The 69,657-nt window shown below is 38.3% G+C and overlaps 8 protein-coding genes across 9 annotated transcripts in view; 4 read left to right on the top strand and 4 right to left on the bottom strand.

The window, feature by feature from the left end:
• LOC131785405 (pleckstrin homology domain-containing family F member 2-like) overlaps positions 1-6,492 on the top strand; it is an 8,414-nt gene extending 1,922 nt beyond the window's left edge. Inside the window, exons 3-9 of the mRNA XM_059102292.2 lie at positions 1-34; positions 501-564; positions 1,610-1,735; positions 2,691-2,797; positions 3,088-3,247; positions 4,150-4,277; positions 5,192-6,492. The exon at positions 1-34 is cut by the window's left edge and continues 104 nt beyond it. Coding sequence (XP_058958275.1) covers positions 1-34; positions 501-564; positions 1,610-1,735; positions 2,691-2,797; positions 3,088-3,247; positions 4,150-4,277; positions 5,192-5,275 — 703 coding nt within the window. The 3' untranslated portion in view covers positions 5,276-6,492. The remainder of the gene's footprint in view (positions 35-500; positions 565-1,609; positions 1,736-2,690; positions 2,798-3,087; positions 3,248-4,149; positions 4,278-5,191) is intronic.
• A 2,744-nt stretch (positions 6,493-9,236) lies between these two features.
• Positions 9,237-10,944, bottom strand: LOC131785401 (uncharacterized). Its single transcript, XM_059102289.2, has one exon. It carries the CDS (start codon positions 10,727-10,729, stop codon positions 9,770-9,772), a length of 960 nt encoding a protein of 319 aa, XP_058958272.1. The 5' UTR covers positions 10,730-10,944; the 3' UTR covers positions 9,237-9,769.
• A 2,636-nt stretch (positions 10,945-13,580) lies between these two features.
• Positions 13,581-18,091, top strand: LOC136279889 (neogenin-like). Its single transcript, XM_066164318.1, has 4 exons — positions 13,581-13,919; positions 14,918-14,972; positions 15,646-15,945; positions 16,833-18,091. Exons 1-4 carry the CDS (start codon positions 13,602-13,604, stop codon positions 17,141-17,143), a joined length of 984 nt encoding a protein of 327 aa, XP_066020415.1. The 5' UTR covers positions 13,581-13,601; the 3' UTR covers positions 17,144-18,091.
• Positions 18,092-24,779: 6,688 nt separating this feature from the next.
• LOC131785406 (protein sidekick-1-like) lies at positions 24,780-43,359 on the top strand. 2 transcript variants are annotated; one of them, XM_066164316.1, is made up of 8 exons: positions 24,780-25,113; positions 26,227-26,281; positions 26,950-27,249; positions 28,129-28,409; positions 39,753-39,956; positions 40,766-40,820; positions 41,590-41,895; positions 42,975-43,359. In XM_066164316.1, exons 1-8 carry the CDS (start codon positions 24,796-24,798, stop codon positions 43,268-43,270), a joined length of 1,815 nt encoding a protein of 604 aa, XP_066020413.1. In that variant the 5' UTR covers positions 24,780-24,795; the 3' UTR covers positions 43,271-43,359. The 2 variants fall into 2 exon arrangements, with proteins under 2 accessions (XP_066020413.1, XP_066020414.1); XM_066164317.1 differs by lacking the exon at positions 41,590-41,895.
• On the top strand, positions 34,732-38,533 carry LOC136279890 (receptor-type tyrosine-protein phosphatase S-like). Its single transcript, XM_066164319.1, has 4 exons — positions 34,732-35,060; positions 36,164-36,218; positions 36,896-37,195; positions 38,077-38,533. The coding sequence occupies exons 1-4, from the start codon at positions 34,743-34,745 to the stop codon at positions 38,385-38,387; spliced, it is 984 nt and encodes a 327-aa protein (XP_066020416.1). The 5' UTR covers positions 34,732-34,742; the 3' UTR covers positions 38,388-38,533.
• A 3,768-nt stretch (positions 43,360-47,127) lies between the features above and the next one.
• On the bottom strand, positions 47,128-51,474 carry LOC131774084 (uncharacterized). The gene is made up of 7 exons (XM_059090095.2): positions 51,390-51,474; positions 50,687-50,866; positions 50,032-50,290; positions 49,117-49,292; positions 48,397-48,629; positions 47,875-48,127; positions 47,128-47,355 (listed from the first exon to the last, which is right to left on the bottom strand). The coding sequence occupies exons 1-7, from the start codon at positions 51,454-51,456 to the stop codon at positions 47,186-47,188; spliced, it is 1,338 nt and encodes a 445-aa protein (XP_058946078.2). The 5' UTR covers positions 51,457-51,474; the 3' UTR covers positions 47,128-47,185.
• A 3,117-nt stretch (positions 51,475-54,591) lies between these two features.
• On the bottom strand, positions 54,592-56,327 carry LOC131774081 (G-protein coupled receptor 12-like). Its single transcript, XM_059090092.2, has one exon. It carries the CDS (start codon positions 56,235-56,237, stop codon positions 55,245-55,247), a length of 993 nt encoding a protein of 330 aa, XP_058946075.2. The 5' UTR covers positions 56,238-56,327; the 3' UTR covers positions 54,592-55,244.
• Positions 56,328-58,079: 1,752 nt separating this feature from the next.
• Positions 58,080-68,219, bottom strand: LOC136279803 (trichohyalin-like). The gene is given in 6 exon segments (XM_066164076.1): positions 58,080-61,948; positions 61,951-67,912; positions 67,914-67,963; positions 67,966-68,043; positions 68,046-68,111; positions 68,114-68,219. Coding segments are annotated over 6 exon segments (9,375 nt in total). The 3' UTR covers positions 58,080-58,835.
• Between the last annotated feature and the right edge of the window lie 1,438 nt (positions 68,220-69,657).

Below are 69,657 nucleotides of genomic sequence, written 5' to 3'. Positions count from 1 at the left end.
TGTTTATGGAAATATTGTCATTAACAAGAAGAAGGTAATCAAGGTTTACATTGAATTTTTCAAAATGTAAAGAGCAAAGGGCAAGCTTTTTGTTTTTTGTCTCAAATAAAAGGTTGTGAAGGTTACATTACATTTCTAATGCAAGCTTGTCATTATTGCATTTTGTATTCTCCAAGCTAGAACTTTTTTTAAATTAGTTGGGCAATTATTATTTAAAAGGCTATTCTAGTGTGAACTATTTGCTAAATTCACAAGACATTAACTCTTTAAACCCCGAGAGTGACTACTATGGAATTTCTCCTTACAATATCACCCCTGAATCACATGTTAAGATCTTGAGAATAAAGGAAATGATCACCGACGAAAGAAGCTTTTGACTGGTAATCAATTCTCCAATTCTCCTTGTCAGCATCTTAGGGAAAGTATAAAGGGTAGTATGGAGAATATGGATACTGATGTTAGGGTGTAAAGGGTTAATAGTGATTTGAATTTCTTTTCAGTACAATAAACAGCATATAATCCCACTGGAAGATATCAAACTGCAATCCTTGGATGATGATGGAAGTGAGTACTGTTATGTCGTAACCCATGTTCTGATCAGAAATTCAATCCTTTCGCTATTGTATTTTGCCTGGTGAATAAGTAGTTGAAATATTATTTGATATGATATCAGAATAAAACCCTGCAGCTGTTAAGTTCATCTATTTATAGCACATTTTTGCAGGTTGATATGTCTATGAGGGAAGCTAGTAATTTTAACTATGTCTATAATAGGGGGATGCCATCATACACACTTACCTTCCTTTTAAAAATGTTAATGACTGTCAAAACATTAATAAAAGTGGTCAGTCAAAACTAAGGAAGATATCTTAATGAACCAGTTATAACTCAAAGTAAAAACAAGCAAAAGTTATAGTCTGAAGTGATTGATTAGAAGGGGAGCACAAGTTTTTGGTAAAAATCATAACTCTGGGAAAATTCCTGAATTTGATTTGTTATCACCAGCCCCAATTGAGTACCAACAGGACAGTGTAATTGGAAAATGCACATCATGCCTGTGTTACTGGAAAGCATGCATCATGTAGATGTGCTGTGGTCAATTTTTTTGTCTTGTCAACTGTTGTTTTTTTTTATGAAAAAGTATAACCAATGGCTTGTTTGTGTCTCAAATTTAGTCATAGTTTTGATTAAATGGTAAGAGGACTTCATGTTGTCTTATTCTGTCTGTAAACAAGTCGAATGTCTGATTTTGTTAATCACTTGACTGTGTGGTTGGCCCTTTACCCCCCAAGAGTGACTGGCTACTAATTTCTCCTTACAATGTCACCTTTGAATCAAATGTAAAGTTCATGAGAATAAAAGAAATGATCACCAATTTACGATTATCCAAAAACTTCTCCTGGTCAGAACTGATGGAAAATATAGAGAACAGTGGGGAGAATATGCATACTGATGTTACAGTGTGGGGTGTAAAGGGTGAAAGACCAAATTGGATTCCACTCAGTCCTATTGTCATTACTGATCAGACAGTACAATAAAATAAAACCATTGCAAACCTGGATTACTTTTGATGCCCCACTGTTAATTACTCAGTGTGCTTGCCTTCTAGATTTAAAGAATGGTTGGCAAATCATTAGTGCAAAGAAGTCATTTGCAGTGTATGCTGCTACAAGGACTGAAAAAGCTGAATGGATGGCACACATCAACAAGTGCATTCAGGACTTGTTGGCAAAAAGTGAGAATGAGCGCTTTAGTTATTGAATAGTTTGTACAAATTTAATTGTGTCATCTGCTCATCCACATGAGAGTAGTTCTGAGATGGACTGTTGTTGCAGTAGTGACTAACATAGGCTGTCAAAATGTCAGTCACCACTAACAGCATCGCTTCCCAAGCGACTCTCATGCGGATGATAGAACCATGTGATTAAATGTTACCCCCAGGCTCAAACAAGTTACCATATTTTTTACATAGTCAACAAGAGTCTGGAATCAGCCTTTCCTTATGTGTAGACTGCTTAAAATGAAATACAATCATGTTACGCTTTCATGTAGAATCTTATTGTGTACAGACTTGCAACATGACGTACAGTAAATTTGTTTATAACTAAAGGCTAGTATATAATGATTATAATGGGACAAGGTAATCTCTTGAGTCTGGAATCAGCCTCACCTTCCGTGCAGACTGCATAAAATAATATACAATCATGTCACGTTTTTATGTAGAATCTTATTGTGTACAGACTTGCAACATTTACCCATAGTAAATTTGTTTTTAACCACAGGCTAGTATATAATAATAATGGAATGTGAGGGTTTCAGGAAACAATGGTCATGGATGAAACAATTGCCATGAATGAACCATATTTTAAGCTGACTGTTTAATGGTGTTTCTTAACCTTTTAACCTCTAAGAGTGATTAACATCTAACTTCCTCTTACTCTATCACCCTTGAATCAAACATTAAGGTTACGAGAATAAAGGAAATGATCACCAACTAAAAAAAGCTCCTGATTGTTAAATAAATTCTCCTTGTTAGCACTGTGAGAAATGTATGAAGAACAGCATGGAGAATATGCATACTGATGTTAGGGTGTAAAGGGTTAAAAAGGGGTGTTTTGTTACCAGAAACTCAGTCTCAACCTTTGTTTCTTATTCAAGTTCCTTTTTTTTGTTTAATTATCTCGTTCTAGCTGGAAAGAAGGGAACCACGGAACACGCTGCAGTCTGGGTTCCAGATAGTGAGGCATCCACTTGCATGCACTGTTTCAAGAGCAAGTTCACTGCATTAAATAGAAGGGTAAGTGTTGCATGACTGATTTGTACTTATTGACTGAATGAGAGGGCTGGACAGGAAAAGATTTGGCTTCAGGTCATATGCTCCCCACCGCATGTAGTTAGGTGCCTGCATTAATTGCAAGAGCGAAACATTTTATGGCAAGGCCTGACTTTTTTCAGTCCATAAGCATTTCATCGCATTTTCACTTTTTTTATGCTAGTTTTTTCTTCCTAATACAATTTTTCCTCTCAAATTGCCCTGACCTGCTATTGCGATTTTTCTTACCTTTTTTTTTTGATCGCTTGACACAGCACCACTGTCGGAAGTGTGGTGGAGTTGTTTGTGGTAACTGTTCCACCAAGAAGTTCCTCCTCCCTGCTCAGTCTTCAAAACCACTGCGAGTGTGTGACAACTGCTATAATGTTTTATCAAGTGGCAAGACCCAGTCAGATCAAGAATCAAAGAAAAAAAGTAAGTTGAATGTGGTTTGTTTCAATCGTTTTTTTATGTAGTGGCAACTGAAAAGGAAAACAGTGGATGTTAAACTGCAGAGGGAATTTTTACCTGCCGATAAATGAGGAAAGCTTTATTTGGTGATCATGCATAATATCACCTGACCAGGCCATGTTTCAGCCAAAACAAAAAGTGTGAATCACAGGCATACAATTATGCATGATGTATATATAGGAGTATTTGTAATATTATCTGATAAACAATTTCATAATGTCATTTCTTCCATAATATGGGTTGAATTAACTTGAAACATTTCATATGTACAATTTGGGTCGTCTTTTCTTGTTGTGGGTTGTATATTACACTGTGATTCATTTTTTTTATGTTAGTCCTGAAAGTTATGTTGAAGAAGGGTCATTTGACTTTCTTTGTAACTTGCTTATTTCTGTCTGTCTCTCGGACTGTCTGTCTGTCTGCCTACCTGACTAACTGACTGACTGACAGTCTAAGATGTTTGCTGGAGAAGGACTGAATTAACCCTAAGCTCACTGACTGAGTTACTTACTGCTGTGGTTGTCTTTAGTCGATTTAAAGCAGTATAACATGCACAAAGAATGGTTGAGATTTGAAGTGAACATTACAATTATAGTACACAGTAGGTTTTTAATGTGTGATGTACACACAATGATTTTCTCCCCATCATGAGTAAGGTTTGACTGTGTTTGATTGAACTACATGTAGCAGTGAATTGTTGGGTTGCACCAAGTCATTGTGCTAAATATATCACAAGTGAAAATTTCACCCTGTCACATTGAAGACTAAAAAGTGAAGAAACAGACAATTGGATTCATGTTAACACATCAATGCATCTTTTACAAAGCAATCTACAACCATTAACTATAATTATGTCATTTTTCAAGCTGCTCCTACTCCACCACGAAAAGCAGAAAAAGAAGGAGACGAAACATCTTCAGGAGAGGAGAACTCAGATGACGAAGAGGCTCCTTCTGAGAATCCTGCCTCATCAGAGTATCAAGTACCTACCACGGTCAGTGGAAGAAAATAATGATATTTTCTTTATTTATCAGGCTTAATTTTTTAAGATGTTAAATTGCACCTTGAGATGAATATATTTTCCTGTTCTGATGCAACTCTCATTGAATTTTTGGTAAAAATTTGCCAAGGCAATTTTGAGCCTGAATTTCAAAATTAGTCTGACGTTTCAATAAGGAAGTGGTTGACTTAATTTTTTATCTTGATTCAGGTCCCTAATGACTCTTGACTTTAATTTGATCTGTTAATGGCAGGCAGTTTTAAAATAAGAAATTTTATGACTGAAAAATATCAGACTTATTTTTTCAAATGAAGTGTAGGAATTGGCATAATGTATTTGTGTCAATATTTATTTTGGAATCAGGGAAGAAAAAGGAAAAATATTAAGTCATGAAAATCAGTGAATGATTGTGGTTGTGTGGCAGAAACTCACACACTTAATCCTTCCTTCATACTGGAATTAAGTTTCAAGTCAAAATGTTATTTAACCCTTTCACTTCCAAGATCTAATTAGTAATTCGCCTTACTGTCTGCCTTACAATTCTTATGATGTTAGTTCAGAGAATTTGGTATTGGATCAACTAATGATCCCATGATTGATATTCTTCTCTATTCTCATCACCTGCCTGCTTGATATTGTATTGATATTGTAAGGAGAAATTCTGTCTTGGTCACTTGTGGGAGTGAAAGGGCTAAGTAACATAATTAGGTAGACTGACTGCAACAATTGATACTTGACACCATGTGCTTCTCATCATCAATCTTTGGTAAACCCTCAAATAAAATCTTGGACCTTACAGTAATTTGTATGTCATTAATTGTAACTCATGGCAACCCTTCTTGCATGACCAATCAGTAGAGTCAGTTTGGGTCAATTTTTAATAAAATTTTCCTTTTTTTTTTTTTTAGCCTACATTTTACCAAGGCAATCAGGTGCCTGCTAAGGGGGAGGCGGACAGTGGATATGCAGAACCCAGCTCAAATAAAGTATGATGCTGCACCAAAATGAAGGATTTGAGAGCTGAGATGTTTATCAATGAAAAGGAAGCATATTTCAATGTGGAAGAAGTTTTTTTAAAATATGGTTATTTACAGATTTATATAATTACATCCATGAACCAAAGGAAAGCCAATCATTTCAAAGTTACATTACAAACTTTTATTTTAGTGAATTGGACAATGTGTCCTTTGTGGATGGGAAAAATCAGAGACAATTTTCAAGGCATCCCTTTTTCCTGCTGGTGCAGTAAATGCTTACCCCTCTTAGTTTACTTTAAAGATTGGAATCACAGGACAATTGGCCCTCAACGAGGGATCTTCAGTACAAGAATTGCAGCGAAGCCTCTAGGCTTTTTTCCCATAACAGTGAAACATGCATTAAGCAGAAAAAAGCCATAGAGAACCCCAATGTTTCCTGCAAGAAATGATTCAAAACTACAGTTAGACAAAAAGTTCAAATAACCCTTTTCTCCCAAAATAGGATTTATGATCTGTCCTCTATGTATAGCATTCCTATACTTTCATTAATTACATGTAATAAGAGGGGATTATTTATCAATATAATTTTTAGGGCTGACCAATCAATTCTCAGTACCTGCTTTCTTGACATAATATGGAGATTGTGCAAAGAGGTTATGTGTTGATCATTCTTTGGAGTAAAAGGGGATAAGAAGAGATCCTGTATTTAGTCAATACTGGGCTGTACTTTTCCCTCATTCTTTGTTCCAAGGGACTTGAATGAAAAAAAAAAACACTTCTACGAAGGCCACTTAAGCTCCGTTAACTCTAGGTGTCTGCTTAGCCCGTTAACCCTCAGAGTGCCTAGCGTCCAGTTTCTCCCTACAATATCACTTCTGAAATCAAACACAAAGGTCATGAGAATAAAGGAAATGATCACCAACTAAAGAAGCTCTTGATTGTTAAACAAATTCTTCTTGCTGAGACCTTAGGAATTGTATAGAGAACAGTATGGAGAATATGCATTCTGATGTCAGGGTGTAATGGGTTAAGACAGGATTCACTGTGGTCTGTATTTCTAGGGGTGATATGTAGTTAAATAGAGCAAAGACCAAAGTTTTTTCTGCAGCCAATGAAGTTCAAAAGAATCTGTACAAAGACCTGAATTGTAACAATTCTAAGTTTTGTCACAATGAAGCTTTCTAATAGAGATGAGAATAGAACAAATACTGTTTTAAATGTTTGTGTCAAAAGTATCACAATTCAAATGATAAATGTATTTTTTAGCTGAAACTCCAGAAGCAAATTCTCAAATCAATTTTTGTAATTATACACACTCAGTTAATGATAAGAAATCACCTAAATGACATTCCACAAATGCTATACTCACTACAATTAATTTTTTCATGTGCTTAAATATAAATGATAATAAATATAACGCATGATTATCAAAGCAAGATAGGCAGTTTTGAAGTGATTGTTGAAAGAGCAACCAACAGCAATCCCAACTTGGTCACTAGTGTTTTCCTGTACGTCAGGCTGGTTGCCTTTTTTTACTATGAGTTCTCATTGGTTAATGACAATGTTAAGCTTTGTTCTGATTGATAGTTTGATTACTTTCAATTGGTTTCCAATGTTTTCACACCTAATTAACCGTTTAACTCCCAAAAGTAATTAGCGTGAAACTTCTCCCTATAATATCCATACATTATTCAGCAAACAGTTAATGAGACTTAAAACTTTTCAGGTAGAAGTAAGTAAATGTAAGTAAATGTGTAGCAGCTAGAGGGGAGAATTAACAATCAAAACTAGGGAATTAAATGCTTAAAAACTGCTTTGAAGGTACATCAAGGGCCAAGGTTTGGTTGTCCTGCATGTTACTGATCTTGTTTATCTTAAAAGTTGTCAAATGTTACATGGTAATGAATAACCTGTCGTGACTACAATTCCAATGTTTAAAACTAATTATGAATGTTGACTGAATTCTGATACAATGAATGTCAGCCAAGAACGGCGTTGTTGCCTGTTTGTATAGCAATTGTTTATTTTGAATCATCTCTGATACTAGTATTGTTGCAAATATTAACACTATTTTAATAGTTATATAGAATTGAGAAAATTTTGATTACAAATTTACGTAGCTAGTTTTTCAAATAAACCGCATCTCGCTTGAGTATGAAAACAATTTTTTTTCTGTGTTATGTCTCTTAAAAATCTTTTGTTGGGTGGCCTGTATGTGTGCTTGTGTATATGTATGTTTATATATGTTAAATATATATATATATATATATATACACACATATATATGTTGAGTATATATATATATATATACACACATATATATGTTGAGTATATATACACACATATATATGTTGAGTACTAGTTATGGTCACTATAAACTCGAAACAGTCGGTAAGGTCTATCGCATTTCGTTTTCATTGTAATTTCGCTCGCTAAAGGTGTAATTTCTCTTCGTCGAAAACTAGCCTTATTGGCTAACTGGATGTTTACTCGGCTTGATTACTGAAACATTTGTGGATTTTCATTGGGATACCAGTAAATAAATGGTCGAGTCTTGGTTCTGCGAACTGCGTGATAAGGATTAATTAACGTGTTCTCAGCCAATGAGTTTCCTGAAATCTTTTGAATATGCATTGTTGGTGACAGAACAAGGTAGATTTACACTAATTGAGCAGTTTTCAACTGAGAATCGAAAGTCTTCTATTACTTAGGTTTTCCTTACACTGCTCTGTGATTGGTCCAGGAAACTCGCGCTACCATCTCAACCAATCAAAAGCAAAATTAAAACCAATCTAAATCAAGTCACTTGCGTTTTCCCGCGCTTCAAGCAGGTTCACTTTCAGTTCACACATGAGAAGATCATCAGTTGATACTGTCTTGGTTCACATTAGTTAATGACGATGTTTTAAAACCTTGTTCTGATTCGTTGTTGTGGCTACTGTGGTTTTTTTGTCGACGCTTAAGTGGAAATGCCACAATACGGGCATAATTGTTTTAAATTCTCGACAACCGTTTGCGAGGAAAGATGCATAACCTTTTTTCCGAGTCAACAAACGATCGCGATCAGTTACAGTGAATTTTAATTTTATTAGGTGGACAGTAACGTAACCAACTCAATTTTGACTCCTCACTTCTTTCTCCAGTCGTGTTTTTAGCGAACAATTAAGACAGTCAGACGAAAAATGAGGGAAACTTTTTATTCTGTCAAAATTACGGTTCACGTGCACTCGGCCTCAGGCTCTTGCAGAAACTTGACGGCTCACACCTAAAAAATACTTCGAAAATACGGGATGCATTTCTTCAAATGCATCATTTTGCTCCTTTTTTGGTTAAAGCAATTAAATTCTCTGGTACCGTGAGTTTTTTCAGTGATCACAGAAGACGTCGGAATGTGATGAGAGCTTCAGTCATCTGCGATCCATTGCAGAACAAACGAACGGCAAAATGGAATCTATTTATAACGGAGTCACGGAAAGTTCGGCAACTTATCAAGCAGTAAATCATCTTAATCGACCTTTCTGGATAAAACATAGCCGGAAAACGCCTTAAGCCGGCGCCGTTCTGGATGAATTGACATCAACTCATCGAGACAAATTAAAGTTATTTTGGATACAAGAGATATGCCTCAGCGTCTGAAATAGAAATGGGCCCTATAACATTGACTCATGAAGAAAACGATGGAGATTAAAGCGAGGCCGTCAACGCAGGAAAATGTTACTACGAAGCTGAATAGTGAAACTTATTGATGTGACACATTTTTGTTTTGGGTCGTAAAGCCAAAATCTAAAACATGGCAGGGGGGTGGGGAAGGGAGGAAGGAGGGATGGGAGGGATGTGGAGGAAGGAAAGAGAGCAAGACATTTCGCTCGTACGCCATTTCACTCATCTCTCTTGAACAACAGTTTGGCATAGGCTACGAGTTATTGAAATATTGTTTTAATCAATTGTCATCAATTATAATAAAACGAACAATTTAACAAGAATGTACATCTTGTTAAAGATCTGAACGTCAGACAAGACGTTACATTTAAAACTGGTTTTCATTTGTCCGAAGCTCGTGGCAAAACGAGATTCAAATATCTCTTTTTGAACATTTCTTATCTCTTTTTTTTGAATAGTTCAAAAAGCTTTCAGCCAAGGCTGATTGATTAAGAATCGATCAACAGGGAATTTGTGATTATGATACATATCTTACCAACAATACCTTTTACCCAGGAGCAATCGTTTGGATGTCAGAAAAAGGAGTCCATTAAGGGCTCCTACAAAAACAAAACAAAGCAAAAGAGTCGAGTTTATCGTCAACCAAGTCTGTCGACGTTTTAGCATCTCTAATTTCCTGTCCGCTTTGATATCACCGGGAGCCCTATATTAGCTACACCATTTAGGCCTAAACAGAGCGTGACAGAATCACTTACAGCATCTTTAAAATGCGTGGTCGGTATTGCGGGTAGGGTTACAATATCGATAATTCGATCTATTAACAGCAAATGTGCTTCGCTTGAAATAACCCTAATCGACAAGTTCCTGATTTTCCGATCTGTCTGTGTATTTTTGTTCGCGGTTCTCATCAGACCCGGGAGTTATCTCCATCATTGCTAGATCAGCTTTTGCCCTGGTGTCTCGACATTTGTTGATGATTTTCCACACGACGAGACTAATTTTTCCAATAAAGAGTGTACACGACACGGCAAGAAGAGATTGCATAATGGCCGTATTTAGGCGGCTTACGCGGTTCAAGTTAAGGATTATGCTGGCGACAAAAATCCAAATTAAAACTGGATAAATTGTTATGGTATACAATAGATCTTCCCTAAAAATTGTATTTTCTAGGATAAACCACACCACGATTAACAGCATGAGAATTCCCAAAGCGATTGTGACCGAGAGTTCTCGCTCTATGCCGTGGAAATACGTCAGAATTAACGCCAGACTGCGAAGAGCGGCTACGGTGACCCATGTAGCATACACAGCAATCCCATTGTTTACCAGCATGTGAATGACCCAATAATCGAATCGACTGATGAAGTAGCGCTGTTTGTACAAACCAGCGAAGCTGCAAGCGAGAGACGCGTAGAGGAACACCACCATAGCGAAAACGAAGCCTGATGTTACCTTGATCATCTCCCAGCTAATGAACTGAGTCCAAGCCATGTTCGAAACGGTAGCCAGCGTAAAACAAACGAAGAAAAACGGACTCAAAGCATCGGGCATGCGTTTTCTGAAGATGTAAGACAGCGTGTATAGAATCCATGCAGCGGTCCACGCGTTTACGAGCTTCCAGATCTCAAAGGCATAAGGCGCAGGGCTGAACTCGATGGAGTATTTTCGTACCACCTGACTGACGGATTTGTTCCCAAAAAGGATCCCACTTTTGTTGTTTGCAGCGTAATTCATGACCAGAAGTAGTGTGTACATAATCATGTTGAAAATTATACATGCTGCCTTTAAAACCCGGTGGCAGTCTACCATTTTTGAAGCAGGTTTTCGAAATGTGTGCCGCTTTGCGTCTTGCTTTCTTCGAGTCTCTCAGATATTTACTTTGCGGGATATTCCTAAAAAACGGCAGTGACGGACGGATGGGGAGGGTACTCACTAACTGGGAGAGTCAGGGGAAGTATTACCACGCAGACACGACGTCGCGAAAAACAATAAAGGAAAAAGAAATGGTGATCTTTTGTTCTCCCTTTCTATGACCATTTATGACTTTTACCTGCCACTTGGAATTAAGAGATTAATTAGCTCTTACCCTTCCTTGACTAATAAAATCCGTCCCCACCCATACAACAGGGACTTCATCCAATCACAAAGGAGCCGAAAGGTGATATTTACGTCTCATAACTTTCTTGTTGTTATGGTGTTCTTGTTTTTGTTATGGCTCTTGTTTGAAGCATGACGTCAGTTACCTTTCATCACGTTATATCCAAGAGTAAAGCGACGACAGGGAGGTAAGCGGTCTTGTTTGAAGTTTATTTTCGACCGCAACCAATATTGTAATCTTCTCGAAGCAACTGAATGCTTTTTGCTTTGCGGTCAAGGCTCAACTCGACTGAAATATTTTTTCGTGTTTGTCCTTTGCTCTTTGTTTGTTTTTGTTTTTTCTTTATTTCTTAAATTTTTTTTTTCGTTGTCGCGAAGAAGGAAGAGTAAAGATTTGGAGAATTCTGAATTCATCGTGGCATCTGCATCTGTGGGGCGTTGGGGTATAGGACGATGTTTACCAGGTTGTAATATTTGTCATGGTAAAGTTATTTTGCTCGGCTTGGTTGGAAAAGTTTTTTCTTGGCGTATTTCAAATACGAGATGAACTCGATGTACAGTTTTAGCATTCTATCACTAGTTCTAAGTCATTAAAATATTTGGCGACATCGTTCCCTCAAGAGAGAGGACTCGGGGAACGCGGTTGAATCTTTGGCTGACATCATAATTTCGTCGTCAATACGTCTTTTCATCGAATAATCATGATTCAACCACAAATAAAACCATTTCCGAAGGCCGAAATATGTGAAAATTGTATCATTTCCTTCATTTCCAAAGGGTAGATTCCCGACAGCAATTTCGCTGTCAAAAAAATATAGCGCTGTTATCGTGTTTCGTTCGTGCCCTCCCTCTCGAGTATCCCGCTTCCCACTTCTCGGCCTCTCGTATCCTCTCTGGAATGAATGGAAGAAACGAAAGGAGGAAAGGGAACCCGGGGGAACTAATGGAGAGAGAAGGAGCAGTGTAAACATACAAAGGAAATATAAAAGATTAAAGGCGCAATAAAGATATTTAGTCATTTGATCTTAGAAATGTATTAAGCAACAGAAATTGAGAAATATATTGCGTTTACACGAAGGTATTTTTGCAGAAGATGTTGCGTTTGAGATTCGTCATCTCGTGAGCTAAAGTCAATCACCCTAAGTGTGCGTTCAGGCCAAGAACATGAAATTCCACAATAAACTTCCGAGGCCAGGTTTCACGCCCAATTGAGTCCCAATGGTCTCATTTTATCGGCCAGTTGCTGCTCTGAAAATAAAACTCAACGGCAGCAAAGATAGTTTGATTGGTGAAGGTAACCAGTCAAGAGTAGTATTCAGGCCAGCGGAGGTAAGCACGAGGCTAGCGTGAAATGCGAGTCACGCTCCTCGTTTCCCGCGTGCCTTGCCTTTTGCTTTCCCTATTTAACAAATAGAGAAGCCCTAACTGTTCCATGTTCTGTTGTGAAACATTCAGGAAGTGGGGAGAAACACTCGACCACGTCTCGTGTACCTCACTACACTTCTTTCGTGCTCTAACCGAATCCTGCGTTCTTTTCAACAATACAGAGCAGTCAAGGCTTTTCTATTTGTTTTATTACAAAGAATCCTTTAAATTCCCCTCGCATTACTTTCAATTTTCAAAACAAACTATATTTCCAAAGCAAATCACAGAGTATTTATGTGGTTACCAGTGGTACCAAGTAGCTATGCATTTCATTCAACTTATCCTCACAGTTGATCATGAAACATAAAATAGCATCTTCACAGCGCGTAAGCGTAGGTTGAAGTTATCATATTTCAGGAGACAACTTTGTTGCCTGTCTATATGGAAGTGTTGTTCACTTTTTTGTGCTAAACTCCCGCAAAACCTTTATTCGTTCAAGCATTTTTCCACATCGCGGGTTCGAAGCGGGCAAATCGAGCCTAAACTGCTCGAACGGGTAGTCAATCAACCACAATATTCATTAAACCTTGCCCACTCGCGGGGTAAACCCTATGATATGGGAGTTTATGGATGTCAAAGCGGAGATCATGAGGTAAGCGATCTGAGCAGATACTTTTTTGTCACGTCCGCAAGAATCGAGCTTTTGCAATGTTTTTGTTATCTCATCAGTGGGAATGAATTCCAGTGAAGGCGTTCGTAATTTATTTCCTATCGTAAAATATGATCGGACTTGAAGTGCAAATGCGCTTTCGATAACAAAAGTTCGGCTTAAATTCTGAAAGAGGTAAAAGCAATTATTTTTATGTGTCACTTGTCTTCACATTTGGGCAATTTTTTTTTGGAGATCACCTGCTGCGATTTTTAAATGCAGAATTAAGCTTAAAAGATAGTAATGTTAAGCCTACCTCACTTAAATTTTAATTAATGACACTCATATCTTTGCGGTCTATTAAGTTTCTGGAGACGAGAGTGAATTATTTGAAGGAGAATCAAAAACAACATTTAGAAGCGTTAAAACGTAAAAAAAATGAGTTGACTTCAGAAAATAGACATCGGCCAATTAATTTGAGCTTTTAAGAGCTGTCACTTATGGTAATTCCCCTAAATATCTGATGCTCTCTGTCATTAATAACGTGAGAAGAATATCATTCATATCGTCATGCTCAAATACTTGGTATTTCTCAAGTTGGTTTTAGTTTTTGTTCAGCACAAACTGATATTTGCAATTCAGCCCACCACAAAGAACAACCATGTTTTAGCCGGCCATGTTTTTCAAGCCTTTACTGCAACAGACTGGTTCAACTGTCTACAAACCTGCCATGATGATCCAAGATGCTTCTCGTACAACTACCAGAGATCGGCAGAAGCCAACGGTCTGTGTGAATTGAATGACTGTGGAGTTGAAATCTTTTGCGACAGAGAAGGGTCTCTCTTTTACTCCCCAGGATTTGTGTTTCAGCAGATAAGGACGAGTAAAGTGAGTGCTGTATTAAGTGAAACAAGGTCACAGGTTTAATTTTATTTATTTTTAATTCGATTTTCTGTGAGGCAGCTAAAGCCAGGGACGTTACTGTTTGTTAGTCAAAATAATTTCACATTCTACGAAAGCTCATGGGATCATGGGTATCTCAAACATGAAACCTATTTTCCATCTACTTCGGTTTTTTCTACCAGAAATAAAGACTTCCTCTTCTTCATTTTAGGAGTGCAAATATGTTTGTCTTTCTGCTAATTTCCATGCACTTTTAATACGCTTCTTCTAAACAAAAATCCCTTTATTTTCTCCAGGAAGCGTTTTAAATCTAAGACGTTTTATAGACACCCTTTCCTTCTTAAATCTATCCATTAATTTAATTATTTGCTGGCTTAAGTTTTATTTGATCAGTTAAACCAATGTTTATATTACATAAAATTGCAGAGAAATACGTCCGCTCGGTGCTTTTGCTCTTGAGTTTTTTCTGCTTGAAAGTTTGCCTAAATTGTTTATCACTGCTGTCGGAAGCGTTAGCTAATCGAATATATCGGCTTTTTCACATGCCTTGTCACAGTCATGTTAATTATCATTTGTTCAAAAATGTTCAAACGATATCCAGGTGTCAATTTGCCTTGCCTTTGCGTTAAGCTCTAAATATTCTTATCCAATTTTGTGTATAGAAAAACCAGACGTTATTCTCTGAAGAAGTTTTTTTACAAAGCTGATAATCAAAGACTTTTTAGCGAAAATATTCTTGTCAATCATCTGGATATTTTTTTAAAATTACCATTACTGAATGCTCAGTCAGACGCTAAGTTAAATCATTAGAAGAGGAGCCGCATACATTGGAGATTACTCAAAAAGTTATTTGCATAATTATCGGCTTGAAATTAAACATTGGTTATTAAAACATAGTTTTGTACAAACGTTTATTTGAAAAGCTTTATCTCACCTATGTCTAATTTTCGATGTTCTTTTAATCTAAAACTTATATCCCGCAGGCTAACAAGTGTGCCGCTTCACAGAAGGAAAACATCTGCGCGCTGAATGACTCAGGTGACCAATTTAATTCTCTTAAAAACTCGCCATGCAATTTACATAATTGAAGACAAGAAAAATAGTGATTTGTTGGTTAATTACCGCTAAAAACTAGTTTAACTTTATGTTTGATCTGATTAAACCAGCTTAATTTTCCAGACCTATTACGAATCCGAAACAAACGCTTTTTTAAGACTGACACCCTCATTACCTTGTCGGTAATATGACCGCAGCGCATAAAGGGAAGGTTGAGTTAAAACACCGTCAATTATGAAATAGCTTACGGGCGCCCTGATTGGTCAAAGTATATTGCCCGATATATATAACTCATAGAAAATTAAAATTTTTCCCATTTTTATTAAAGCAATAAATCGCACTTTCTATCGGTTGTCGGCCAAATAAACCACTTGCAAAGTTGGAAGATTACGTGGTAAGTTTGTAGGATAGTCGGGCCGCTACTATCAACTAAATACCAAAGCCACACAAATGAAGCGAGGCAAATTTTAGCATCCAACTAGAATCTGAGAGGTGCAGGTTTGAATTCCGTTGAAACCTGTATTTTTGCAGGCTTCTTTTCTAAAAGATTTTTTTAATATCCAGCTCAGCTGCGAAGATCAATTTTTCTATTTGATAGTAATTTACTTTAGACATTAGAAATTATAATGCTAACAGAACTATGTCTCCATTTCAGTTCCCACGATTCCGCCTCAAAATGTTAAAGAGGTGAACAAGACGATAACCAGTCTTTTCATCACGTGGGATGTTGTACCAACCAATCAGAATCTCGAACTGATCCCAAAATATAAAGTGATTTACTCCTTAAAGTCCGGTAAGAAGGACATTCATGGGAGTGAGGTTACAGCTTCCACGGTTTATATCAACCTTACAGGGTTAAAAATACACAGAAAGTACAACATAACAGTGTTAGCATTCAATCAATGTGGGGATGGTCCTTCCAGCCCGATGCTTTCAGTAATAACAGACGAAGACAGTAAGTTTTGACGTACTGTTTTTCATTGTATCAATCTCTGTTGCTGTTCGCTATCTAACTGCATACCTACCCCCAAGCTACCTGCATACCGTCCTTCCTATCTCAATGTTTACCCCTTCTTTTCTCTGCTTTCTGTAAATGTACTTTCGGAACAAGCGTTGCAAGGAGGAGGATAGCTCTGACTGAAGAGCTGCGTTCCATCACATAATCAGAAGTTGAACCTAACTACCGACCTTCCTACCTATCTACCTACCTAAACATTCCTTTGCCTACCTACTTTCTTATCTGCTCGTTAACTTGCCATCCTGTCGCAACTTAGCTACCTACCAACCTATCTACCTCTCCATGTTCCTACCGACTCACCTGCCTCCCTGCTTACCTGCCTATGGTGCTATTCGCCTACCCACCTACCGCCCCTCTCTGCTTCCTTCCCATCCCCACCCCCACCCACTTATATACCCACTCCCCCATCTAATCATCCGCATATCTAACCACTAACCTTCGTATCTAACGGCTGGCCCTACCTATCAAAATAAGTACTTAAAATCGACTTCCACGCTCACAAACCAACCTACCTACTCACCAATGAATAAAGGAGGCAAGTTCCTAAAGAAACTGTGGTGCTGCGTCTGTGGGAGAGTAAAACATGGTAATTTAGTATTATCAACTAAGTTGATAACGTAAATTGGCCACCGTATAGAGTTTCAAAGCTGACGTTTCGAGCGCTAACCCTTCGTCAGAGCGAATGACGATAATACTTAAGTACTACCAGCCAATGTACCAATCTACCTACATACCCATTACTTACCGCTTGCCTGCTCACCTGCTTACTTTCTGAACTGATCAATTGCGTTACATTCTGATGCCTCTGTTTCTATACATTTAAGGACCCAAAGCAGCACCCCAAAATTTATCAGCTGAGAGAAAGAACTCAACAAGCATATTGGTCAGTTGGGATAGAGTACCAAATGGTAAACGAGATGGGACAATCATAAGTTACAGAGTGAATTATACCCGATCAAAGCTGGGAGCGAGAACAATGAGTGAAAAAGTAGACAAAGCAAAGCGGTTACTCTTGTTGACAAACTTAGAGACGGATCCAGAATACACAATAACAGTGTCGGCGTCAACTAGCAAAGGGTACGGACCGGCCAGTAAACCTGTTAAGGTGAAACTGGATATGGTAAATAACACTTAGTTTCAATTCCAGAATCAGTGTACCTTTGGAGATATTTAAAAGATGACTTCATATATAAACCCTACAGCCAAAAGTTTCTTAGATAAAGCATCGATTGCTGAGTTTACATTTAATTTCGTATCACAAACATTAAAATAAAGGAGACTGATGTCTCAATTTAAGCTATAGAACTTTAAAGTGGTAATGTTTTAATAAACTTGAGATATTAAAGTTCACGTTTTGTACTTTTTAGGCAATTTCTGGTTTATAAAGGGTATTTTTGCGTTGTATTCTTACAATTGTGTTAGGCCTTTTCGGGTCATTGTGTTGGGTACCTCATGTAATTAGTTCCTGGTTTATAGTTTAGAACACACAGATGTCTGGTTAATAATTAATCGCTTTAACCCTTTAACTCTCAGAAGTGATTAACATGGAACTTCTCCTTATCATATCCAAACATTATCCTGCAAACAGGTTCTAAGAAAACTAAAATTAATCAGGTAGAAGTTGTTATCTTGATCTAACACTAAATTATCATAACTAATTTACAAAGAAGTGTGTAGCAGCTAGAGAGGAGAATTAACAATCAGATCTTTGGAGTTAAAGGATTAATGTTTACTAAGGTCTACCAATAAACTGGGTAATTTCCGCTGTACAACACCCTCGCGTCAGAAATTAATCTGTAAGTCAAAAGAAATTTAATAAAGAAGAAAAAAATTCAAATGCCTAACCAATATACTCGTTAAGAATGATATACCATGAAATAAGTTTTATCAAAAAGCGATATGCAATATAGATCGTTTTAATAAAAACCGTACACGGTGACAAAACGTAGCCATTAACCGGTCAGAAGCTATTGTTAAACAGTCGTCAGTTTTGAAAACTTTGCACAAGCAATTATCAAAATACATCAATCGTTTTCTGAGGCATTTCTCGAAAAATAGGTCACATTAAAAGGAATGATTTAATTAAGACAAGAAATATTAAAGCTTAGTTGTTGTGTGGGTTACGTGTAATGCTGTGAACTATATTCATCAAAATAATTAAAGTTCTTTGTCAAATGAAGCTCATCGATAAACAAGTCAGAGTTTGAATAATGGCAGGTGAAGACATTGATGAAATTGCAGAAAAAATTCGGGCCCGATTTGTCAATCATTCTCCAGTTTAACGAACATTAGAGCAAACTGCAACTTTGTCCAGAGTTCAATCGCTTCCTTCGTGAGGGCAGAACCCCGTCTTCTCTTCATGTTTGGAATCATGCTGTTCTTAAAAAACCTTATTTATGTTAACGTTTTCCTGGTATTTTTAACATGTCCACCATTACGAAAATTACATCTAGTCACAGAAAATAACCGCGTATCAAACGTCAGTCATGTTTTCAAACGGTTTCACGGCACAGACTGGTTCAACTGTCTTCAAGCTTGTCACGATGAACCAAGTTGCGTCTCGTACAGCTACCAGAGGTCTGAAAACGCTAACGGTCTGTGTGAATTGAATGATTGTGGATTTGAAGACTTGTGCAACAGAGATAAGTTCCTTACTTACTCGAAGGGCTTCGTTTTCCAGCAGATAAAAACAATTATAAAGAAGGTAAGTAATGTGATCGATAAAACAAAGTTAGTTCCATGTCAAGTAATAAAAGGCATTTAAGGAAGTTGTCACTTCTCCGATCAGTTTAGATTCATTATTTCTAACACTACCATCTACTTCAATTTGATGAGAACATTTCCCTTGATCCCCGATTTTATTCATTTATTCATGATTGATAGATTTTTAAATTTATTCTACCATTTTGATATTATTAGAAGAAAGCAAACTTAGCGTTTTATAGGATGTTCAGCATTGGCATCATAAACAAACACTACTTAATATATAAAGTGTTCGGATAAGACTTAATGTGAATGAGGTAACAAATCCGCAAATCAAGGACAGCTTTCAGAGATAACCTTTTAGATACTGGGAAATTTGATGGTTACCTTCCGTCCCTTTCTTTCATTATTTATGATCAATGATTCAACTTTCAATAACTGAGGTGCTTGCATCTTTATTTGACTTGTGAAGCAGGCTTTTTGCCGATTTGTTGGCATTCTTTTATGGGCTTGATTTAGCAAACCGAGCTTACTCCTTTGCTTTTATCTTAATGTTAGCACTGCCTGCATAATCTGAATTTGTGATCTTCACAAAATGAGAAAATAATGTTATTTCGCTCTGAATTCACTTCGAGCATCTGCTGTGGCAATTAAGATTATTCAGCAGCAGTCAAGGCATTTTCGTAGAACATTTCCGTCCTCCGTAAATTATCAAAAAATTATGGATTTGTATTCCGAAATCTCTCTTTTCTGTTCATCATCACCATTATCACAATTATATAATTATGTACTCACTATACGCCTTTTAGGTTAACGGGTGTTTACCTTCCCACGGTAAAAACAGTTGCATTTCGGATAGATCAGGTAAGCTCTTTAATTTTCTTCTAAACTTTCCGGGCAAATTATGAGAGCAAAATTTGAAGTTTCCCAGTAAAAATAATAATTCCATGACAATATTACCTTGGGTGACAATTTGTTTAGATAAAAAAATAACGTAATGAATATGAATGCTTTTGTGATGAGTGTGTTTTTCTTTCAGTAACAGCTAAAATCTTATTCAGAGACTTATTAAGAAATTGTTTATCATCAACTTTATACAAACTTGTGGCTTCTAGTCATGAAGACATGTGAATGTTAATCGTTGATGTTATATTTGTAGACTGATACTTCTACGGTATGCAGGGATGCAAAGGTCATTATATGTTTCGCACTGATTTTTCGGAAGAAAACATCGGAACAAATATTGTCTCTAAGTAAGCGTTTGAAGGTGGAACTCATCTTTTTAGGATATCATCAATTTTTTGGGGGGGTTACTTTAACAACTATATCCTCATTAAGAAATCAGGAAAACCCTTTAGTTCAAATAGGCCCATCAGATCGTGCCTAAACTTAGGACCCGCCCGAATTCGATAAGCTGCCATAAATTTAGCAAGTGTAATGTTTCTGACCCCTTGATATGATAGGCTGGTCCTAAGTCGGGAGTGTTCCAGTGCGTCAGTGATCTTTACCGCTGATGTTGAGAAGATCGCAGGCTCACCAAAACATCAGCGAAGAAGAAAAAGACTGAGGATCTGCTCTCGAATATTTCATTGTTAACCGAAACTAGCCTACATTTCAGTTCCCAGGACTTCTCCAAAAAATGTCACGATGGTAAACAAAACGTACAAGAGCATTTTTATCACATGGGATGCTGTGCCAACGAATCAGAGAAATGACGAAATTTTCGGATATGAAGTAGAATATTCGATAATAGAAGGAGGTCAACCGGCATGGGAGAAAAGAAAAGTGTTTAGTGTTCCCGACGTACATTTCAACCTTACAGGATTAATTGTGAACAGAAGGTACGAAATCAAAGTGCAGGCCTACAACCAGTGTGGGAATGGTCCGTCAAGTGAGGTCCTCTGGGTAAAAACGGACGAGAGAAGTAAGTAACATCTTTTCGTATATCATATGATCCGCACTGCCCCGCACGTGCTAAGCCGTAGATAACCATAGTGAAAGCTAGCGAGTGTAAGGCGGGACGTGTTGACGTGAGCCTGTTGGGAAAATAAACCATCCGGCCCCGCACCCACATAGCTGTTTTGCATTTTCCGAGAAAGAGGATTAAAATTGTGTAATTTTAAATTAAAAAAATGATAAAGTGAGTTACACTTCACGGTGCATTCTGATTTCCTTGTTCTGCCTCGAAGATAAAAAATTGTTATGAACTACATTTGAAGTGTTCTGGCTACACGTTTGTGATTTTTAATGTTTTTTAGAATATCTTGTAGTCTTTGCGCAAGTCTTGTGAGCCTTGTTTTGTCCTGCGATACAAGTGCACACATATAGTTCCGCTTTTAAGTGATTTGTCCTTGACTGCTATAATGGGGCTTAATGTCGGACAGTAATCGCCACCACTAGTCGTGTTTGAGTTCGTCTACCGACCTTACTTTAAGTCCTCAACTTGAGCTTTTGGATAGGTTTTAGTTCTCGAAGATCGTGTGTTTTCTTGGCTTGATGTATCGAGTACTTTGTTGTTCATTTCGAAAGTCTAGTGAAATTGCTTGAGATAGTCCTCTAGAGAGATGTTTAATCTACCAAAGTCAGTGTTCCCGCAAGCCCCCACTTGCCTACCGACAGGATAGTAAAGAGTGTTTACTTAAGGCTAAATTAGGTATTGAGAAAAAAGCGGCGGTCGACCCGAATAAAAGTTCTTGATCAGACTCCTGATGCCTCTCGTTTGCGCGCTGTATTCGAGCCAGTTTACCACAACAGTCCAACAAAATATACAAGTTAGCTCTAGATTATTTTGCAAGATTTTCAATTGGCGCCCTTCTGTGTGCGAGTTCCAGCACTAAATGGTCATAGAACAAAATGCTTAATGACTGAGTTTTGTTAGACCAGACCAGAAAAATATGAGGCTCGAGGTAATGTCGTACGGACAGAGTTCACCTCGAGCCAAATATTTTCCTTCCCGGCCCTTCCGCTCACTCATTAAGTACATAAAATGTGGTTGGCTTCAGGGCCTAAGGTGGCGCCTCCAAATATTATCGCAGTGAGAGTGAATTCGTCCTGTGTACTGGTCTCCTGGGACAGAATACCCAATGGTAATAATTTAATACAGAAATACAGAGTAAATATTACATCAAAGATCCCCAACGAAACAACAAGTCGCGAAGTACAAGCGCTAACACAGTATCTGGAGATCGTTGGCATAAATGTGGACTCAAAATTTACCATTACTGTGGAGGCTGCGAATAGCAAAGGATTTGGACCAGTCAGTGAGCCTGTTAATATAACTGCTGCTGTTCCGTAACAACATCCACGGAACAATTTACGATACCAAACGTGATGATCTGTGAAATTTTTTTAATGTACAGGGTACAATAAAGGAATTATCGCCAATCGCAGTTATGCGTGTACGTCTGTAAATGGTCTGATAAAAACCGTAGACTGTTACATAGGATAATTGTTAATAATCGTCAGCTTTGTAAAAAATTGCAAAAGTAATTATCATCATACAGTTACTTGTTGCGGGTAAACGTCCCGGAACAATTTTCGGTGGAAAGGTAAGAACTATTTAAAAGATGATGTAATTAAGGCAAGAAATGCTGATGTTTAGTTCTTAAGCGAGGTATGTATTATGCTGTAAATCAATTTTTATTAAAAAGAATAAAAGTCTTATGTCAAATGAAACACATTTACAAGTTTGACAGGGTTAAATGGAGAGTTTAAGATGTAAGCCTTCATTCCAGTTCCTGGGACTCCGCCACAAAATGTCACCTTTGTGAACAATACCGTCAAAAGCATATTCATCTCATGGGATGTCCTAACAACCAATCACACATGAGGAAATTTTTAGCCTACGTGTAACCGTGCCCTCCAGCGCTTTATTTTATTTTATTTGCCCTTCCTTTTGCTTTTCTTCTCAAATAGACGATGCACATCCCTAAACTACTGATATAAATTTTCGAATAGTGTGATAGGGATTTGGAAAACTAAAAGACTGAATGACAAGGAAAGCGGAGACAAGAGCATACGGCATTGTGCCACCGCAATAACATGTGTCTTAGCTGGGATAAAATGTAAGTTTACTTTTAATGCCTCTCATACATCTACGCATCCAGACTCAGGCCTTTCATTTCCTATTGCAGTTCTCCTTCCCTGAAATTCTTTGTTGCTTCATCATAATAAAGGCGCCCAACTTTAACGCAATTGAAATGAACATGCAACCAATAAATACGTACCTTAATTTTTCTTATCTGTTGAAAAACAAAGCCGGATGAGTAGATAAGTACCTCATCTCTGTCGCACACGCATCCACTCAGGAAAAAACATTGAAACACTTTCTTTTGGAGTCTGATTAAGATTTAGTGGCACAGCGCTCAAGTGCAAGAAGTAAGCCAAGTTTATTGCAGGCAACTAATTAACATTTGGTCAAAGATTTCTCATCTAAGCTTGGTCACCCTTACTCACGCTTTCGTCACGCATTCAAATACCTGTCAAATACTCCACAACTACGATGTGAAAATCAATAAGCAAGACCTCGTTGTATTTCTAAACGAACACACGAGTGACCGCGAGTGACCACGAGTGACCACGAATGACAAAGAGTGACTACGAGTGACTGCCAGTTACTACGAGTAACCACGAATGTCCACGAGTGACCAGAACCCAAAAAGACTACGCTTGATCACTCGTTCTAAGTCATTAAAATATTTGGCGACATCGTTCCCTCAAGAGAGAGGGTGGAAGAGAGAGGACCCGCGGAACGAGGTTGAATCTTGGCTGACATCATAATTTTGTCTTCAATACGTCTTTTCATCGAATAGTCATGATTTAACCATAAATTAAAATCATTTCCGCAGGCCGAAATATGTGAAAATTGTATCATTTCCTTCCTTTCCAAAGGGTAGATCCCCGACAGCAATTTTGCTGTCAAAAAAGTATAACATTGTTAATTCGTGCCCTTCCTCTCGAGTATTCCACTTTCAACTTTTCGGTCTCTCGTATCCCCTCTAGCATGAATGGAAGAAACGAAAGGAGGGAGGGGGCCAGGGGGAACCAAGAGAGAAAGGGAGCAGCATAAACAAAAAAAGGAAATAGAAAAGATTAAAGGCGCAATAAAGATATTTAGTCATTTGATCTTAGAAATGTATAACAAATAACAAATAGAGAAGCCCTAACTGTTCCATGTTTTGTTGTGAAACATTCAAGAAGTGGGGAGAAACACTCGACCACGTCTCGTGTTCCTTACTACACTTCTTTCGTGCTCTAACCGCATCCTGCGTTCTTTTCATCAATACAGAGCACAGTCGAGGCTTTTCTATTTGTTTTATTACAAAGAATCCTTTAAATTCCCTTCGCATTACTTTCAATTTTCAAAACAAACTCTATTTCCAAAGCAAATCACAGAGTATTAATGTGGTTACCAGTGGTACCAAGTAGCTATGCATTTCATTCAACTTATCCCCACAGTTGATCATGAGGCATAAAAAATCATCTTCACAGCGCATGAACGTAGGTTGAAGTTATCATATTTCAGGGGACAACTTTGTTGCCTGTTTATATGGAAGTGTTGGTCACTTTTTTGTGCTAAAACTCCCGCAAAACCTTTATTCGTTCTAGCATTTTTCCACATCGCGGGTTCGAAGCGGGCAAATCGAGCCTAAACTGCTCGAACGGGTAGTCAATCAACCACAATATTCATTAAACCTTGCTCACTCGCGGGGTAAACCCTATGATATGGGAGTTTACGGATGTCAAAGCGGAGATCATGAGGTAAACAATCTGAGCAGATGCCTTTTTGTCACGTCCGCAAGAATCAACTTTTCCAATGCTTTTGTTATCTCATCAGTGGGAATGAATTCCAGTGAAGGCGTTCATAATTTATTTCCCATCGTAAAATATGATCGGACTTGAAGTGTAAATGCGCTTTCGATAACAAAAGTTCGGCTTAAATTCTGAAAGAGGTGAGAGCAATTATTTATATGTGTCACTTGTCTTCTAATTTGAGCTTTTAAGAGCTGTCACTTATGGTAATTTCCCTAAATATCTGATGCTCTCTGTCATTAATAACGTGAGAAGAATATCATTCATATCGTCATGCTCAAATACTTGGTATTTCTCAAGTTGGTTTTAGTTTTTGTTCAGCACAAACTGATATTTGCAATTCAGCCCACCACAAAGAACAACCATGTTTTAGCCGGCCATGTTTTTCAAGCCTTTACTGCAACAGACTGGTTCAACTGTCTACAAACCTGCCATGATGATCCAAGATGCTTCTCGTACAACTACCAGAGATCGGCAGAAGCCAACGGTCTGTGTGAATTGAATGACTGTGGAGTTGAAGACTTTTGCGACAGAGAAGGGTCTCTCTTTCACTCCCCAGGATTTGTGTTTCAGCAGATAAGGACGAGTAAAGTGAGTGCTGTATTAAGTAAATATTAAGTAAGGTTGTAATTCTGATGTAGTAGTCGACTTCATTTGTTGCAGTTCAAAGCTCAAACTAGCTTTCATTTTAGCCAGCAAGTACAGTCACAGGTTTAATTTTATTTATTTTGAATTCAATTTTCTGTGAGGCTGCTAAAGCCAGGGACGTTACTATTTGTTAGTCAAAATAATTTCACATTCTACGAAAGCTCATGGGATCATGGGTATCTCAAACACGAAACCTATTTTCCAACCACTTCGGTTTTTTTCTACCAGAAATAAAGACTTCCTCTTTTAATTCTTCATTTTAGGAATGCAAACATGTTTGTCTTTCTGCTAATTTCCATGCACTTTTAATACGCTTCTTCTAAACAAAAATCCCCTTTATTTTCTCCAGGAAGCGTTTTAAATCTAAGACGTTTTATAGACACCCTTCCTTCTTCAATCTATCTATTAATTTCATTATTTGCTGGCTTAAGTTTTATTTGATCAGTTAAACCAATGTTTATATTACATAAAATTGCAGAGAAATACGTCCGCTCGGTGCTTTTGCTCTTGAGTTTTCTGTTTGAAAGTTTGCCTAAATTGTTTATCACTGCTGTCGGAAGCGTTAGCTAATAGAATATATCGGCTTTTTCACATGCCTTGTCTTAGTCATGTTAATTATCATTTGTTCAAACATGTTCAAACGATATCCAGGTGTCAATTTGCCTTGTCTTTGCGTTAAGCTCTAAATATTCTTATCCAATTTTGTGTATAGAAAAACCAGAATTTATTTTCAATTTTTTGTTTCGATATTCTCTGAAGAAGTTTTTTTTACAAAGCTGATAAACAAAGACTTTTTAGCGAACATATTCTTGTCAATCATCTGGATACTTTTTTAACATTACCATTACTGAAGGCTCAGTCAGACGCTAAGCTAAATCATATGAAGAGGAGCCGCATATATTGGAGATTACTCAAAAAGTTATTTGCATAATTATCGGCTTGAAATTAAACATTGGTTATTAAAACGTAGTTTTGTACAAGCGTTTATTTGAAAAGCTTTATCTCACCTATGTCTAATTTTTGATGTTCTTTTAATCTAAAACTTATATCCCGCAGACTGACGAGTGTGCCGCTTCAGAGAAGGAAAACATCTGCGCATTGAATGACTCAGGTGACCAATTTAATTCTCTTAAAAACTCGCCATGCAATTTACATAATTGAAGGCTAGAAAAATAGTCAGTTGTTGGTTAATTACTGCTAAAAGCTAGTTTTAACTTTATGTTTGATCTGATTAAACCAGCCTCATTTTCCAGACCTATTACGAATCCGAAGCAAACGGTTTTTGAGGACTGACACCCTCATACCTTGTCGGAAATATGACCGCAGCGCATAAAGGGAAGGCTGTGTAAAAACACTGTCAATTATGAAATAGCTTAAAAACTACGGGCGCCCTGATTGGTCAAAATATATCGCTCCGATAAACTCATAGACAATTAAAAATTTTCCCATTTTTGCTAAAGCAATAAATCGCTCTTTCTATCGGTTGCCGGCCAAATAAACCACTTGCAAAGTTAGAAGACTACGTGGTAAGTTTGTAGGATAGTTGGGCCGCTACTATCAACTAAACACCAAAGCCACACAAATGAAGCAAGACAAATTTTAGCATCCAACAAGAACCTGAGAGGTGCGGGTTTGAATTCCGTTGAAACCTGTATTTTTGCAGGCTTTTTTTCTAACAGATTTTCTTAGTATCCAGCTCAGCTGCGAAGATCAATTTTTACACTTGACACTTTAGACTTTAGAAATTATAATGCTAATAGAACTATGTCTCCATTTCAGTTCCCACGATTCCGCCTCAAAATGTTAAAGAGGTGAACAAGACGATAACCAGTCTTTTCATCACGTGGGATGTTGTACCAACCAATCAGAATCTCGAACTGATCCCAGAATATAAAGTGATTTACTCCTTAAAGTCCGGTAAGAAGGACATTCATGGGAGTGAGGTTACAGCTTCCACGGTTTATATCAACCTTACAGGGTTAAAAATACACAGAAAGTACAACATAACAGTGTTAGCATTCAATCAATGTGGGGATGGTCCTTCCAGCGCGATGCTTTCAGCAAAGACAGACGAAGACAGTAAGTTTTAACATGATGTTTTACATTGTATCAATCTCTGTTGCTGTTCGCTATCTAACTGCATACCTACCCCCAAGCTACCTGCCTACCATCCTTTCTATCTAAATGTTTACCCCTTCTTTTCTCTGCTTTCTGCAAATGTACTTTCGAAACAAGCGTTGCAGGAGGAGGATAGCTCTGACTGAAGAGCTGCGTTCCATCACATGATCAGAAGTTGAACCTAACTACCGACCTCCCCACCTATCTACCTACCTAACCATTCCTTCTCTACCTACCTTCTTATCTATTCATTTACTTTCCATCCTGTCGCAACTCAGCTACCTACCAACCTATCTACGTCTCCATGTTCCTACCGACTCGCCTGCCTCCCTGCTTACCCACCTATGGTCGCCTACCCACCTACTGTCCCTCTCTGCTTCCTTCCCACCCCCACCCCCACCCACTTATATACCCACTCCCCCATCTAATCGTCCGCCTATGTACCCACCAACCTTCCTATCTAACGACTGGCCCACCTTTCTAAGTTAGTACTTAACACCGACTTCCATGCTCACAAACCGGCAACCTACCTACTCGCTAGTGAATAAAGGAGGCAAGTTCCTGAAGAAACTGTGGTGCTGCGTCTGTGGGAGAGTAACATGGTAATTTAGTATTATCAACTGAGTTGGTAACGTAAATTAGCCACCGTAAAGAGTTTCAAAGCTGGCGTTTCGAGCGCTAACCCTTCGTCAGAGCGAATGACGATAATACTTAGGTACTACCAGCCAATGTACCAATCTACCTACATAGCCATTACTTACCGCTTGCCTGCTCACCTGCTTACTTTCTGAACTGATCAATTGCGTTACATTCTGATGCCTCTGTTTCTATACATTTAAGGACCCAAAGCAGCACCCCAAAATTTATCAGCTGAGAGAAAGAACTCAACAAGCATATTGGTCAGTTGGGATAGAGTACCAAATGGTAAACGAGATGGGACAATCATAAGTTACAGGGTGAATTATACCCGATCAAAGGAGGGAGCAAAAAGAATGAGTAAAGAAGTAGACAAAGCAAAGCGGTTACTCTTGTTGACAAACTTAGAGGCGGATTCAGAATACGAAATAACAGTGTCGGCGTCAACTAGTAAAGGGTACGGACCGGCCAGTGAACCTGTTAAGGTGAATGGAACATAAGTACCGCTAGTTTCAATTCCAGTATCAGTGTACTTTGGAGATATTTAAAGGTTATCAGTTCGTTTATAAACCCTACCGCCAAAATTTTCTTACATAAAGCGTCGATTGCTGAGTTTTTAATGTTTCGTATCACAAACATAAAAATAAAGGAGACTGATGTCTCTAATTTAAGCTATAGAAGTTTAAAGTGGTAATGTTTTAATAAACTTAAGATAGCAAAATTCACGTTTTATACTTTTTGGGTAATTTCTGGTTTATAAAGAGTATTTCTTCGTTGTATTCTTACAGTTGTGTCAGGCCTTTTCGGATCATTGTGTTGGGTATCTACACGTTTGTGATTTTTAATGTTTTTTAGAATATCTTGTAGTCTTTGCGCAAGTCTTGTGAGCCTTGTTTTGTCCTGCGATACAAGTGCACACATATAGTTCCGCTTTTAAGTGATTTGTCCTTGACTGCTATAATGGGGCTTAATGTCGGACAGTAATCGCCACCATTAGTCGTGTTTGAGTTCGTCTACCGACCTTACTTTAAGTCCTCAACTTGAGCTTTTGGTTAGGTTTTAGTTCTCGAAGATCGATTGTTTTCTTGGCTTGATGTATCGAGTACTTTGTTGTTCATTTCGAAAGTCTAGTGAAATTGCTTGAGATAGTCCTCTAGAGAGATGTTTATCTACCAAAGTCAGTGTTCCCGCAAGCCCCCACTTGCCTACTGACAGGATAGTAAAGAGCGTTTACTTAAGGCTAAATTAGGTATTGAGAAAAAAGCGGCGGTTGACCCGAATAAAAGTTCTTGATCAGACTCTTGATGCCTCTCGTTTGCACGCTGTGTTCGAGCCAGTTTACCACAACAGTCCAACAAAATATACAAGTTAGCTCTAGATTATTTTGCTGGATTTTCAATTGGCGCCCTTCTGTGTGCGAGTTCCAGCGCTAAATGGTCATATAACAAAATGCTTATTGACTGAGTTTTGTTAGACCAGACCAGAATAATATGTGGCTCGAGGTAATGCCGTACGGACAGAGTTCACCTCGAGCCAAAAATATTCCTTCCCGGCCCTCCCGCTCACTCATTAAGTACATAAAATGTGGTTGGCTTCAGGGCCTAAGGTGGCGCCTCCAAATATTAGCGCAGTGAGAGTGAATTCGTCCTGTGTACTGGTCTCCTGGGAAAGGATACCCAGTGGTAAACGACGGGGCTTGATACAGAAATACAGAGTAAATATTACATCAAAGATCCCCAACGAAACAACAAGTCGCGAAGTACAAGCGCCAACACAGTATCTGGAGATCGTTGGCATAAATGTGGACTCAAAATTTACCATTACTGTGGAGGCTGCGAATAGCAAAGGATTTGGACCAGTCAGTGAGCCTGTTAATATAACTGCTGTTCCGTAACAACATCCTTGGAACAATTTAGGATACCAAACGTGATGATCTGTGAAATTTTTTTAATGCACAGGGTACAATAAAGGAATTATTGCCAATGGCAGTTATGGTCGATTTTCCTCCATTTCACGTGTACTTCTGTAAATGGTCTGATAAAAACCGTAGACTGTTACATACGATAATGGTTAATAATCGTCAGCTTTGTAAAAAATTGCAAAAGTAATTATCACCATACAGTTACTTGTTGTGGGTAAACGTCCCGGAACAATTTTCGGTGGAAAGGTAAGAACTATTTAAAAGATGATGTAATTAAGGCAAGAAATGCTGATGTTTAGTTCTTAAGCGAGGTATGTATTACGCTGTAAATCAATTTTTATTAAAACGAATAAAAGTCTTATGTCAAATGAAACACATTTACAAGTTTGACAGGGTTAAATGAAGAGTTTAAGATGTAAGCCTTCATTTCAGTTCCTGGGACTCCGTCACAAAATGTCACCTTTGTGAACAATACCGCCAAAAGCATATACATCTCATGGGATGTCCTACCAACCAATCACACATATGAGGAAATTTTTAGCCTACGTGTAACCGTGCCCTCCCTCCCCTCCCTCCCCCCCCTCCCCCCCCCCCCATACGTACTGTAGGAAATTTTAGGACAAAACGTTGAATACTCTGCCATCGTAGGAAGTCGATCTCCACAAGCAGAAAGAAAAATAAATAGTGTTTCCTCGGTTCATTTCAACCTTACAGGATTAGTTGTGCAAAAAAGTTCGAAATCAAAGTTTTGGCCTACCACCAGTGTGGGAATGGTCCGTCAAGTGAGGTCCTCCTTGCGTAAAAAGATTAGCAAAGTGAGTAATATATTAAATCGTTTCTTTCGAAGCTTCTCGAATGATTTCTGAACCAGAAAATAGTTTTTTCTTCTCTGTAAACTGGAGGATTCTTTAGGTTACCTTATGTTTTCGTAGCCACGCTTGTTTATTATGTCAAACAAACGTCGCAAACTGACGGTAGTTAATAAAATGTATTTTGCCTCAGGTGCCTAAGATGCCACCAAATATTGCAACATAAAGGGTAAATTTATCCTTTATACTGGTCACCTGATGCAGAATACCATTTAATAGAGGATTGGTTGTAACACAGAGATACAGAATAAATGTTATATCAGGAAACACGAAAAAAGCCAAAAGTCACGAAACCAAAGTCCAACAACGTATTTGGAGATCGTTGCCTTTCACGAGAACTCATAATTTACCATTACAATGAAGGCTGCAAATGGCAAAGGATTTTTAGCCTTTTAATATTTTTTTCGCTATTCGGACTTACTATTCTATACATAGTAAAAGAAACGAGTAATATCCATGGGTCTTCACTCAGGAATGCGTGCTCAAAATGGAAGTTTATTGTCACATTTAGTCATCTTTTGCGCTTGGTTTTGTTTGTCTTAAGGTACGTTTTGGTAATAGTCAGCTTGGCCACATAAATAAGATCAGACATGTTGGTAAAGACAGATCCATGGTTGCGCTAAGATTGAAAAGTTAAGAATAATTATTTTCTTTCATTGATTCTTAAATGATGCATTGGGTACACGAATTACAATACTGTGTAATACACGACGATTTACATTTGGTTACTACCGCTACTGCTACACAAATAAAGAATTCCTCTTCGGACAGTACCCTGTAAATTCTAATCAAAGTCCATTCCTTTGATTGCACAATTCATGTCAGTGGTTACATTTGGGATGGTTTGGGTGGAATTCATTATCCTCTGATGTCACTAGTTGGAAGCACAATGGTCGGAAAATATAGACTGTATTGCAGGCCTTTATTCTCGGCGAGCGAGTGCTTACCATTCCGATTGAGTTTTGTAGCTACCATGTATAGTTACTTAGATCGGGGAAAGCCTGGAGCGAACAAATCACCTTATGCCCTCACACTTGTTTGTAATTCTTACACCTCCCGCCTATTTTTCTCTTCGTTGTACACCTCTTTGAAGCGCGTCAGGTTTTTTTCGATCTTACAAATTCACTATGGCTGCCTCTGTCAATAATGTAATCAATCAGAACATTTATCACTCGCCCGCCAGAAAACATGCCCTCCTCGTGGGTTATGTGAAACACTAAATTTTACAACGCTGGCAAAATGTTCCTCTACTTCAAAGTCATATTAGAACTATCACTGAATTGCTCAAGTGATTATTTTGCTTTTCTTTTCATTCTGTTGGGAGTATAGGGCCAGGTGCTACTTAATCATCTAAATTATTGGGTCTCAGCGTCAGTCTTGTGTTATCCTTAGTGCGTGTTGTGGCTGTAGTTAACTTCTTTGACCCCTGAACGCTTACTCCAGTGTGTTTGACATTCAAATCACCTTTGGACAACTGTCGATCGATTAAATGAAAAGGCTTTGTTCACTTGAGTTCAAGAAATACGTTTTATAATCACAGAGAAGTCATCTTCAGCCAATATACGAAATCGAAAGAAACCATTGCTGTTTTACTTAAAGTTTTGTCAAAAATTTTAATAGAAGAGACCGCTTGCGTTTTTATTTTAATTTTTCAGCGCTTTATTTTATTTTATTTGCCCTTCCTTTTGCTTTTCTTCTCAAATAGACAATGCACATCCCTAAACTACTGATATTAATTTTCGAATATTGTAATAGGGATTTTGAAAACTAAAAGACTGAATCACAAGGAAAGCAGAGACAAGAGCATACGGCATTGTGCCACCGCAATAACATGTGTCTTAGCTGGGATAAAATGTAAGTTTACTTTTAATGCCTCACATACATCTACGCATCCAAACTCAGGACTTTCATTTCCTATTGCAGTTTTCCTTCCCTGAAATTCTTTGTTGCTTCATCATAATAAAGGCGCCCAACTTAACCGCAATTGAAATGAACATGCAACCAATTAATACTTACCTTAATTTTTCTTATCTGTTGAAAAACAAAGCCGGATGAGTAGATAAGTACCTCATCTCTGTCGCACACGCATCCACTCAGGAAAAAACATTGAAACACTTTCTTTTGGAGTCTGATTAAGATTTAGTGGCACAGCGCTCAAGTGCAAGAAGTAAGCCAAGTTTATTGCAGGCAACTAATTAACATTTGGTCAAAGATTTCTCATCTAAGCTTGGTCACCCTTACTCATGCTTTCGTCACGCATTCAAATACTTGTCAAATACTCCACAACTACGATGTGAAAATCAATAAGCAAGACCTCGTTGTATTTCTAAACGAACACACGAGTGACCGCGAGTGACCACGAGTGACCACGAATGACAAAGAGTGACTACGAGTGACTGCGAGTAACTACGAGTGACCACGAATGTCTACGAGTGACCAGAATCCAAAATGACTACGCTTAATCACTAGTTCTAAGTCATTAAAATATTTGGCGACATCGTTCCCTCAAGAGAGAGGGTGGAAGAGAGAGGACCCGCGGAACGAGGTTGAATCTTTGGCTGACATCATAATTTCGTCGTCAATACGTCTTTTCATCGAATAGTCATGATTCAACCATAAATAAAAATCATTTCCTTCCTTTCCAAAGGGTAGATCCCCGACGGCAATTTCGCTGTCAAAAAAATATAACGTTGTTAATTCGTGCCCTCCCTCTCGAGTATCCCACTTCCCACTTTTCGGTCTCTCGTATCCCCTCTAGAATGAATGGAAGAAACGAAAGGAGGGAGGGGGCCAGGGGGAACCAAGAGAGAAAGGGAGCAGCATAAACAAAAAAAGGAAATAGGAAAGATTAAAGGCGCAATAAAGATATTTAGTCATTTGATCTTAGAAATGTATAACAAATAACAAATAGAGAAGCCCTAACTGTTCCATGTTTTGTTGTGAAACATTCAAGAAGTGGGGAGAAACACTCGACCACGTCTCGTGTTCCTCACTACACTTCTTTCGTGCTCTAACCGCATCCTGCGTTCTTTTCAACAATACAGAGCACAGTCAAGGCTTTTCTATTTGTTTTATTACAAAGAATCCTTTAAATTCCCATCGCATTACTTTCAATTTTCAAAACAAACTCTATTTCCAAAGCAAATCACAGAGTATTAATGTGGTTACAAGTGGTACCAAGTAGCTATGCATTTCATTCAACTTATCCTCACAGTTGATCATGAGACATAAAAAAATCATCTTCGCAGTGCATGAACGTAGGTTGAAGTTATCATATTTCAGGGGACAACTTTGTTGCCTGTTTATATGGAAGTGTTGGTCACTTTTTTGTGCTAAACTCCCGCAAAACCTTTATTCGTTCAAGCATTTTTCCACATCGCGGGTTCGAAGCGGGCAAATTGAGCCTAAACTGCTCGAACGGGTAGTCAATCAACCACAATATTCATTAAACCTTGCCCACTCGCGGGGTAAACCCTATGATATGGGAGTTTATGGATGTCAAAGCGGAGATCATGAGGTAAACAATCTGAGCAGATGCTTTTTTGTCACGTCTGCAAGAATCAAGCTTTTCCAGTGATTTTGTTATCTCATCAGTGGGGATGAATTCCAGTGAAGGCGTTCGTAATTTATTTCCTATCGTAAAATATGGTCGGACTTGAAGTGCAAATGCGCTTTCGATAACAAAAGTTCGGCTTAAATTCTGAAAGAGGTAAAAGCAATTATTTATATGAGTCACTTGTCTTTGCGTTTGAGCAATTTTTTTTTAAAATAGAAAATTTGGAGATCACCTGCTGCGATTTTTAATATCTTTGCGGTGTATTAAGTTTCTGGAGACGAGAGTGAATTATTTGAAGTGGGATGAAAAATAATATTTAGAAGCGTTAAAACGTAAACAAAATGAGTTGACTTCAGAAAAAAGACATTGGCCAATTAATTTGAGCTTTTAAGAGCTGTCACTTATGGTAATTCCCTAAATATCTGATGCTCTCTGTCATTAATAACGTGAGAAGAATATCATTCATATCGTCATGCTCAAATACTTGGTATTTCTCAAGTTGGTTTTGGTTTTTGCTCAGCACAAACTGATATTTGCAATTCAGCCCATCACACAGAACGACCATGTTTTAACCGACCGTGTTTTTCAAGCCTTTACTGCAACAGACTGGTTCAACTGTCTACAAACCTGTCATGATGATCCAAGGTGCATCTCGTACAACTACCAGAGATCGGCAGAAGCCAACGGTCTGTGTGAATTGAATGACTGTGGAGTTGAAGACTTTTGCTACAGAGAAGGGTCTATCGTTTACTCTCCAGGATTTGTGTTTCAGCAGATAAGGACGAGTAAAGTGAGTGCTGTATTAAGTAAAACAAGGTTGTAATTCTGATGTAGTAGTCGACGTCATTTGTTGCAGTTCGCAGCTCAAACTAGCTTTAATTTTAGCAAGCAAATACAATCACAGGTTTAATTTTATTTATCTTGAATTCGATTTTCTATGAGGCAGCTAAAGCCGGGGACATTTCTGTTTGTTGGTCAAAATAATTTTACATTCTACGAAAGCTCATGGGATCATGGGTATCTCAAGCACGAAACCTATTTTCCATCTACTTCGGTTTTTTTCTACCAGAAATAAAGACTTCCTCTTTTAATTCTTCATTTTAGGAGTGCAAACATGTTTGTCTTTCTGCTAATTTCCATGCACTTTTAATACGTTTCTTCTAAACAAAAATCCCCTTTATTTTCTCCAGGAAGCGTTTTAAATCTAAGAAGTTTTATAGACACCCTTCCTTCTTCAATCTATGTATTAATTTCATTATTTGCTGGCTTAAGTTTTATTTGATCAGTTAAACCAATGTTTATATTACATAAAATTGCAGAGAAATACGTCCGCTCGGTGCTTTTGCTCTTGAGTTTTCTGTTTGAAAGTTTGCCTAAATTGTTTATCACGGCTGTCGGAAGCGTTAGCTAATAGAATATATCGGCTTTTTCACATGCCTTGTCTTAGTCATGTTAATTATCATTTGTTCAAAAATGTTCAAACGATATCCAGGTGTCAATTTACCTTGCCTTTGCGTTAAGCTCTAAATATTCTTATCCAATTTTGTGTATAGAAAAACCAGAATTTATTTTCAATTGTTTGTTTCGATATTCTCTGAAGAAGTTTATTTTTTACAAAGCTGATAAGACTTTTTAGCGAACATATTCTTGTCAATCATCTGGATATTTTTTTAAAATTACCATTACTGAAGGCTCAGTCAGACGTTAAGCTAAATCCTTTGAGGAGGAGCCGCATACATTGGAGATTACTCAAAAAGTTATTTGCATAATTATCGGCTTGAAATTAAACATTGGTTATTAAAACGTAGTTTTGTACAAACGTTATTTGAAAAGCTTTATCTCACCTATGTCTAATTTTCGATGTTCTTTTAATCTAAAACCTATATCCCGCAGACTGACGAGTGTGCCGCTTCACAGAAGGAAAACATCTGCGCACTGAATGACTCAGGTGACCAATTTAATTCTCTTAAAAACTCGCCATGCAATTTACAGAATTGAAGGCTAGAAAAATATTGAGTTGTTGGTTAATTACTACTAAAAGCTAGTTTTAACTTTATGTTTGATCTGATTAAACCAGCCTCATTTTCCAGACCTATTACGAATCCGAAGCAAACGCTTTTTGAAGACTGACACCTTCATTACCTTGTCGGAAATATGACCGCAGCGCATAAAGGGAAGGCTGTGTAAAAACACCGTCAATTATGAAATAGCTTAAAAACTACGGGTGCCCTGATTGGTCAAAATATATCGCTCCGATAAACTCATAGACAATTAAAAATTTTCCCATTTTTGTTAAAGCAATAAATCGCTCATTCTATCGGTTGCCGGCCAAATAAGCCACTTGCAAAGTTAGAGGACTACGTGGTAAGTTTGTAGGATAGTTGGGCCGCTACTATCAACTAAACACCAAAGCCACACAAATGAAGCAAGACAAATTTTAGCATCCAACTAGAACCTGAGAGGTGCGGGTTTGAATTCCGTTGAAACCTGTATTTTTGCAGGCTTTTTTTCTAACAGATTTTTTTAGTATCCAGCTCAGCTGCGAAGATCAATTTTTACACTTGATGGTAATTTACTTTAGACTTGAGAAATTATAATGCTAATAGAACTATGTCTCCATTTCAGTTCCCACGATTCCGCCTCAAAATGTTAAAGAGGTGAACAAGACGATAACCAGTCTTTTCATCACGTGGGATGTTGTACCAACCAATCAGAATCTCGAACTGATCCCAGAATATAAAGTGATTTACTCCTTAAAGTCCGGTAAGAAGGACATTCATGGGAGTGAGGTTACAGCTTCCACGGTTTATATCAACCTTACAGGATTAAAAATACACAGAAGGTACAACATAACAGTGTTAGCATTCAATCAATGTGGGGATGGTCCTTCCAGCGCGATGCTTTCAGCAAAGACAGACGAAGACAGTAAGTTTTAACATGATGTTTTACATTGTATCAATCTCTGTTGCTGTTCGCTATCTAACTGCATACCTACCCCCAAGCTACCTGCCTACCATCCTTTCTATCTAAATGTTTACCCCTTCTTTTCTCTGCTTTCTGCAAATGTACTTTCGAAACAAGCGTTGCAGGAGGAGGATAGCTCTGACTGAAGAGCTGCGTTCCATCACATAATGAGAAGTTGAAACTAACTACCGACCTCCCTACCTATCTACCTACCTAAACATTCCTTCTCTACCTACCTTCTTATCTATTCATTTACTTGCCTTCCTGTCGCATCTTAGCCACCTACCAACCTATCTACGTCTCTATGTTCCTACCCACTCACCTGCCTCCCTGCTTACCCACCTATGGTCGCCTACCCACCTACTGTCCCTCTCTGCTTCCTTCCCACCCCCACCCCCACCCACTTATATACCCACTCCCCCATCTACTCGTCCGCCTATGTACCCACCAACCTTCCTATCTAACGACTGGCCCACCTTTCTAAGTAAGTACTTAACACCGACTTCCATGCTCACAAACCGGCAACCTACCTACTCACTAGTGAATAAAGGAGGCTTCTTCCTGAAGAAACTGTGGTGCTGTGTCTGTGGGAGAGTATAACATGGTAATTTGTTATTATCAACTGAGTTGATAACGTAAATTGGCCACCGTAAAGAGTTTCAAAGCTGGCGTTTCGAGCGCTAACCTTTCGTCAGAGCGAATGACGATAATACTTAAGTATTACCAGCCAATGTACCAATCTACCTACATAGCCATTACTTACCGCTTGCCTGCTCACCTGCTTACTTTCTGAACTGATCAATTGCGTTACATTCTGATGCCTCTGTTTCTATACATTTAAGGACCCAAAGCAGCACCTCAAAATTTATCAGCTGAGAGAAAGAACTCAACAAGCATATTGGTCAGTTGGGATAGAGTACCAAATGGTAAACGAGATGGGACAATCATAAGTTACAGAGTGAATTATACCCGATCAAAGCTGGGAGCGAGAACAATGAGTGAAAAAGTAGACAAAGCAAAGCGGTTACTCTTGTTGACAAACTTAGAGGCGGATCCAGAATACACAATAACAGTGTCGGCGTCAACTAGCAAAGGGTACGGACCGGCCAGTAAACCTGTTAAGGTGAAACTGAATATGTTAAGTAACACTTAGTTTCAATTCCAGAATCAGTGTACCTTTGGAGATATTTAAAAGATGACTTCATATATAAACCCTACAGCCAAAAGTTTCTTAGATAAAGCATCGATTGCTGAGTTTACATTTAATTTCGTATCACAAACATTAAAATAAAGGAGACTGATGTCTCAATTTAAGCTATAGAACTTTAAAGTGGTAATGTTTTAATAAACTTGAGGTATTAAAGTTCACGTTTTGTACTTTTTAGGCAATTTCTAGTTTATAAAGGTTATTTTTGCGTTGTATTCTTACAACTGTGTTAGGCCTTTTCGGGTCATTGTGTTGGATACCTCACGTAATCAGTTCCTGGTTTATAATTTAGAACACACAGATGTCTGGTTAATAATTAATCGCTTTAACCCTTTAACTCTCAGAAGTGATTAACATTGAACTTCTCCTTATCATATCCAAACATTATCCTGCAAACAGGTTCTAAGAAAACTAAAATCAATCAGGTAGAAGTTGTTATCTTGATCTAACACTAAATTATCACAACTAATTTACAAAGAAGTGTGTAGCAGCCAGAGAGGAGAATTAACAATCAGATCTTTGGAGTTAAAGGATTAATGTTTACTAAGGTCTACCAATAAACTGGGTAATTTCCGCTGCACAACACCCTCGCGTCAGAAATTAATCTGTAAGTCAAAAGAAATTTAATAAAGAAGAAAAAAAATTCAAATGCCTAACCAATATACTCATTAAGAATGATATACCATGAAATAAGTTTTATCAAAAAGCGATATGCAATATAGATCGTTTTAATAAAAACCGTACACGGTGACAAAACGTAGCCATTAACCGGTCAGAAGCTATTGTTAAACAATCGTCAGTTTTGAAAACTTTGCACGAGTAATTATCAAAATACATCAATAGTTTTCTGAGGCATTTCTCGAAAATAGGTCACATTAAAGGGAATGATTTAATTAAGACAAGAAATATTAAAGCTTAGTTGTTGTGTAAGTTACGTGTTATGCTGTGAACTATATTCATCAAAATAATTAAAGTTCTTTGTCAAATGAAGCTCATCGATAAACAGGTTAGAGTTTGAATAATGGCAGGTGAAGACATTGATGAAATTGCAGAAAAAATTCGCGCCCGATTTGTCAATCATTCTCGTGTTTAACGAACATCAAAGCAAACTGCAACTTTGTCCAGAGTTCAATCGCTTCATTCGTGAGGGCAGAACCCCGTCTTCTCTTCATGTTTGGAATCATGCTGTTCTTAAAAAACCTTGTTTATCTTAACGTTTTCCTTGTATTTTTAACATGTCCACCATTACGAAAATTACATCCAGTCACAGAAAATAACCGCGTATCAAACGTCGGTCATGTTTTCAAACAGTTTCACGGCACAGACTGGTTCAACTGTCTTCAAGCTTGTCACGATGAACCAAGTTGCGTCTCGTACAGCTACCAGAGGTCTGAAAACGCTAACGGTCTGTGTGAATTGAATGATTGTGGATTTGAAGACTTGTGCAACAGAGATAAGTTCCTTACTTACTCGAAGGGCTTCGTTTTCCAGCAGATAAAAACAATTATAAAGAAGGTAAGTAATGTGATCGATAAAACAAAGTTAGTTCCATGTCAAGTAATTAAAGATATTTAAGGAAGTTGTCATTTCTCCGATCAGTTTAGATTCATTATTTCTAACCCTACCATCTACTTCAATTTGATGAGAACATTTCCCTTGATCCCCGATTTTATTCATTTATTCATGATTGATAGATTTTTTAATTTATTCTAACATTTTGATATTGTTAGGAGAAAGCAAACTTAGCGTTTTATAGTATGTTCAGCATTGGCATCATAAACAAGCACTACTTAATATATAAAGTGTTCGGATAAGACTTAATGCGAATGAGGTAACAAATTCGCAAATCAAGGACAGCTTTCAGAGATAACCTTTTAGATACTGGGAAATTTGATGGTTACCTTCCATCCCATTCTTTCATTATTTATGATCAATGATTCAACTTTCAATAACTGAGGCGCTTGCATCTTTACTTGACTTGTGAAGCAGGCTTTTTGCCGATTTGTTGGCATACTTTTGTGGGATTGATTTAGCAAACCGAGCTTACTCCTTTGCTTTTATCTTAATGTTAGCACTGCCTGTATAATCTGAATTTGTGATCTTCACAAAATGAGAAAATAACGTTATTTCGCTCTGTATTCACTTCGAGCATCTGCTGTGGCAGTTAAGATTATTCAGCAGCAGGTCAAGGCATTTTCGTAGAACATTTCCGTCCTCCGTAAATTATCAAAAAATTATAGATTTGTATTCCGAAATCTCTCTTTTCTGTTCATCATCACCATTATCACAATTATATAATTATGTACTCGCTATACGCCTTTTAGGTTAACGGGTGTTTACCTTCCCACGGTAAAAACAGTTGCATTTCGGATAGATCAGGTAAGCTCTTTAATTTTCTTCTAAACTTTCCGGGCAAATTATGAGAGCAAAATTTGAAGTTTCCCAGTAAAAATAATAATTCCATGACAATATTACCTTGGGTGACAATATGTTTAGATAAAAAATAAAGTAATGAATATGAATGCTTTTGTGATGAGTGTGTTTTTCTTTCAGTAACAGCTAAAATCTTATTCAGAGACTTATTAAGAAATTGTTTATCATCAACTTTATACAAACTTGTGGCTTCTAGTCATGAAGACATGTGAATGTTAATCGTTGATGTTATATTTGTAGACTGATACTTCTACGGTATGCAGGGATGCAAAGGTCATTATATGTTTCGCACTGATTTTTCGGAAGAAAACATCGGAACAAATATTGTCTCTAAGTAAGCGTTTGCAGACGGAACTCATCTTTTTAGGATATCATCAATTTTTTTTTTTTTTTGAGGGGGGGGGGGGTTACTTTAACAAATATATCCTCATTAAGAAAACAGGATAACCCTTTATTTCAAATAGGCCCATCAGATCGTGCCTAAACTTAAGACCCGCCCGAATTCGATAAGCTGCCATAAATTTAGCAAGTGTAATGTTTCTGACCACTTGATACGATAGGCTGGTCCTAAGTCGGGAGTGTTCCAGTGCGTCAGTGATCTTTACCACTGGTGTTGAGAAGATCGCAGACGCACCAAAACATCAACGAAGAAGAAAAAGACTGAGGATCTGCTCTCGAATATTTCATTGTTAACCGAAACTAGCCTACATTTCAGTTCCCAGGACTTCTCCAAAAAATGTCACGATGGTAAACAAAACGTACAAGAGCATTTTTATCACATGGGATGCTGTGCCAACGAATCAGACAAATGACGAAATTGTCGGATATGAAGTAGAATATTCGATAATAGAAGAAGGTCAACCGGCATGGGAGAAAAGAAAAGTGTTTAGTGTTCCCGACGTACATTTCAACCTTACAGGATTAATTGTGAACAGAAGGTACGAAATCAAAGTGCGGGCCTACAACCAGTGTGGGAATGGTCCGTCAAGTGAGGTCCTCTGGGTTAAAACAGACGAGAGAAGTAAGTAACATCTTTTCATATATCATATGATCCGCACTGCCCCGCACGTGCTAAGCCGTAGATAACCATAGTGAAAGCTAGCGAGTGTAAGGCGGGACGTGTTGACTTGAGCCTGTTGGGAAAATAAACCATCCGGCCCCGCACCCACATAGCTGTTTTGCATTTTCCGAGAAAGAGGATTAAAATTGTGTACTTTTAAATAAAACAAATAATAAAGTGAGTTACACTTTACGGTGCATTCTGATTTCCTTGTTCTGCCTCGAAGATAAAAAATTGTTATGAACTACATTTGAAGTGTTCTGGCTACACGTTTGTGAATTTTTTATGTTTTTTAGAATATCTTGTGGTCTTTGCGCAAGTCTTGTGAGCCTTGTTTTGTCCTGCGATACAAGTGCACACATGTAGTTCCGCTTTTAAGTGATTTGTCCTTGACTGCTATAATGGGGCTTAATATCGGACAGTAATCGCCACCACTAGTCGTGTTTGAGTTCGTCTACCGACCTTACTTTAAGTCCTCAACTTGAGCTTTTGGTTAGGTTTTAGTTCTCGAAGATCGATTGTTTTCTTGGCTTGATGTATCGAGTACTTTGTTGTTCATTTCGAAAGTCTAGTGAGATTGCTTGAGATAGTCCTCTAGAGAGATGTTTAATCTACCAAAGTTAGTGTTCCCGCAAGCCCCCACTTGCCTGCCGACAGGATAGTAAAGAGCGTTTATTTAAGGCTAAATTAGGTATTGAGAAAAAAGCGGCGGTCGACCCGAATAAAAGTTCTTGATCAGACTCCTGATGCCTCCCGTTTGCGCTCTGTGTTCGAGCCAGTTTACCACAACATTCCAACAAAATATACAAGTTAGCTCTAGATTATTTTGCTAGATTTTCGATTGGCGCCCTTCTGTGTGCGAGTTCCAGCACTAAATGGTCATATAACAAAATGCTTATTGACTGAGTTTTGTTAGACCAGACCAGAAAAATATGTGGCTCGAGGTAATGCCGTACGGACAGAGTCCGCCTCGAGCCAAATATCTTCCTTCCCGGCCCTCCCGCTCACTCATTAAGTACATAAAATGTGGTTGGCTTCAGGGCCTAAGGTGGCGCCTCCAAATATTAGCGCAGTGAGAGTGAATTCGTCCTGTGTACTGGTCTCCTGGGAAAGGATACCCGATGGTAAACGACGGGGCTTGATACAGAAATACAGAGTAAATATTACATCAAAGATCCCCAACGAAACAACAAGTCGCGAAGTACAAGCGCCAACACAGTATCTGGAGATCGTTGGCATAAACGTGGACTCAAAATTTACCATTACTGTGGAGGCTGCGAATAGCAAAGGATTTGGACCAGTTAGTGAGCCTGTTAATATAACTGCTGTTCCGTAACAACATCCTTGGAACAATTTACGATACCAAACGTGATGATCTGTGAAATTTTTTTAATGTACAGGGTACAATAAAGGAATTATCGCCAATCGCAGTTATGGTCGATTTTTCTCCATTTCGCGTGTACGTCTGTAAATGGTCTGATAAAAACCGTAGACTGTTACATAGGATAATTGTTAATAATCGTCAGCTTTGTAAAAAATTGCAAAAGTAATTATCACCATACAGTTACTTGTTGTGGGTAAACGTCCCGGAACAATTTTCGGTGGAAAGGTAAGAACTATTTAAAAGATGATGTAATTAAGGCAAGAAATGCTGATGTTTAGTTCTTAAGCGAGGTATGTATTACGCTGTAAATCAATTTTTATTAAAAACAATAAAAGTCTTATGTCAAATGAAACACATTTACAAGTTTGACAGGGTTAAATGAAGAGTTTAAGATGTAAGCCTTCATTCCAGTTCCTGGGACTCCGCCACAAAATGTCACCTTTGTGAACAATACAGCCAAAAGCATATTCATCTCATGGGATGTCCTACCATCCAATCACACATATGAGGAAATTTTTAGCCTACGTGTAACCGTGCCCTCCCTCCCTCCCCCCTCCCCCCCCCCCCCCATACGTACTGTAGGAAATTTTAGGACACAACGTTGAATACTCTGCCATCGAAGGAAGTCGATCTCCACAAGCAGAAAGAAAAATAAATAGTGTTTCCTCGGTTCATTTTAACCTTACAGGATTAGTTGTGGAAAAAAGTTCGAAATCAAAGTTTTGGCCTACGACCAGTGTGGGAATGGTCCGTCATGTGAGGTCCTCCTTGCGTAAAAAGATTAGCAAAGTGAGTAATATATTAAATCGTTTCTTTCGAAGCTTCTCGAATGATTTCTGAACCAGAAAAATAGTTTTTGCCTCTCTGTAAACTGGAGGATTCTTTAGGTTACCTTATGTTTTCGTAGACATGCTTGTTTATTATGTAAAACAAACGTCGCAAACTGACGGTAGTTAATAAAATGTATTTTGCCTCAGGTGCCACCAAATATTGCAACATAAAGGGTAAATTTATCCTTTATACTGGTCACCTGATGCAGAATACCATTTAATAGAGGATCGGATGTAATACAGAGATACAGAATAAATGTTACATCAGGAAACACGAAAAAAGCGAAAGGCCACGAAACCAAAGTCAAACAACGTATTTGGAGATAGTTGCCTTCATGAGAACTCATAATTTACCATTACAATGAAGGCTACAAATAGCAAAGGATTTTTAGCCTTTTAATATTTTTTCGCTATTCGGACTTACTATTCTATACATAGTAAAAGAAACGAGTAACATCCATGGGTCTTCACTCAAGAATACGTGCTTAAAATGGAAGTTTATTGTCACATTTAGTCATCTTATGCGCTTGGTTTTGTTTGTCTTAAGGTATGTTTTAGTAATAGTCAGCTTGACCACCTAAATAAGATCAGACATGTTGGTAAAGACAGATCCATGGTTGCGCTAAGATTGAAAAGTTAAGAATAACTATTTTCTTTCATTGATTCCTTAATGTTGCATTGGGTACACGAATTACAACACTGTGTAACACACGACGATTTACATTTGGTAACTACTGCTACTGCTACACAAATAAAGAATTCCTCTTCGGACAGCACCCTGTAAATTCTAATCAAAGTCCGTTCCTTTGATTGCACAATTCATGTCAGTGGTTACATTTGGGATGGTTTGGGTGGAATTCATTATCCTCTGATGTCACTAGTTGGAAGCACAATGGTCGGAAAATACAGACTGTATTGAAGGCCTTTAATATCGGCGAGCGAGTGCTTATCATTCTGATTGAGTTTTGTAGCTACCATATATAGTTATTTAGATCGGGGAAAGCCTGGAGCGAATAAACCACCTTATCCCCACCCCTGCCGCCTATTTTTCTCTTCGTTGTAAACCACTTTGAAGCGCGTCAGGTTTTTCTCGATCTTACAAACTCACTATGGCTGCCTCTGTCAACAATATAATCAGTCAGAACATTTGTCACTCGCCCGCCAGAAAACATGCCCTCCTCGCGGGTTATGTGAAACACTAAATTTTACAACGCTGGCAAATGCTCCTCTACTTCAAAGTGATATTGGAATTATCACTGAATTACTCAGGTGATTATTTTGCTTTTCTTTTCATTCTGTTGGGAGTATAGGGCCAGGTGCTACTTAATCATCCAAATTAATGGGCTTTAGCGTCAGGAGTCCTGTGTTATCCTTAGTGCGTGTTGTGGCTGTAGTTAACTCCTTTGACTCCGGAACGCTTAATCCAGTGTGTTGGACATTCAAATCATCTTTGGACAACTGTCGATCGATTAAATGAAAAGGATTTGTTCACTTGAGTTCAAGAAATACGTTTTATAATCACAGAGAAGTCATCTTCAGCCAATATACGAAATCGAAAGAAACCATTGCTGTTTTACTTAAAGTTTTGTCAAAAATTTTAAGAGAAGAGTTTGCAATTTTATTTTTAATTTTTCAGCGCTTTATTTTATTTTATTTGCCTTTCCTTTTGCTTTTCTTCTCAAATAGACAATGCACATCCCTAACCTACTGATATTAATTTTCGAATAGTGTGATATGGATTTGGAAAACTAAAAGACTGAATCACAAGGAAAGCGGAGGCAAGAGCATACGGCATTGTGACACCGCAATAACATGTGTCCTAGCTGGGATAAAATGTAAGTTTACTTTTTATGCCTCTCATACATCTACGCATCCAAACTCAGGCCTTTCATTTCCTATTGCAGTTTTCCTTCCCTAAAATTCTTTGTTGCTTCATCATAATAAAGGCGCCCAACTTTACCGCAATTGAAATGAACATGCAACCAATAAATACTTACCTTAATTTTTCTTATCTGTTGAAAAACAAAGCCGGATGAGTAGATAAGTACCTCATCTCTGTCGCACAAGTCCTCAAATCCACTGTCATTCAATTCACACACACCATTTTCAGCCCCTAATCTTTGGTAGTTGTACGAGATACATTTTGGTTCGTCATAACAAGCCTGAATACAGTTCAACCAGTTTGTGGCGTATAGCTCCTTGAAAGAATGACCGGCTAAAACGCGGTTGTGGTCTGTGACAAGGTAGTTCGCCGAAATTATTTGCTGCATTAAAGCAACGTAAAAATTCAAATATATCCAGTTGGTAAACATCGTCCACTGGCAGTGGTAAACAATATTTTTTAACCGAGAATAGTCGATGGAGACTAATTAGTTGTATGTAATTTGACCGATGTAACAATTTAACTGAATGCGCATACAAATCGAATGCTAAGTAGCTTTTATCTTTTTCTCCTTTATTAAGTGCATCCGGTGAATATACAGGTGTAGTTTCCAGCTCTTCCACATAATAAGATTGCTTTTCTCTTGAGATAAACAATCAAATGACTTTTCTTCTATCATTTTACGGGAAATTTTTTGTTCTTAAAAAATGAGGAATTCAAGTGATCCTTTGATTTCTTTTTCACTTGTCGAAACTTTCAATCCAATCTTTCTCGTTCCACGCACGATAGACCTTTTAAAGCAATCAGGGCGCACGTCCTTTGATATTGCACATCAAGATGGAAGCGATAGCTTGATAATTAAAATTGGCGTTAACAGCAGTCTAAGGTACGAGTAAGCAAGGATGGGTATTGAGCAACGACTAGCTACCCCTTGTGGCAAAAACTAAGTTGCATGCAAAAAGAAAAACCACCATTGGTTTTCCCCTTTAGAAATTTTAAAAATGTGTTATAGAAAAAGAGAAAACGTTACTTATCGAAGGAGGGGATGGTTGGAATGCCATACGTGAGTGTACCATATTTATGAGAGTTGACAACAGTTTAATAGTACAGTCTACTTTTAATGATCCCGCTTAGACAATAATTAGCCGCTGTACATCAGCACTGCACGTTTTGCGGCCAATCACACGCTTTTGTTTCTGGGTTAAACAGAAGACCTCCTGGACACGACTGGTTAAACTGTCGACCACCAAAACATTGGATGTACTTGGAGCAATCACTGGGGTCTGGGTAAATACCGTCATCAGCGCTCTCACAGGAGAACGGACCTGCGTTTAAAGATCGAGAAAAAAATAGAAGGGAGGAGTATTTTTATAGATTGATGCAAACATAAAAATAAACCACACCAGGAACAGTTATCCCATGTAAACTTAAGTGTGGCTGATTATCAACTGTTTCCAGAAGGATCGAGGATCATCTCCGCAAGGGGAACCGGGAGTATAAATGGTGTCCGTATTGAAAAGATTTTTAAAAATAGTATATCCATCTTAACAATTTAGATAGAATTTATTAAATTTATCATTCTTATTTTCAATCCCTATCAATCTATCTTATTCTTAACCATCCTCTATAATCTTAAGATTAGGGTTATTCCGAGATATTATTTTATCTAGAGGTATTTCTGTATACACCTAAATCTACCCATAATATCTTGACAGAGCCCCTTTAATTTGTAAGAAACTATAGAGGTAGGAGCTAGATTCAAGATTCCACGCCATACCCATGTTTAGAAGCTTTCCTTCAAGAAAAAGTTAACATAAACTAGATTACAAAAAAAGGCAAATTACCAGTCGGTGGGGGAGGTGCTTGAGTTGTTACTGGCGGGGGAGGAGGAGGGGCCTGAGTACTGACTGGCGGAGGAGGAGGAGCCTGTGTACTAACTGGCGGAGGAGGTGCCAGAGTTGTTACTGGAGGCACGATAGCGCCGTCAAGCTCCTTAAAAGCATACTCAGAGTATCGTTGTCCGCTGATGACATTGTTTTGATCCCAGGATACGTCCCAGAGCATTATTCCACCGATGCCTGGCAGATTTTTGACGGCCTGTGAAAGATATAAAGCTGTTAGACGATCAAGGAATATTTGGAAGTTATGACATTTATTCATTTTGTCTTTACGCATGCGCGTCAGTTTCATTTGCCGCGGTCATGAAAAAAAAAGAAATACAGAAATCTGGGGCACGAAAATTGCGGGTGACGTGGATTGCTTTACTAATTTTACATCTGATTGATTGAGAGGGTGGCGCAATTTTTCTAGACCAAACGAGTACGTTTCCATTTTTTTACTCTTGATAAAAATGCAAGTTTACGTACCTGATACATCTTCGCCAGCTCAGCTGGTGGTCTGTAAAAATGTGCACCACTGGCGCCCTTTGTGGCCGCAGGGAGACCGATAAAAATCAAGGGTCCCTGTGGGGTCTTACCACTAGCAAACTTAAGCCATTTATTCAGAGTGTCAGCGAACCAGTCACCAGCCCCGGTGTGACAGTAATTGTTGTAGAACTGAATGTAAAGATGGTCCACGAGATGACCGGCTTCCTCCAGGCCTTACACAGAATTTCGTTAGAAAAATTAGATCCTCCATGGTACATGTATTTCGTAATTATTTATATTGTTGATTGAAATGCTAGTTTTCTCAGGTTCTAACGTACAATACCCCTGAACTTTTTCCAGTGGAAACTTATTTCTTTTAACTGGTTTATTAAAATGTTTAAAGTGTGACTTTGGAATCAAGAGAAAGCGCTCTGAGCTGATTTGAAATTTTGTTCTTCCAAAACTAAGATATCAAGTCTAGGGCATTAGCGCCATGGGCAGCTATTTTTTGGGTCAGCCTTAAAGCACAAATTAAGTGGACGGTAGTGGCCGGTGTTTTGGACCAAAAAAAGCAAAAACTTAAACCACTGCATGAACATTTATGCTGGCTTTAACAAACTTCATTGGCATTGACCACCTCTGGAATGTGATAGTGATGAAAAAACAATGCAACGCCTTTCTGACTTTAAACGTTAAGTGCATGCAACACCTGCTACATACCAGTCCCCGGCCCAGGTCCTAGGAAGTGGTCGGGATATGGGCACTGAGGCGCGCCTGTGATCAGATAACCCTTTGATTGGTCGTTGTCCATGAGCGTTCGCAATTCCTGAATAAACTCCCCGTAGTGTTTCTTGTCTCCTCCCTCGATGTCAAGATCAATACCGTCCATGACAGCACTAGGAAAACATTATTTAAAGTTTTGAAGCTCTTAGAACCTGATCACGCTAACTCGCTGCTTTTCATTAATAGCAAGGCTAACTTAATTTTTGATAAAATCAATAAGGTGTGGTCTTGTTTTTTGTGGTCTAGAGTTGGCTTGAGCCAATCTGCGACTTATTTTGCCCCGTTCATATAACGAACCGTTAATGTTGAATTAATGAACATATTTATTAGAAAGTCAGTCTTAACGAATTAAAGTTTTTACGTCTTTGACCCTTTCACGTCAAAAATTGATTAATAGCTTATTTCTCCTTACAATAATCGCACAAAAATAGGCAGAAAGTTAATGAGAATAAAAAGAATATCAATTTGGGGAAATCACTTTGTCCGATGCTAGATTCTCAGAACTAGCATAAAAAATATGGCAGAGATAATTACTCTTAAGATCTTGAGAGTGGGACTAATACTGTTCGAAACTATCACTGTATCTCAGCACAAAGCAACGGTTTACTTTTACATAGCTGATAACCCACCAGAAATGCATTTAACTACCCATCATTACAATTGGCTCAAGGGAAAGGGTGTGAGATTAGAGCGTTTTGCCCAAGAACACAGTACAACAACGCGAAAGCTTCTCGAACCCGAATCTCGCGAAACGGATTCCAGCAGGCTAGCTTCCTACTCACCGCTATTCCCTGAGATATGCCTAAAACAATTTCTGCTCTACGTTGCCTTGTTCAAATAAATTGCAGATACCTTCCAAAAGGTCTCAAATCTTGGTAGCGATTTCCCACAGCTAAGAACAAATCGGACAGAGTTCTGGCAAGTTCTCTGGCCTTGTAAGCGGAGGGTAGAGTTCCATCACCTGTGGCACCACCTATAGACATCAAGACCTTCTTTCCTCTTTTCTGACATTCTAATATCCCTTCTTCTATTTTTGGACATCTCAACAGGAAAGGATACTCTGGAGAAACGGATGTCTCGCAGTGATAAGCAAAGTTCAGTGCTGGAAGACCTAAAGGACGAAAAGAGCGTATATAAGAAATATATGCGTGTTTCAATATAATTTAGGACTTTTTCGTCTCCAGCATTTGTAGTGTTGAATTCTAAATTCTGTTGGGGTAATCAGAATTTCTCTTCCTAACAGAAGCCTCCTATTCTTTTGGTGACTGAGAAGTAGTCCTGGCTTGGTATAGTTTACAGTTCTTTGATAGTTGATTGACATTAAGGCTTAGTAAAGGACAGAACATATTTCTGACAGATTTAGGTCCATTATGTTATTGGTACAGAGCGTGGCAAGAGATTCATAACTTAAGCTTAGAATAACAAAGGCAATTGAATGTTCGAATACATTCTACTTCTCAGTTTAAATTTGCTTTATTACAGGTTAACTCAAAAAACACTTTTTTACCTTTGTTTCTTGGGTCAAAGAAGACAATGACAAAAGACACAGCTAAGATGTCGTATTTTGTTGTCCTGCACACTTCAAGCAGCGACTTTTCGTAGTTTGCTGGGCCATTTGCGGGTCCTGCTCCGTTTTGTCCCCAGTATCCTACGAGCAGCTGGCGGCCGGCGTACGTCGAGCGAGGGACTATTAATGAAATCAATTGGAGTTAAATGATGAGAGGAGTTGAAAGAAATTCTCCTTAAATGACAAGAAATGAAATTTTGAAGAGCTTTAAACAGTCATTCAAAGGCTCTTCGATATTTTTTGAAATTAATAGCTACAATCTGTAAGTGTTTACCAACGCCTTGAGACGAAATGCTTGGGGAGCCTACCTTTTTGCGCCATACACCAAGAAAAAATGAAAATAATTTTAGGTATTTCTTGGTTGTGTTTAAACTCTCTATTGTATTAGGAGTGGATATTGTTTTGCGCCTCCTTAATCATTTGCCTTTGCTGAAGCTGTTTGATAATCGTCAGGAAAGTTTCTTTAGGCGATCGAACCATCTACAACTCAAAGGAACTACCAGTGAATAAACTACCAATTCCATGTGAAGAAATCGAGGAGGAGAGTTGTGCAACCTAGCTACAAGGGTAAAAGAGATGTACACAAAATCTTTTAAAAAGCCAAAGAATCAAATCGAAAGTTGTTAAGGTCCCTATCAATTACCTCTAAGTGTCCAAACTATTTCAAAGGTGAAAAGGAAAACCGCAATTAACGAAAAAAGGTTACTCATCCTCGCTGACAAATAGCTGTTTCAATGATGAAGTATCTAACAAGAATCGAAGCTTATATCTAGCTCTGTTTTCTGTAGTGTCTGCCAAGAGCTAACTCACGTTGCCATTCAAAAAGAGCAAGCTGCACAAACTATGGCTGTTGTGTTTACCTAGTAAAATATACAAACTCAGGTCGCATTGTCACAGCAAGATGCAAATCTACTATTACCTCAAAAGATACCACAAGAGAAAAGTATGGCGAAGAAAATCAAACTAAATTGCGACCACAAGTTTTAAAATCTTATGGTTTCGCATATGAGAAGTTGCGCTTATTCAGCTTTGAGAGATAAAATAGGGTTCCTGAAGGAGTGTAGGAGACTTAGGTGAAAAGCAAATACGTGTACTGGAGGGAGAGTCTGAATAAATACAAACAGGTGGTGGCCATATGGCGATACTTTCACTCAGCATTCAAGTTGACTAGTTCTGACTGAAGGTAAACAGAACTTTTGAAGACAGATTTATACAGAGCTTCAGCTGTGTAACTTTTGCAAAAGTGTGCTTAGCTTGTTTCCTTGTTTCCTCTAAACCTCTCTCTTATCTATGAATTGCAGGACTATCATCTAGACGTGCTCTAATACAGACAAAGCTTCAGTTTATGGTAGAATTACAAGAGTGGGTATACTTTAAAAGATCTAGCATCGGCACGGCTTTCATATAAACATAGGCCCATAGTCGAAGGCTTTACAAGGAGCTGAGGAGGAGGGATATTTCAAAACGAATTTAATTTGGTTGAACTTAGAATTTACAATCGAGTGCAAAAAGCGTTTTTAACCCAGAAAGCTTTAACCATGAATGAGAGGTTTAAGGTTTCACTTTATTGTCCACTCCAGACACAGGTTTTTCAGGGAACAATACGATAAACAAATATCATAGACAGAATAAAATATATGTGTTCATCGAATAAATGTATCATGTATGAAACTATATGTTACAACAAGTCTTGTTTTAAAAACTTGTTAAACATCTTTGTTTCTAAATTTTTTTTAAAGTTTGCAGGACCTTTACAAAGTTTCAAATCTTTGTCTTATGAATTTCACAAGTTTACTCTCCTATAATTGAATAATCTCTGGCCAGCAGAGGAAGGCCTCGTGTGTATACATGTAAGCGTGGTAAATTTCATTTTTCTCAGTACCATGCCTTCTCTCTACGGATGATAACCAGACTGAAAGATACGAAAGATTTTAGAAGATTTGTCATAACGATTCAGAAAAATAAGTCGGTGGCTATGTTAATAAAGTTATAGAGTCCTCTAATGGAGAGGCTTTTACGTAATGGAATGGGAAAAAAAGGGGGGGGGGGTGGTGGGGTGGGGTGAGCCGGATGGTGGAAATGTGCCTTATGACTGTGATTTTGCAGCATGGTCAAATCACTATCAAGAAAATTAAGGTAAACCTCGATATATGTGCTTCAAACAAGTAGTCGAGTGCATCTTGGTTTACTTCAATTACACAGCCACTGTTGATGTGACTTTGTTGTCTTAGGCCATCATGGCGTCGGCTTATGCCGGCTATCGATTTTCTATTCCTAGGGGTCCTGTTATTTTTTGTTCCAGCAGATGTATGATCATATCTCCTATGACAGAGGAGTCTGTCGCTTTGTGGCAAAAGGCTGTCGAGTAGGACTGACAAAAGTTTATTAAAAAATGAGCTTTTGGTTAAATTTAAAATATTATTGAGTGGGACTTCAAGGTGACGAAAAAATTAAAAAATGGCCTGGCTGCCAGGAAAATTTGCTTCCAAACGTGTGATAAATATTCTGATCGAGTGCAGAAGCCTTCATATTGAATAATTAGTGAGCTCGAGGAAAACCTGGAGCGATAAATAGTTCGGGGAGGGGGAGGGGGAGGGGGGGGGGCCTTAGGACCTCTTCCGCTCTGGCTGAGGGATATTCATTCACGCTGCGTTTAGACCAATCGCGCACGAACAAAAACATTTGATGGATCATAACAACTGTTAGCCGTAAATTTCTAAATTCTTTATGAATGAATTAGAATGGTTGAAGAAAGAATTAGAAGGGATTTGGCAATCCTTTCCTGCCTTCTCTATATCTCAAAGGCCATTGTTCAAGCAAGTTTGTTAAAAATATCATGTTTTTTTTTTTCTGCCTGATTCCCCCAGCTCTAAGGTTTTTAAATATCTGCCCAAAGTATGACACCAAAATTTTTCACCTTCCGTTTCTCATTTCATAATTTTGAAAAAAAAAAGTTGTTGAAAATATGATAAAAGGTTTTTCGCTTTTCCGGAGTATAGATAATCGGAAAGCTGTTATTGAAAATAGCATAGATCCATTAAGATGAACACAAGTGTGTTTTGTGTTGAAAGAGGAACTTAAGTTTGAAATGTACAATATCTCTGAAAGGAATCGCTTCCTGAGCGCATGCAAAGGTCTCTTGGAAAACAAGATAAAGAGAGTTAAAAGCTTTGAGCGCATGCAAAGGTTTCTTGGAAAACAAGATAGAGAGGATTAAAAGCTTTGACAGGTGAGGAAAAGGTGAAATAGTATAGAGAGGCCGTAGGGTTGAATAAATAACTGCCAAAATATAAAACAGTGTTCCGACAATGAAAACAGTTAAAAAAATAAATAAAAAGACCAGCTAGCAGTTATTCCTCGGATGCACTCAACAGCGAGGAAAATTTGAAAGCTACCTTACAAGGGTTAAATAAGCGCGTGAATTAGTAAAATAATTGTATCTGAAAATGATATGTTTAACCGTCATCGGAAGCCTCTCTCTTAAAAAGAGTGATGTTTCTTCAACAAAAGAAAGTTGTCGAAGAAAAAAAAAATCTAGCAAAATAAAACGCCGTAAAAATTTTTTTTTCTTTGACGACAACGGAGGAAGGAATTGTAGGGTAAGGAGAGGGTTGGGGTGGTGTGGGTAAGATTTTATCCTTTTTTTCCTTTTTATATTCTCGATGTTTTCAAAATGCATCGCTGAAATGCATGTCCAAGATCATGAATAATTCGGGAAGGACCACTTCAGCATTGACACCTGAACTTGAAATATAGCAGCTTCACGAAAAATTGGGTTAACCTGTCGAGTCAAAGTTTATTCAAATAGGTCAATATTTTGTCATTGAAGGCAACATTATCAAATGGAGGCACGCTTACGGATTTCTTCTGTAATGTTAAGGCCCTGCGTTTTTACAGCCTGGCTGCAATAAAGCCGAAACCCGAAAGATTCAATACGACAAAATGTGCACCATCATATTCAAAAGTCACGATTTTAGATACATGTTAAAGAAGCTTTCGACTAAATAAAGAGCCGTGCATGATTAGAAAGTATGGAATTCAACGAATCTATTAGAAAAAGAGCAATTCCCCTTTTTCGGCGAAGTCCGCCGCAGTAATAAAGAAATCAGCGAACGTTAATTTTGATGTAAGCGCGCCGTCGGGACGACGGACTTCGCCGAAAAAAAGGGACTGCTTGTAATCCATGAATCTGTATTTATTTAACTGTGGTAAACCAAACGAGAGGCGGTAACGTTCTTTATGTCCCATTTGTTTTTCATATTTGTAAAAGAAATGAATTATGCGTTATTACCTATGGTTCGTAAATTTGAAAGAAGTATGCAATAAGGACAAATTATTTAGAAAAAAAAATTAATTTCACCGATAGGTCGAGTACCTTACTACCTGTAAATTAAAGTTTAAGCAATCATGTCACACTTGCGAGAGGTAATATCCTGTCTTCGGAGGATAAGGTCCTTTTCCACCGGTTTATTTGTGTAAAAATCGTTGTTTACTTATGTCACAACTCCATGACCTCAGTAAGTGGCGCAGAATCCTTTCCGATCACACTTTTCACCGCAGCTCGTAACTCGTGCATTTTCCAAAAATAGAGAAAAGGATTCCACGAGGAAGGCAGAAAAGCTAAGGTACGAGTGATGTCATAAAACGCCTCGACTTCGCTCGTGAAACCCACGTACACATACGCAAATAGAACACACGTAAAAGGAAGGTATGATACCATGTACAAACCGGAAACATACGCCATATTGATGACGGTTCTTTTAAACCTCTGAACATCGATGGGTTGGCGTCCTGTACTCACGGAACTTTGCGCTTGTATCTGAAGGAAATGTCGGCGAACCTGTTTGTAAATTTTCCAGAAAGATATCAACAAAGTAAAAACTGAAAGCAGCAAACCAACGATATTGATGTACAAGAATATTTTTACATTCTTCACGGCGAATCTTGAAAGGCTTAGAACTCCTGTACCAATCACGAGATGGACAAGATACATCTGAATCTTTCGCGTGGTGACTAGCTCGTTGTACCTGAGGTGGTAGTGAAGCGCGAGGTAGCGCTCTCCGGTAATAGCGGCGAATAACGCACACGAAACCGCAGCCGAAAACCAGGCGACTATCTCTGTAATGACCCTGCAAGTGCACGAGGCAGAGGTATGTCCGAAAAGATACGCTATCTTGTAGGCTCCGTAAAACGGCTGAACAATTAGTCCAGTGAGAAAGTCAGCAAAAGCCAGGCACCACAGAAGCAAATGAGATTGCGAGCGTAGATTGTCTGATTTTAAGAAAGTGAGAATGATAACTGCATTTCCCGAAGTAGCTATAAACGAGCAAAAAAAATTTATCGCTGTAGTAACCACTGATTCCACATACAGAAGTTCACCTGGTTTATAATCGTTCAGCGGGTCCAGAAAGAAACATTTCTGGTTTGTTGACCTTGGTAAAACGCTTGCGTTTCTGGTAATATTCTGGTAAACAGAATTTCCCTCCACCATATTAAGGTTCAGTATTTCTTAGAAACGCCGCAATCAAGCAACTACACCCCGAAATCACTGATTACGGTAAGAAAAGGAAAACAAAGCTACTCAGTGTGAGCGAGCAGAACCTGTCAAATCTTAAGAAGTAGTATGCCTCTGAGTTCTACGTATTGTTACCTTGAATTGCTCGTTAGAAATTATTGTGGCATCTGTCATCAACTTTGGCAAACATTTACATTTAGTAATGATTATTCATCTCTCTGGTGCATGGAACCTAGGAAATATTTTCTTGATTTCGTGATGTTAGAACATATATATTTCTTTGCCATAACTAAAGTAAACAATCTCTTTAATTTTACTTTCGAAAATTACCGAAAGGCTCCATTGAATTTGAATTAAATTTAGCGTGGCCTCAGGAAGCAACATTTACTAAACTTTTGTGGCGTCATAACAGGCAGTGTTAATTTCAGTTTACTTAATGATTGACTAGTTCATTAAATACATATCTTTCTTCCGAACGTTTTCAGTTCGAATTTTAATTCTTTTAAGTTCCAAGCTCATGAAAAGGAGTATTGTCAGATATGAAGCATTAAGTGATGAGATCTGTTATGAGTACATTTTACCAGAGATTTCATGATGATCATTCCTTTCAGTCAAGCTTTTCAATACAGGCCAAATAAAATGTCTCTTTAAAGGTTCTTTATTGTTATTATAATGTAGACTTTCCTTAATTATTTTTTTTTACAAAGATGGTAAAAATTATCTTAGAAGCGAAGAAATTAATATTTCAAAACCCAATTTGGTAATATATGTCTATTTGAAACTACAACACGTCACGTCGTTTTCAAGGTAATATTACTTTTTAAAAGTTTTAAACTCGCCAATAAATGTAACTTTCAGACTTGAGACCTTAAATCTATCGAAAGCTTTTGACCTCGCCGGTTCCTTTATAGATTAAAATATTTACGTGCATTCTCGATCTCTCCAGTATTTAAATTCAAGCCAAAATAATCGGTGGAATCAAGTATTTTATTGTTATTATAATGTGTACAAGCTGTTGATAAAAGACGGTTGTCATTTATCAAACGAACAAGTTAGGAATTATGAAAATCCAATGGTTCATTAACTTGAAAAATTCTGTTAATTAATCGAGGTTGTCAATGTGTACTTCCTTGGCCTATAATTGCTTCTAAAGGCAATTTGAACAGATGCATTCATCGTCTTGAAAGGGAGACATTGTAAATGGTAGCTCAAAACTACTGGGGATCTTCTTGAGAGAGCAATGTTTAATTAATGTTACCCTCAACAACCCAAATGTTTAATTTTCAATACAGGCTTTAACGTGTTGTTAATCACGCAGGCTGATTCCGTCGCAATGTAAGATAATTCAAAACAAAACGATGAGAATACTTCTATTCACCTCTATTAATTTCAGCTTAGGATTGAGGATTACCTCCCTTCAAGAATACTTTCATCAGCACAACGCTATTCCCGTCGAGAATTACTCTCAAGGTATACGTAATTCCTTGAAGCAATGTTTAAGGCAAGACCACGCAATTCCTCTTAATGAGAAGGTATATGTAAACACAGAATCTATTGTGAATTTTGTGTGCTTCAATCGCGAGATGAAGAAAAAACCGTGACTGCCCCAATGGGGATCCAATCTGCGATGCGATGCTCAAAATTTTTTGGTTGAATGCTCTAGTACTCAGGAAATAGAGAAGCTATCTTGCACACTTGCTCTTGGGAATGATGCTTAATTCGAAAAATTATTGCCAAAGAACCACTTACATCGTCCCTGAATTCGTAATTGACCACACCAACACAATTTAGAGTGGAAAAACTTCTTCTTTAGGGCTATAGCTACAAGAACTAAGAAATACTGTTAAAAGTTGTACATCAAACGAACTATTAATAAGAATAATGATAAAAAAACCGACACTGCTGAAAACATTTAATTCATGTGGCAATTCACATAGAACTATTTTCAGTTCAGCGATTTCATTTTTAAAATACAAATTTTCCAATGTCGATTGAGTTGTTCAATAAGGGATAATGTGAACAGTAACATGCCTACAAAAATTAACATCTATAAATAGCGTTGGACTCCGAGAAAACAACTACATTTCTTCAATCAAGGAATACCCTTATATGGAGCAAGATGAACACGCGAAACATCAGCGAAACCTTCTCTTTCGCTCAGCCAGTCAATGAGCAGCACAGGACATATCAGTGTACCACTCATGGTGTTCATTCAGTATTCATAGAAACCTCCGTGCTTTTCGTTTTGTGCTGCTCTCTTTTTCCCGCTTTCTCTTTCCTTTTTGTTTGATCTCAGGTTTCAAATTTCATACCATTAGTTACTATTTTCCTAAAATACCAGTATTTTCTTTAAATGTCTCGGTCATCCATTTTCATCTCCGAATCTAAATACCAATTATCCGTACTGCCTTCCATATATTTCCCATAGGTCTAGCTCTGACAATTTTCTCTAAAATAATAGAAAAACTTCTATTTCTAGTTGATATTTTACTCTCTTCTTATCAACTCAGTCAAAAAGTATTGCATTGGTAAGGAAAAATTCCTTTTTCGTCACACCTGAGAATGAAAGTGTTATCAACTGATTTTCGTGGATTTCCTGGCTTTCTTTCTCTCTTTGATTTCAAGCGCGTACTCGTCAGACACCTTATAGGTCTTCTCTGTCTCTAGCAATGTCTTCATCTTTTCTATTTCCAGTTGTAAAGATCGATTTCGAGTAGCTTCTCGCCTTAGCTTCTCCTTGAGCTGATCTACCGAACCCTCCTTCCATTGCAGAGCATAGAATGCAGCTTGAATGGCTACCAGCGCTGTAATTAAGTACGATTGAAGAGCGAGGGAAATGGCCAATGTTGCACAGTTGACAGCAAAAAGCGTCATTGACTTCCATTGAAAGCGTTCTCTCTTTTTAGGGCGCTGTGGCTTTTCTTTTTCAAGCTCTCTTTTCTTTTGCTCTTCTAGTTGATCTTCGGCGTAATCAGCTAACTCTTGTGCGGCACTGCACAAGTCATCCGTCATTTCGTCGTCTTCTTCATCGTCGGCATTGATCTCTTTCAACGTTTTTATCATAGTGTTGTAGAATTTTGCTCTAGCTAAAGCCTTCTCCTCGGCTTTGGACCTTACGGCAGCCTCAAGCTCTGTGACTTCTTTTGCTTTAGGAGCTTGTTTTGAAATGATGTTTTGCATTCCTTCCATCTCTTGCAGCTGCCAAATAAGCTTCGCAAGAGTAGTGCGTTTTTCCTTCCTCTCTTGCTTTTCTTTTTCTATCTCTTTCATGAGCATGTCAATTGCTGACTTCTGGGACTTCACAACTTCAAACTGTCTATCTAAGAGCTCGGTCATGTCATCCATTTCTTCGTTTTGCTCGGCAAAGTTTTGTCTTTCGTTGCGTAATACTTGGGACACCCTCCGTTTGGAGTACCACGCATTCGCGGCGACAGTTATCAAAACGAAGAATATCATATACGGCGCTAAGAAATGATAACCGCCCAGCTGACAAAGTAACACAGAAACTGCAATGCAAATAGGAAGAACAGAGATAGGCAAGTTTAAAGTTTTAATTCCATCTTCTCTCGCCTCTTCAGAAGTAGTTTCGAGCTTCTCAAGCTCTGAAATTTTGGCTTTTCTATCATCCATTTCTTTTTCACGCAGTCGTTTCATATGATCAATCTCCTCTTTCAACATTTTGTACTCCTCGTATCCCCTCTTCATTTTTTCGGCCTCGGAAAGTTTTGTTTTCTCGATCTCCATTTTCATTCTGGATTCAAAATCTTCTGCTTCTAATTTCCTCAGCTTATTAGACATTTCCTCCTTGGTCGCCATGATCTCTTCACTTTCTACCCGCTTCGCTTCTTTGTCAGCAATTTCTTCTTCAAGTTGTCTCTTAAGGTCTGCAATTAAGGCTGTGTCTCCTTCCTGACGTAGTTTCATTTCCTCGATTTTTTCAAGAAGCTCTTTCTTTTGTTGATCCATCGCGAAAAGCTGATTCTTTAAACTTCCGTCAGAGATATTAAGCACTGTCCTCTTAAACCGAGAAATAAACAGCAGAATCAAAACAGTGGTCAAAACACCAGCCATCAGGGTATTTGATACTTTTAAAGTAGCTGCAAATACTACGGCACCAATGAGGGTAACAAAAAGAAATAAGACAAACAATCTTTTCTTGCTAAAAGGTGAAATACTTCGTGTGTCATCCAGGTTTCTGTGAAGGACAGCGTCTGTTTCAAAACACGACTGTTCGTCGTCTTCCACAGAGGCTGACCCTGGGCTGATTTCATTGTGTACGGTGAGGGAAGCTTTCTGTGTCGTTCCCACCAAATCAGGTAGAGGCAATGACTGTTCAAGGCTGGTTTCTCTAGCCTGAGGAATAATTTCTTTAGACTCTCCCTCTGAATCTGAGGTTAGTTCGCCCTTGAAACTTGTCTCATTCTCTTTGATTTCCAACATTTCCTTTCCGTATCGGTTTTCGATGGATTTCAGTAACATCCTAAGTCGTTTAAGCTTCTTCTCTTTCTCGTCAATTTGCAGAGACAAAACGCCACGCAGGCTGCTACGCCTTTTAAGATAGCTCTTGTCATTTTCATTCGGCAATTTGGCGGTTTTGTCATTTTCTTTGAGGGTCTGGGCCATCTGCTGATGACCAGTAATTTCCTCCTGAAGGCAATCGATTTGTTGTTGAAGGTCGCTCACCATTTCAATCGCAGCACTAATATCCTCCTTGCTCTTTCGAGCTTTCTCTGCGTTTTTAACTGCGTCCTCTCTTTCTTTCTCTGCCTTCAATCCTTGATAGATAGACTTCATTATCTGAAGAGACAGTTGTAACTCCCTTAGCTCAGCTTCTTTTTTGATCAGTTTGGATTTATATTCCTTTTTCATGTCTTGGATTAGTTTGTCTTGCTGTGACAAAGATAATTTTAATTTCTGAACTTCATTGTCATCCTTTACTATCATTGTTTTTTCTGGAGGAGGAGACTTCACTTTGTCCTTCAGCTCCTTAATGCAAATGTTTTTCTCATTCAACTCCCTTCTAAGATTTTTCGCCTCGGTCTGAGCATCTTCCACCAAAAACTTTTTCATTTCAGCGTCAGTTAAAAGAAGATGATACGACGACTGAAGCTTCTTTAGTTGGCTTTCTGCTTTTTCCGCTCTTTCTCGTATCTTCTTTTGAGAAAGATGATCACTTGTAATTTCTCCTCTTCCAGCCACTTGTTGGCGAAGATCAGATAACTCATTTAATTTGTAGTTAATGACTTTCTTTACGTTTTCCACCTCTTCTCTTAAACTGCTAAGGGCCTTATATCCTTCACCATGACAGGGAATTGCGTCGGTGGTGTCACTTCCTCTCATCTCTTGTACTTTCCTTTGGTCTTCAATGTTACTCAATTCTCCATCCAGCTGTTTTCTTAAATCTTTCACCTGATCAAAGGTCTCTCTTGTAAGGTAATCTTTTTCTTGGTGAAGGGTCTTTAAGGTCCTAAGCTCCTTATCTAACTCTTCAATCTTATCTTCTTGCACTTCGCACAAGTCTCGTAGTTTGATAATTTCCTCTTGCCGTGTTCGATTCTCTCTCAACTGTTCTTCGTATTGTTGTGTAGCTACATGCAATCGCTTATATCCCTCGTTCACCCTGTCTTCCAGTGATTTAACCAGCTCGTTTTGATCCCGATTTGATTTTTGTTGCTCAGCTAATAAACTTCAAAAGATTGGCTTCGGATTTGTTCGTTTTCCAGCTCATCTCGAAGCTTCTCAGAATCTCTTTTGTTTGTGTGGTTTTCGCTCTCGAAGAGCTTCATTCTATCTTTGCTAGCTCGCAGCTCAGCGACCTTTTCTTCGTTCAATTTTCTTTCATCATCAAATTTCCTGTTAGCTTCCTCTAACAGCATCTCTTTCTCTTTAAGTCTTCTTTTGCGTTCTTTTGACTTGAGCTTGACGTTTCTTTTCGTATCTCTTCCTGCCAATATTTTCCCGAAAAGGTTGTCATAGGGACTGCTCTCCACTGGATTTAATACACTTTCCTGAGCCCATACGGAAGGTCCAGCACCTGATTTCAAGTCTTGCGTACGCAGTTCCTTCTCTTCGTCAGTAGAACTTTGACTTTCTTCCATATCTTTGGTGAGTTCATCTGCTAGCTGTGATAGCCAGAAATCTCTTTGTTCAACGGATCTCTGCAATTCTTGCCTTGAAGCGTCTCTCTCCATAACGTTTAATTTTTCTGCTTCAAGCATGGATTCAAGTTCTTCAGCTTTCTTTGCTTGAATTGCGATTTTCTCCTCTACTTCATATTTCATCTCCTCGGCGAGTTTTCTTTCTACTTCCCTTCTGCTGAACTCGTCCTCACGACTGGTCCTTAGCAAGTCATGTAAATCGCTGTTATTCCGCTTTTCTGATTCTAGCTGACCCTGCAGTTCCTCTTTAGTTATGCGCTCATTAAAGAGTTGTCCCTCCAACTCAGTCAAAACGTTGTCGCGTCGGACAGTCTCATTTCTCTCCTGGTGAAGCAATTCATCGAGCTTTCGACTTTGCTCTCGTTCTATCTCAATAGTTCTATTGAGCTCTTCGAAAATTTCACTGTCTTGTGCTACTTGAGACTCCAATTCACGCACCTTATCCCGAAACATCTGATTTGTCATTTTTTCTTGGTCGTGTTTTTCTGCAATTTCACGATTCTTCACCACCTCGACATCAACTTTGTTTCGAAGTTCCTGGAAGAGGAGTTCATCCTTCGCATTTGTTTCTTCTAGTTCCTTAATTCTCTCCTCCATTTTGGCTTTTGTAAACCTTTCACTTTCTAAATTTTCCATAAGACCCTCTGTTCGTTTTCTCTCTGCTGCTAAGTCGGTGACTAGACTACCAATCTCTTCTTCCTTCTCTCTGTTTAGTTTCTCTGTTCGTTCTAACTTTTCCAAAATCTCGAAGAGTTTTTCATCCCCTTTTAAGCTGTCATCTCGCAAACAGTCTATCATTTCTCTATCAGAACTTATCACTGATTCTGTCTCTTTAAGTTTTTCCTCCAACTCCACAATTCGATTCTGCTCGCATTGCAATCTTTCCGACAGAATTTTATAACACTTTCGTTCTGTTTCTAAATCGGATTTAAGTTCATGTATTAGTTTTTCTTTCTCTTTTGCGTCGTCTAATTGCTCTCTTAATTTATTTTCCGATTCATACACCAGATTCTTGTCCCTACACAACAGTTCCTGAAGATTTTCCTTAGTTTTCCGCTCCTCGGAAAGTTTTGATTTTACTTTGTCAAGTTCTCTTTCGAATTCCGACTTCAAAAGCTGCTCAAAAGACAATTTTTCTCGTAACTGTTTCGTTAGCTGGAGTTCTTCTTCCAAAGCATCCTTGGACTCGCTTAACTTATGCTGTTCTTCATTTATTCGGTCACGCAAATGTTTCATGGCCTCCTCTCGTTCAACTCCGCGAACTTGTTCTTGAGTCAGAGCTTCACTGAGTCTAAGTGTTCTATCTTCCGCCTCTTCGATAAGCTTACGTAGCTCCTCACTTCGCTCGGACTCCCTCCTTAGTTTTTCTTTGAGGTTTTCGATCATATTTTCTTTCATTGCCGAGTGGTTTCGCTCTATTTCTAGGCGCTCGTTCAATTCAAACACTTGATTTTGTTCTTTTTCTAAAAACGATCTCAGCTCGTCTAAGACATCACCTTGCTTTAACATATCTTTTTCCAGTTCTTTTATTCGCACTTCTTTTTCTGATTTCTCCGCTGCAGATTGATCAGCCGTCTTTCGCATCTCTTGCTCAGCTTGCACGCGAATTTCGTCCAGCTTTGTCTTGCTTTCTTGAAGACTGTCTTCCATTTCCTTCATTACTCGCTCTTGTAAGTCAAAATTTCTCTCTTTCTCTTCTGCCAGCTCTTTTTCTAGCCTCTGAATTGTTCCTTCAGTTTCGCGAATTTCCACTTGCACTGTTGTAATCCTCTTCTCTTTCTCCTTAACTTCCTCCTCTAGTTGCTGAATTTGATCATGAAGCCTTTGTTTTGCCATTTCCTCTTGTTGAAGACTGATAACTAAATGATCAATCTTTACCTCGCTCTTCGCTACTGCCGCTTTCAGTTCATCTCTTTCAACTTCCCATGGTCCTCGTTTCACCTTTTCCTCTTCCAAGTTGTCTCTTATCTCTCTCATGACTACTGAAAACTCAATGTTCTTCTTGAATACTTCATCCAGCTTTGATTGCAATTCTTCGATCCTTTGAGCTTCTTCTGAAAATATAGTTTCTAAAAGCTCTTCAAAGTGTGATAACTGCTTGCTTAACTCATGCTCAGGCATGAGTCGAACAAGTTTAGTAGGACTTTCTGGCCTGCCACTTGCTGAATCACCATCTTCGTCCGGTCCAAGCTCGCCACTCAACTCCTGGTACCTCTTCCTAATTTCCCCGAGCTCTCGTTTCATGTCTTCTACAAGGTTATCGTACTCTGCAGATTTTCCCAATAGATCATCAATATTCTTCTCTTGCTTCTTTCTTCTGTCCGTCTGAGTTCGCAATTCGGCTCGTATGCTCTTGCTGGTTTCCTCCACGGCACTCATGCTAGCCTTAAGCTCCCTTATGAAAGAGCTATGAGAGGCAAGTCGCTCGTTGATTCTTTTGACTGAAACATCAGAAGAGCCCATGCGGTGAGACTCGTGAGAGCCAGGAGACATGCAGTGTAAATGCCGATTGATCTTATCTACCTTTCCTTTAATGTCGTTGACAGTTTTCTGATATTCCTCGACCCTACGTTTGAGATCCTTTGTGGCTTCTTTCTTTTCCTTTGATTGGCCTTTCTCAGATGATAGCAGTTCTTCAATGGTCAAGGCGCGCAGTCTCTCCTTTTCTACTTGCATTTCTAGGTCCCTGATCAGTTTTTGACCGTCCTCTACCTTTTTTGCCATCTCCTCAGAGTGTTCAAGCTGCTGCTTGGCCTTATCTTTCATGGCTTGTAGCTGTGCCGAAAGCTCTTCGTTTCTGGCAAGATCTCTGTTGCTGGCTTGATTTAACGTCTTGATGAGATTATCCCGGTCTTTTACATGTCTCTGCTCTGCTCTTAGTCTGCCGCGAAGGTCTTCTACAATCTCCTCTAATTTAGAGAGTTCACTTCGGAGGTTTTCCTGTTTCTGACGCTTGTACTCTTCTTTCTTAGCATAAAATTCTTTCCTGGTCTCATTTGCCCTCTCTGTTCCTACACCGTCTGATTCATCAGCATCTGTTATTTCGTCTTGCAACTTCACCATTTCCTCTAGTTGTTGTATCATTTCCTCGTACATGATATTTTTCTCCTTTTCACCTTCTAGAATCTCCAAAAGTTCTTGTACTTCAGCTTTTCGTTCTTCTAGTTCCTCATCAAAGTCGAAATCTTCACGCCCTTCAGAGCGGTCACGGTTCAAGCCAAGCCCTTGTTCAAGCTGTTCAACATGCTCGGCCACTCTCTCCTTTTGTTGGACCCCTTCTTCATCAGTCCCGAGTATGGATGCTTTGATCCTCATCACATTGCGCATTCGTTCAATTTCATCCTTGAGATACCTTATAATCTCAGATTTTGTCTGATTATCCATTTTTGACAGCCCTAACTGATCTTTTAGTTGTGATAATTCATCCCTAAGCCTCTGCTCCTCAACAGCGTAGCTCGAGACAAGTTCTTCGATACCAAGTTCTTTCTCATTGACATTTTCTTTCAGTTCTTCGATGATGTTGAGAAGCTGCTCGTTTTGCTTCTCCGCTTCCATAATGTTTTCGATGGAGCTTGATTTAATACCTTGGTTATACTGATTTAAAGCATCGGCTTCTGAAAGTTGTTCATCGAGTTCTTGGATAACGCGTTGACTTTCCAAGTTTTTCCTACGTTCCTCCTCAATTTCTTCCTTGAGTTTCGAAATTTCGTTTTCTTTGTGAACACATTTTTCTCTTTCCTTTTGCAATTCATTCTCGGCCAGTTCAGCCACTTTTGTAATTTCGCTGTTCTCCGATTCTGTTAGATATATCTTCTTTTCAAGCATATTACATTTTAATGAATATTCATTCTGAACTGTGCGCTCCGAGTCGAGATTAACCAAAGCTTGCTTCAGCCTTTCCTCCTTTTCCAGCAATGTTCTGTCTTTTTCTTGAAGAATCCCTGACAACAAGTTATTGTTTTCTTTAATCCACTCTAATTCTTTCTCCACGCCCTCTAGTTTTTCTTTAGTGTCTTTTAGTTCTTCTCTGATATTTCTTATCTCGGTCTCCTTTTTTTGTAATGCGTCTTCGTTTTGAACCATTCTGTTCTGAAGTTCCACGATACTTTGCTCATTGCTTTCGTTTCGTTGTCTCTCAGCTTTTAGTTTTCCTTTAATTTCTTCGTAATCGCTTAATTGAGAGCGAAGTTCTTCGATTATTTCCACTTTTTCTTTAATGGTATTCAGTAAGGTTGCGATTTCTTCTTGTAGAAGCTCTATCCGCCTAAGGCCAAGCTCACTTTTAGTTTCCTCATCCTCTACTTTATGTTTAAGTCTAGAAACTTCCATTTCCATATCAAAGTTGGCCTTCTTCTCGTCATTGATGGCTTCCTGGAGCTCCCCTACTCTCCCTCGTAGTTCCATTACTCTTGATCTTTCTTCACTGATGTCTTCATTCAAAGCTTTATTTTGGGATTCTAGATCTGCGGCCAGTTTTTCATTTTCGTCCAGTAAGTTACGTATTGTATCAATCAGTTTTCCCTGCTCCTCCTTCCCTTTCTCCTCGACTTCAATTCTTTGCAACAGCTTCTCAATTTCGTCTGCATTTTCGTGGTTACGATTCTTCTCCCCTTTGATTTCACTTTCTAAATTTTCGATATATCCTTGATTTTCTTCTAATTTTTTCTTCAGTGTCTGCACCAATTTGTTTACACGACTGTAGTCGTTGGTCTTGTTGTCCCCTACATCTTCCTCATCATTGGCATCATTAAGGACCTCTAGTTCCCTTTGTAGTTCAAATAGAAGTGATTCTGCATCTTCTTTATCTTTTTCTCCTGCTAGTAACCGCTCCCTAAGGGATTCAATATCTTCCTCTAATAGCTTTGTACGATCCTGAAGCATTTCAATCTTCTTCTGGCTGAGGTCGTCTACTGATTGCAGTTCATACAGTTTTCCTCTGAGCTCGTCTGCTTCCATTTCCTTTCCAAAAGTAGTGCGTTTTTCACAGCTTAACTCCTCGCGAAGTTCTTTCAGTTTCTCTCTCAAGTCTTCAGTAATGTCCTCATGCAGAGTTTGATTTTCAAGAATTGTCTGTTCCGCCTCCAACAATTTTCCACGCAAAAGTGAAATCTCGTCATCTAATGTTTTATTGTGATTCTTTAGCCCCTCTATTTCACCTCTCATCCTATGCATTTCCTCCGTCAGGTCTTGTTCGTTAGACTTCAGGATCGTCAGCTTGCGACCATATTCTCTAGCAACCTCAGAAGCTTTCCTCCAAGCATGTAACGAGTGAGAAAGGTCCTCGACATTTCCTTTGGTATACAGGCTCAATTTTCTCTTCTTTCCCTCCTTAAACTTAAGGCGAACAGTGTCAAACCAATCGTCAACATCTTGTTTCAAGTCTAAAAACTCTTTGCGACCTTCTCCGGTAGACAGCGACGCGGTGTCTATGTTGAGAGCCTGCTCACTGAACTTAGGTATTTTTTCTTCCTCAACGCGGACATCGTCTAGGATGGGCATCCAACTTCTCCAGCTTCACGGTAAGGTCTTGGGATCTCAAGGTAGCGATTCACAAAATTCTTCAAACTCAGCTTGAATTCTCTCTCCTTCACTGAACGATCCCCTCAACTCATATAGTTTTGAAGAATTCCCTGAAGATGCCTCGCTTCATTGTGATACTTTTCTGAAACCTCCTCCAGGTGTTCTTTCTTTTCTTTACCTTTTCTCCGATGGTCTTCACCTGTTCAAGAAGATTTCTAACTAATTCTTCAGCCCCTTGTGGACTTTCGAAGTTTTCGGCACTTTCATCTTCATCAGCCATGCCAAGTTAGTCTTTATGATTAGCTCGTCTGAAATGACAAGAAATTATATAGACTATCAAACTGAGATAGATAAATAATTCACCCCAACTCTGAGCGTAAGTGGTCTTTACAATAGCGTCTCGCTTCGGTAGGATAACTAGAACCGATTTTTTGATTAATAGGACTCGTTTTCATTTCATAAATAAACTTGATTGAAAAAAAAAAAATTCCGAAGAAGACTCGGGCAGAGAAATATGTACAATAACGGAGAGTTAAAACCATACCATTGGATCGAGAAGGTACCACCATTTTGAACCTTATTCTAATATGTTCCACCTCTTAGATTATAAATATAAATTAAATTAGGTGAAGAGAATAAATACGAGATGAAGATGTCACCTAATAATGAAACATTTGACGCCAACAGGTTTACATCGTTGGTTTATGTTGAACTTAAGGAGAACACAGGAGTGTCAATACACAACTGAGTCTGATTTTGTTTTACACACGTTGCTGGCTATAAGCCGAAACCTTATGTACATAAAGAACCGCCAATTTGACCAAGCAATGACAATTTTGAATTTACATTGGGAATGATGGAAAGTTGTCACTGAAACACGTCTTTCATATGAACAATAAAATCATTACAAATCAAACGATATATTTGAATAAGTTTCCTGGTGGCAGTGAGTCGTTTCATTTTGTTTCAGTTATCATAGCTTAACACCAAGCAGGGATAAGGCTTTTCTTGTGAAGCTATTGTCAAACCGAAAAACACCTGGTCCTTTTTACAGCGTACCCAGCATCACTGTAGATCAATTAAATTGTGGTGGATAGGCTATAGAGTGACCATTCTAGAAATATTAAAGCGCTGGTCCACAGTAACCAAAATACTTCCTAGAATTTCCTTTCAAATGAACATGAATATATTCTAGCCCATTTTGATTATGTTTAAAACATGCGTAGTGCTTCCTCCTCCTTGTTTAATGGTGTTCGATGTAATTGTGTTTTAATCACTATAATATACCGAGACGTATTTGGAAGATGTAGCTCGGAGATTTCGTTTTGTTCTGGTAAGTACTAGAAACCAGTCTAATCCTGTCCATACTTTTAAGTTAGCAAACTGGGAGGTGATGTATGTGGATTGCAAATTACTGTTAAGAATAAAGTAGTTTAAAAAAACAGTCATCTTACAAGGTCCTTGGTGATTACAAATATCCTAATATCATGTCGTGCTTGGCGAGATGACAGCTTATATATATGACTTCAATAAAATGACTTCATTGGCTCGGCAAAACACGGATTATAGTGGCTGGTCGCACTGAATGAATTAGCGTTGAGTACATATTAAGGACAATGAGACTATGTCCTTATGTAGAAAGCAGTTCAAACTAAATTTGTAAATGCCTCAGATACACACACTGAACTGCAGCCAATAGCACGGGAGGCTTTCAGCTA

This window comes from Pocillopora verrucosa, chromosome 3 (genome assembly GCF_036669915.1).
Source record: "Pocillopora verrucosa isolate sample1 chromosome 3, ASM3666991v2, whole genome shotgun sequence".
Classification (NCBI taxonomy): Eukaryota; Metazoa; Cnidaria; class Anthozoa; order Scleractinia; family Pocilloporidae; genus Pocillopora; species Pocillopora verrucosa.
The sequence above is the reverse complement of the archived record's forward strand: the minus strand, read 5'-3'. Positions and strand labels throughout refer to the sequence as shown.

What these genes read in the sequence shown, in the direction of transcription:
- LOC131785401 (XM_059102289.2), bottom strand. Translation starts at nt 10,729, where the DNA reads ATGGTAGACTGCCACCGGGTTTTAAAGGCAGCATGTATAATTTTCAAC.
- LOC131774084 (XM_059090095.2), bottom strand. Translation starts at nt 51,456, where the DNA reads ATGAGTAACCTTTTTTCGTTAATTGCGGTTTTCCTTTTCACCTTTGAA. An exon ending in GATTTGAGACCTTTTGGAAG is followed by an intron (nt 49,293 to 50,031) that starts GTATCTGCAATT and finishes ATGTTTTCCTAG; the next exon opens with TGCTGTCATGGACGGTATTG. An exon ending in AGCTGGCGAAGATGTATCAG is followed by an intron (nt 48,128 to 48,396) that starts GTACGTAAACTT and finishes TATCTTTCACAG; the next exon opens with GCCGTCAAAAATCTGCCAGG.
- LOC136279890 (XM_066164319.1), top strand. Translation starts at nt 34,743, where the DNA reads ATGCTCAAATACTTGGTATTTCTCAAGTTGGTTTTGGTTTTTGCTCAG. An exon ending in AGCAGATAAGGACGAGTAAA is followed by an intron (nt 35,061 to 36,163) that starts GTGAGTGCTGTA and finishes TATATCCCGCAG; the next exon opens with ACTGACGAGTGTGCCGCTTC. An exon ending in AGCAAAGACAGACGAAGACA is followed by an intron (nt 37,196 to 38,076) that starts GTAAGTTTTAAC and finishes TATACATTTAAG; the next exon opens with GACCCAAAGCAGCACCTCAA.
- LOC131785406 (XM_066164316.1), top strand. Translation starts at nt 24,796, where the DNA reads ATGCTCAAATACTTGGTATTTCTCAAGTTGGTTTTAGTTTTTGTTCAG. An exon ending in CTGCGCATTGAATGACTCAG is followed by an intron (nt 26,282 to 26,949) that starts GTGACCAATTTA and finishes TCTCCATTTCAG; the next exon opens with TTCCCACGATTCCGCCTCAA. An exon ending in TAAAAACAATTATAAAGAAG is followed by an intron (nt 39,957 to 40,765) that starts GTAAGTAATGTG and finishes TACGCCTTTTAG; the next exon opens with GTTAACGGGTGTTTACCTTC.
- LOC136279889 (XM_066164318.1), top strand. Translation starts at nt 13,602, where the DNA reads ATGCTCAAATACTTGGTATTTCTCAAGTTGGTTTTAGTTTTTGTTCAG. An exon ending in CTGCGCGCTGAATGACTCAG is followed by an intron (nt 14,973 to 15,645) that starts GTGACCAATTTA and finishes TCTCCATTTCAG; the next exon opens with TTCCCACGATTCCGCCTCAA. An exon ending in AGTAATAACAGACGAAGACA is followed by an intron (nt 15,946 to 16,832) that starts GTAAGTTTTGAC and finishes TATACATTTAAG; the next exon opens with GACCCAAAGCAGCACCCCAA.
- LOC131774081 (XM_059090092.2), bottom strand. Translation starts at nt 56,237, where the DNA reads ATGGTGGAGGGAAATTCTGTTTACCAGAATATTACCAGAAACGCAAGC.